Below are 72,089 nucleotides of genomic sequence, written 5' to 3' on the forward strand. Positions count from 1 at the left end.
TTCTTATTTCTTTTAACACATTATACCTATTAATTGCATAACCTATTCACGTGCGTTTGTGAAAAGTTTACGTTTCGCTAAACAAGTTACAAAACAGCCCAACCAGAGACATCGTGGTTGCTGGTAATATGCATCGAAAAGAATATACATTATTCACATGCCGATTTTTGAACTGCTAACATTTAACTGGCGATCACTCAATATTTATCGCAAGGATCGGTTAAGAAATAAGAAAAGGAAACTTGTTGAAATACTTTGCGCTGAGAATTCTATATTGTACCAAAAATATAATATTGAATAAAGCCATCAAAAAAATAATAATGATAATAATAATAATTACCGTCCTCTCAATCTCGTAAACAACACCCCCACCGCAAAAGTCAGTGAGCACGATTTCCCTGGCAGCGGCTGTATACGCGTAGCCATGTGAGAGCGTTTCGAGAGGGAGAGCTGACTCTCCCCACTCTCGGCCGTACCAGGTGACTAGTCTCTTAAACTAGTGTACGCACTAGAACTTAGTCGATGTGATAAAATTAAAACTAAAGATTAGATAATATGAAAATGATCACCATAAAGTGACCAACTAGTGTGTATGTAAAAGTTGCGAACATCGCGTAAAGCAGATTTTAGACTTAAATAAAAACAAACGTTTTAAACAAAATCCATAAATAAAAATTATAATCAACGCTTATAGCTTAAAATGATGATTGTGACTGGTCTCATATCCTCTACAATAAACAATTCAGCAGCTTGTATATGACTATTTAAACAGTAATCTTTACACACAATGTTTTTCAGATACAAAATTATTTCATGATAAACTTTCAATATTTGAACTACATGTTTATATTCGATTACGCACGACCTACTTAGCTTTCATGATCAAGACTTACCGTAGGAAATTTAGCTTTAACAACACAAGTCCCTAAAGACGGTTCATATATCAGCTTTCGACCTTGGTGATGAGATAAATAGAAGCGCGTAAATTCCTCTCGAAGAGCCACCATCTGAAACAATAGACAAGTTGTAGAAAATTGAAATAAAATAATCCAAACTACCATAATAAATATTTAAATGAATATAAATCACTGATGGGAACTTTGAATCAGTCTCAATATTACACAATATTAATGTATGAAGAGAAGAAAAACAACCGTTTGCTACAATGGTGAGTAGAAGTGTCTCAGGCTTAAGTGGATCAATCATAAATCCAAATCATTAAGTACGCAAAACAATTAAAGAATATTAAGTATCAAATGCCCGTTATTTTAAATATGATTATGATGATAAGGAGGAAGATAATGAAAAACTCATCACACTTTACAATCATACTAGACTGAACTTCATCTAGTCTAGTTTAACAGTACGTAAGCATCAATCAGTTATGTAAATGGGTGAACCATACGAGTTTTATCTATCTTATAATATGAGGTAAGTAACGTATCGGCGTTTACTATTGCTAAGGTGATATGTCATTGAAACAGGATTGATTATTTTAGACATCCTCATTATGCAGATTTTTTGGTGAATGTTTTATCTGGAACTGGGCATTTATACTAAAAAATGTATGCCAGTTATTTCACGATTACAGAACGAAATTCGTTTATGGACTTCAATAGTGGTTGAAAATGTCCAGTGCTAATAGTCTGTTGGCCTACAAATAACGGTTAACTTGTCCATAATGAATCAGATGTATTAAATTATTTTACAAGTATATCATATATTTTTAGTTGACTCCTATTCCTTTTTTCATACATCCTTATTATTTCTCGCCTTTTTAACACTTTCCCACCCACTTTCTTTATGCTACTGTGAAATGACTCACAATAGTATAGTCCTTTGTTTTGTCTAACTTCAGATAGTATTGACAAGGGAAGTACAGGGCAATCAGTTAGGTTAAAAAAAATATTTTTCACGGATAATACTCACTTCAGGGGGATAATTGGCTGTTGTCTGTGGATACGGTGGCCAAGATGCTGGACAAATCACATTTACGCTTAATTCGATTGCATAAGTATCAGGTAAAGATAAACGGAAATTTTTACTTAACTGCTTGCTTAACTCAATGTCCTGAAACATTGTTTCCATTTTGCGTGTATAATTTGGTCCACATTCTATAAATATTTTTAAAGAACCACGAATAGAAAAAAATGAGTATAACTGTAAAACCTCTGAACACTAATAATACAAAATAAAGAGATGTACTTTTCTGAAGTGATATTTCTTGAGATCACCTCTATTTCAGTCGAATACTGTACGAAATAAATCAAATGCTTAAAAATACGTAATCAAGATTAACAACTCAGACGGCACGAAATCAGCTGATCACAACCAAATAAACAACGATTGCAAAAGCGAATATCTATCCCTTCTAGAAATATTTTGATGCCCTGAAAGCGTTTACAATACTTAGTAGTTTATACCTAGATCTCTAGTAACTTCGAATTGAATATTTCTTACCCATTCTTAGCTAGATTTATATTATTTTTACTACAGCCAAAGGGAATCTTCATCACTGATTCTCTGTTTTAACAAGTAGTTCTAATGTCTGACTACAAATGAGGTTGTAAAAAAAACTATATACAATAGGTTTTGGCAACCTAATCTCCTTCGATGTTTTCAATAAATCGTCTACCTAAGATTTTATTTTTGGAATAACCGAGGCTAAGAAAGGGTATAAAGTGCCCACATTTACTGTCCAAGGAAGTAAAACCCTATCAGTATCAGAAGAATGGAATAATTCAGCAGAGAATAAATAAACAACTATTTGGTTGACAACTCTTCGGAGAAGTAATTTAAGTAATTTCAAAGTCTTGCAATAAAACTCATAATTATATCCTGGCTAACATATACAAGTGTACTTAGTGTGTTTCCAATCCCATTTATGTTTTGGGGCACTGCGACTAACAACTCCACAGAATGAATGTAGGGATGATAACCAATGATATTTGTGAGTATATAATAAAGATGGAATCAATTCCGAAACATTCAACAACAAATACACAATACACCATAATATCGACATAAGATTTCTTATTACAAAAAGTAATTTCAGCACCAAAACCTGAAGTACCAATTTAGTTACTACCAAGTAACCAATTATAAATAAATGTGTACGGTGAACATATCAATCTACTTACAAAAATGGACGCTTACATTAATTAAAACATAGTTTCGAAATATTTCTCATCAGAAACAAGATAATAATAACATTTCAAGCGAGCAGCCAGATCCTGAATTCTTACCTTGTTTAAGTTTTGATAGCATAGCTTTTTCTGCATCAACTGATGCACTTTTATTCAAAAGAAGACGTTTTGCTAATTCTTTGGTATAAAATGCTTCAAATATATCTTTCCCATCGATGAAACGAAACAGAATCATAGCCTGGTATCAAAATATAGAAATGTGTTAAAAACTTTTCTGCAGTAAACTGACATTATTACTATGAATATGTAAGTATAAAATATTAATTATATCTTCAATATAACTGTTATATCCGAACGAAAAATAAGTCAACGGTAACTGCTAGGAATCATTTATGGAGAATTATTACATATATTCGTATTGGATGATTATGAAGTAACCAGATTACATGTATATTCATATTCCTTTTTATTATAAGCTACTGTTATACGATTTACCATTCTGAATTTATTCGCAATCCATTAGTTAGTCTCCTATACTCACAGCCACTTTTAGCTTGATTTCGTATAATAATTATTTTTCATTTTATGGTGTGATGGTTTGCTTGTATATACATATACAATTCGTACAGCGAAGGCCGATATTTGGGTTGGGAACCGATCGAGCTGGGCTGGGGTAGGCGAGAAGCTAATATGCAGAGGACCAATAAGGATTCAGAGTTGACTCAAGGCTTCTCGTGTTGGTTAACGTATTACCGGTTTAGCACAGGGATGAGGTCATAGAAGTCAGTATTCTGGTTGACGATTTTGTCACTTGATATTTGAAGAGCCATAGAACATAAAGATTTATCAAGAAATCGACAGATTTGAAAAGCATTCAGTGGCATTTACATTTAGCCATATGTTTAAGTAGAATATCTTTAGAGTAAAATGAAATCAGTTGGAAAAATAGCTTTAAAAAACCTAGGCTCAAGCAAGAGTTTTATTAAATGGGGTAAACCACTTATCTGACACTTGAATTCGCAGATAAAGAAAGACGTTTAGTCAAACACCAATAATTCGGATAATTAGTTGATATAGAAGCTCGTTGATGATAGAAACAAGATAATTACTCATTATGTATACCACTTATTCACTACAATCTAGAGCATATTAGTTCTGCAAATGTAAACAGTGAAACTCAACTGTTCAGATTCGAGTATTTGGAACAGAATTTCAACATTTAATAACATGTTAAGAAATCGACCAATAAAATAATCATAAGGGTCAAGTAAATTAGAATCGTGCTACTACTAAAATATTTAGTCAATAGATAGTTATTTGAAGAAATATCAGCAATAATAGTTAAATCAGTCATGACACATTAAATGTAAAATATTTCACGACAAAAACGATAATATGTTTACCTTATCCATTAACTTGTCCAATTCTTCTTCCGTTTGTGCTTTATTTCCAGATCTAAGATGAGAATCAAGATATTTAGCTAGAAACTCAGCCGGTTTGTTCGGACGTTGATTGATAAACTCTTCATAGGCTTCTTGTAAAACACGCATGAAACTGGGATCATTTGAAAAGCACGATACAGTAATTTCCGAAAGAAAATCCCGTGAATCTAATAAATTTTGAATCATATTGCGATCTTTTTCAGGATCGTGTGTTGGATTTTCCACCATTTCACGACCCATTTGTGTGATATAATTACGGAAATGTATCCGCAATTTTTCGATACCATTGGGAACTCGTGAAACTAAAGAAAACAATAAAGATAATTGGGAAGTTTGTTTTGTTTTCAGTGGATTGACTAAGCCGTTATCCAGTAGATAGTCTAATGGACGAGTTAATAATTCCGAAACCAGAGTTGATATAAGCAAACTACGAGTTGAATTAGCATCTAAATATACAACAAGTCTATCTTCTTCCTCAATGATCCTTTTGTCCACATGTAGCAAATATTCAGGAACGCTGAGTTGTCTAGATAAAGTATCTGCTTCATAAGCGTAGAGTTGTTGACTTTTACAAAGAAATTCCGCAAGAAATATTGAATCATAGAGCTAGGCAAAGAAATAAAAAAGGGTACGGCTAAAAGTAGATAGATCGAAATATCATAAATAATGAATTATTTTTCCGAAAATATCTTGTTTTCTACTCGAATATCTACCACAATTTAGTTGAGCATTATAACTTTCCCATAACAGCACATTTAGTCTTGTCAATTTACATCAAAAGTTGGTCACAATGAAATTTTCAGAAATATGTTAAAATGGTACGAAGAAAGAAAGAAAATATACACGAATTGACTGACATAGCGGTCCAGTTAGTTCTGTGAGACGTAATCAGGTTTACAGAAAAATATCTTGACATAGAGCGTTGAATACTACTCTAATGTTTTATGATACTAAACTTTAAATCAATGCATAGACTGTAGTGGTTGGTTCTATGTCAAGCCCAAATAGCTTATTCTAGCTTCTAGACAAAGTAATCATTCTTCTCAGGCTACATTTTGACCTTGTTAATTATTCGCTTATCAACCTTGACTGCTTTTTTTATGTAAGTCCATGTGTGTGTATTTCTTACCTTACTCATCACATGCCTGTAACTTACTTTTGTTCGGCTATTAAAATCGATTAACGCTTGATTAAATCGAATTGGCTCACATTCCTTATCCACCGCGTGTCATTTCGCTTCACTCTCTTCTCTTTGCTCCATCCCTCTGATTGTCTGTTCTGATCAACGATTGTACAAAATATAAGTATTCAAAACTTCATTCTCGTATCCAACTTATTCCGTTATATACTAACGCGAGTTAAGTCGATGATTATATACGAGGATTGGTGACATGTATATTTCAATAACAAACATTCATACGATCTAACTGGAGATGGATATCAGGCCACTAAAAGACAAAAACTGAAAAATACTAAAATAAACTGAATGAAAATAAACCGAGAACAAAACAAGAAGGGAGTAATCCCGCCTCCCTTCTCCTTCTACAACTTAATACCAGGTTGACCAGTATCCAGGTAATCTCTTGTGTTGCTGCAGGTTCACAATCTTGCCAACTATTTTACCCTATAGAAAGGATATTTTACACTTAACAGTAGCATTTAGTTCATGGTGCTACTATAAACGAACAACACGTTGAGAATAATGATGACTGCTCTAACGTTCAAAGTGAATCAATTCTTGTCGACCACGGAAAGTAATGTTGCCAGATAGATATCATTACCAAGTTTTGATTTGATAATTTCGAATAAATTGAGCATTGGGTAGTTTGTTATAAATAAATAATATATTTGTAATATCCCAGTGAGTAGAAAAATTAGATTTCCTGACGTTTCGGGACTCAGTGCAAGCCACTTCTTCAGAGAATAAATAACCAAATTAAACTTAGTCTGAGTTCAAATAGTACAACGGAACAGTAAGAATGTTATGTGATCAATCAAAAACCGGTCTGAATAGATCAATGTCATGTCATTTCGGTAAAGGTGATTCATAAGCGACATGTATGTAAAATTTGTATGTATATGTGCACCGTTAAGGATGAAAATTGTGCGACTTTCATGGTGAGAAAGGATAGAGTTCAATTTGTAAGGTAATAAGTGTGAATTGTAAATAACATCAGATTAGGTGGCTAGGATAGATAGTCCAAGTAGGATGTATGGTAAGGCTTTCTTTATTTATTTATAATGTTGTTAGACAACAGAATCATACAATGAACTAAGTTTACGGTTAAAAGGAACTTTAAAAAAAGAACCGGATCTAGGTTTTACGGAGAAAATAGAAAAAATGTAATACCTTGAAATGAAGTAGTTAACAACTTATAATCTTAGATGAAGCATGTTGCTAAATGGTTTTACGCCACTGATAACGGTGCTTCTCATTAGCCGACAGTGGAGAAGGGCCGCCCTCCCTCTTGAAATGCTCTCACACGGCCACGCGTATACAACCTCTGCCAAGGAAGTCCTACTCACTGCCTCCTCGTAGCAGGGGTGTTGTATACGAAATTGAAAGGACGAAAAGCGAGTGTCCAGCGCTCTAACTGGGCTGGTGGACACGGCGAGTTCACCTAGGGAAGTTGGAAAACCCTGATTCTAAACCAGTGGTGCACATGGGTTCCAGTACCCTGAGGGAACAAATGGCGTATGAACCAATTGTTGGTCACCGGCTACCATGGGACTGCATCTCCTAACGATGCGCAACGAAATTGGGCAAAGCTTGCGTAAGGACCGAGAAGCCTGGTGGTCGGAGCGTGCTAATGATCTGGAAGCAACAGTTGTATCTGGTAACTGCTGGAAGCTCTTCCAACTCATCCGAGCCACTGGTAGCAAGACGTCTGGTGTGAGTGAAACAATCTGTGAAGATGATGGGATGCCAATCACTAACATCTATCGATATCTTGGACGATAGGCAGAATTCTTTGAAGGGCAGTTCAGCTGGCCTGCTGCTCCGGAAACATCAACCAGTTTGTCCTGCCCTCCATAGCCGGTGACGAATGATTCACCAAATGGGGCAGAAGTCCGTAAGGAACTCCCACTCTTGAAACGCTAGAGATCTCGGGCCAAGATGACTTATCCCCGGCTCTTTTTAAAGATGGTGGAGACTTTCTGGCTAAGGAATTGACTGAATTGTTTACAAAAGTTTGGGAGCTAGAGAGTGTTCCAACGTCATGGAATGAGTCGATAGTTGTTCCTATCTTAAAAAAGGGTTCACGTTCCTGTAACAAATATCGTGGGATGTCTACTTCCGATTGCGTCCAAACTATTGGCTTCTGTCATTCTTCGTAGATTGTTCAAAACCCGAGAAAGATTGACTCGCGAGGAGCAGGCTGGTTTTTGCTCTGGTCAAGGATGCATTGATCATATCTTCACCCTCCGCCAAATGTTAGAACACCGTCATACTTATCGCAGGCCAACAATCGTAGTGTTTCTTGATATCAGGGCTGCCTTCGATTCGTTGGACAGGACTGTTCTCTGGGATTGTCTATTGGAGAAGGGTGTGCCTGAGAAGTTTATTAACATCTTAAAGGCCCTGTATACAAACACGTCAGGCAGAGTGATGGCATACAACCACCTCTCACCATTGTTCCATCCAAGGAATGAGGTTAGACAGGGTTGCCCAATCTCACCATTCCTCTTCAACTTTGCCATCGATGACATCCTGGAAACAGCTCTGATGGATGTAAGTAATGGCGATGTGGATCTGCTGCCTGGAGAACGACTTCTCGACCTCGAGTATGCGGATGATATTGTCTTACTGTGCGATAACGCCCAAGGCATGCAATCCGCACTTAATCGGTTGGCAATCAGTGTCCGCAGGTACGGCATGTGCTTTGCACCCTCCAAGTGCAAAGTACTCCTACAAGACTGGCAGGATTCTAATCCTGTACTCACCCTGGATGGTGAGCAGATTGAAGTAGTTGAGAAGTTCGTGTATCTAGGAAGCTATATAAGTGCTGGTGGTGGCGTGAGTGATGAGATCGATTCACGTATGGTGAAAGCCAGAGCGGCTTATGCCAATCTAAGCCAACTTTGGCGCCTTCGTGATTTTAATATGGCTGCAAAATGTCGGATCTCCAATACGTCGGTGAGAGCAGTTTTGCTTTATGCCTGTGAAACCTGGCCTCTCCGAGTTGAGGATGTTGGACGACTCTGTGTTCGACCATCGTTGTCTCCGAAGGATTGCTGACATTCAGTAGCAACACCATGTTAGTAATGCAGAGGTTCGGTATCGTGTTTTCGGGCGCAGAGACGATAATCTAATTACTGTCACTATCTTGAAACATCGACTTCGGTGGCTTGGACACGTTCTACGAATGTCGTCCCAGAGAATTCCGCGTCGTGCATTATTTACCGATGCTGGGACTAGTTGGAAAAAGCGGAGAGATGGTCAGTGTATGACATAGTGCCATGGTATGAAAGAAAGCTGCAAAGAGCTGGCTTCTGTTGGTCCTTTACGACTCCCTGGATGGGGTCCGAGAGATGGTGCAACACAGTGGCAAGAGACGTTATTAGATATGGCTCAGAATAGAAGCTAGTGGCGATCCTGCTGTAACATCCTTTTACTTTCTTCATAAAGAGCGGTCATACCTTCCATAACCGAAAGAATTCTTCTGGTTGTACATTTCTGTTTCCCACATTATTACTCTTATTATTACACTAACATACACTCTGTGGTTCTTGTTGTTCCTTGTTTTTTTTTCTTTCTTCCTTTTTCTTATATGCACCTGACCCCCTTTTCCCATTTTCACTGTTTTGTGTGGCGCATATATATCTGGTGCCCCTTTGTACCAATATTTATGTGTTAAAATAAATAAATAAAATAAATATCGGTACAGTTAATTAATCAAAAACATGATGTCAATGAATTAGAGAGAAGCGACAATAAAGCAGTCAGCCGTGACGACTCATGAAACTAGCAAATCACATACTCTTTATTTATGATTGTTCATCATATGATTTGTCCAAGGTCATCACAACCAGCTCACAAAAATAAAATCTCATTTTTACCAGTTAAATATCTAAGAGTTGGTTAAAGCTTGAACGTATATTAACTTCAGAAAAGTAGGATTGAAGAGCATCACGACGTGAGCTCGGTAGCTAGATCACAAATATAATCAATAAAATCTAACCAGCACAAATGACTAGAGGTGAAAATTATTTGTATCCACCATCCAGTTAGTGTGGATAAGGCATCAGTTTCTCGCAAGTTATAGATACAGTTTTAAGTTCAACGCTTAATAACTTACACCTGTTACCCCTCGTGGAGGAGCATAGGCCGCCCACCGGACTCTGTCCTCGACAATTCTTTTCAGTTTTCAGTTGCAATTCATTCATTTGATGTCTGCTTCCTATTCCCGACGCAATGTGTTCCTTGGTTTTCCTCTTTTCCGTTTCCCTTCAGGATTCCAAGTTGGCACTTGCCTCGTTATATAGCTTGATGATTTCTGTAGTGTATGTCCTATCCACCTGCAGCTTCTTTTCCTAATTTCCTCTTCAGCTGGAAGCTGATTTGTTCACTCCCATAAAACTCTGTTACTGATTGTATCCGGCCAACTTAAAACATTCTGGATAATAATGGAACTTGATTCAGCCTTAGCACCATGTATTCTTTTCACTCCGTAAATGACAAATATAAATTGTTTTAGAAAATGAGTATGTGTGGTCAAGGAATTCAGTTCAAGGTTCTTTTACATTAAATCGACAGACCCTATAGAAGAACGTGGGTCTATAATGTATTTTTATTAAGACCGTAAGCAACAGAGTCGTATACAGCAATTCCTGTCACAGTGTAGACAGTAAAGCTTAAATAATTCAAACTTACTTTTAAATCCACCAGCATTCTGATGACAGTACGTAAAAGTTGCCGATCAATAGCTTCTCCACATCGTTCTTTATGTATTTCATCCAGTATTTGGCACATCAAACGGGACTGAACTTTCTCCTGAGTAATAACATCTTCTCGGAACAACTTAAGAGCTAGATCCCTTTGCAAAAATTAATAAAAAAAAAACAAAGGAAGCAATGATTATTACAAACAACTAAAACTCCTAACTACGTTTAATAAAATAAATTTAATTACATAAACGGCCATTTTATGCAGTTTTTAATAAATTCAAAATGTACGAATATATATTAGTAAATTTACGAGCGGATGAAACAGAAAAATGACATTACACACTCAAAAATTAGCGCAAGCAAGTCTCCAAATATTGGATATGACAATTAAAAGTTGTCTATACTGAACATTTAAGGTGATTAAACATGTGAAGTTACGAACTGTAAGTCTAAATACTTCCCTTCAATAAGCAGAAAATGAAATATTCTCCTAAATGATAACTCATCAAGAGGAAGGATCACCTACTAATAGCTTACTGTGTCGATGTTAGTAAATGAGTATTCAAGTCTTGTTAATAGCTTATACAGTAAGTTATCTATTTGAATGAAGTGCACACCATACAAAGAGAATTCTTAAAAATTCGAAATTCCTATTAAGGCGTCGAACCCTGATAACAAGGGAGTTAGATATCCACGGAGCAAAATAACCGACAATTTCTTACACGACTTAACAATAGTTACAGTGTCTAAGATCTTAATTTACTGCTGAAGTAGCCAAAAATTTATTTCCCAGTACGGGGATTTAAAAATATGAGTTTATCAAGTTAATTGGATCAACCGAAAGAACCTTTCGTAACAATGATGACTGTGATAAAACTGATGTAGACTCAAAGCTTAACTTTAACCTGACAGGAATAACGATTAGCAGGAATTAAGTAGCATAAAAAGTAATACACCGATAAATGAAACTAACATGGTACCCGTAACAAAGCAATACCGACTACAAATATTAAGACCAATAGAAATAAATGGAGCAAAAGAAGAAATATCGACTATTATATTAAGGTTATGAAAAAATTGTAGAGAAAACTCAAAGGTAACTGACTTCCATAATTTCATACATTTAGTTCTCTACACTATCTTAAAGAGAACAAAGTCGAAGATTTGAGCAAAATAACATGAATTAATTTTATTTCATAAGCTTCCCATCAGCTAACAACTTATATATTTCGAAAATCAAAACTACGGTAAGGTTTACATCCTTATAATAGTAGAAATGGAAGTGTATCATCATGGTGGAGTAGTAAGATTGAAGACGTATAGTGTTGTAAACAATGCGTGAAAGATTCTGGATCACCAGACATAATAACAAGAGAACATAGAAATGAAATAATGAACTGATCATATGATGAAGAAGCTGAACATTAATTAATAGCAATTAAAAATAACACGAGTTGAGATCATTCAGTTAAAAATAAAGTTATGAATTCGGAAGTGATGCTGTTAAAATAAGAGGGAAAATTGCAGAAATGATGTAACAAGCTGACGATAAAACTACTATGGAAAGGGAAAATCTGCAACTCTTTCCTTGGGAATATATAAGTCTAGTTTGAGGCGTTTGATAGTTATGGCTTCTGTGAATTTGAAGACAATGGAATTTGACTGTCGGTGGGTGCTGAAAAATTTTAGTTTATCAGCCTAACAACTTATGTCACACAGATGTTTAATAACAACATTGCTGAAAGCCTTTAAACCTCTTTGACCTGAGACTTTTTGGGATATGTTCTTGGAATCATATGTAGGCTCTTCCTTGCCTTGTAAATATGACTGCTTTGGCAGGTACATGTATATTTGTATACGTAGTTGAGGGTAACATGAAAGGAGCATTTACTGATCTTTGATTGGAGTAAAGGAATAGTTTTATAAAGGACAGTCATCCTGGCTGTAGAAGGTTATGGTCAGTGTGGTATTTATTGTTTATTTTCACTGCAACATGGACAGTCTTGAATCCAAGTTCAATGAAAATAGATTTTATGACGACTGTGGTTTATTTTAGGCAGTCTTTACATTCCCTGTTGTATGACAAACCATTTTATAAATCGCTTCTTCAAGCTTGGTCTTTTCAATGTTAACCATGAAGATATCTGCTAGAACACGAACCAAGTGAACTATCCAGCGCTACACCGATTTAACGACACAATGTGATCAAATTGAAGCCAAACATCTTTACGTACGGCATTACATATCTTCAGTCTCACTACTTCATCATGATGATACACTTCCCATCTCGGCGAGGCTTCATGATGTGGGCACTTTGCCCCCAAATGCCCTGGTACGGCCGAGAGTGGGGAGAGTCCGCTCTCCCTCTCGAAATGCTCTCTCATGGCCACGCGAATATATAGCCTCTGCCGGGGAAGTCCTACTCACTGCCTTCTCGTGGCATCACTGTTGTTTACGAAATTGAGAGGATGAAAAGCGAATGTCTGGCGCTTTAACCGGGTCGGTGGACATGGAAAGTCCACCTAGGGGAGTTGGAAAACCCTGATTCCAAACCAGTGGTGCACATGGGCTCCAGTATCCTGAGGGAACAAATGGCGTATGAACCAATCGTTGGTCACCGGCTACCATGGGACTGCATCTCCTCACGATGCTCCACTGCCTTGTGGACTAGACCTTTAGGCCAAAGGCTCCGGGTGTGGCCCCCTAGGAAAACCACCTGCTTCAGTCTGGGCACCTGGGCAGTATCACAGTCCTCACAAAAATCGAATGAGATTTGTGAGGCGCATATTTATCTGGTGCTTCTTTGTACCAATATTTATGTGTTTAAATAAATAAATGAACATTGCTATAATTTCGATTTTCTTTTAAATATAGATTGTAAGCTGATGAGAACCTTACGAAATAAAATTAATTCATGTTATTCTGCTCAAAGCTTTGATTTCGCTAGCTTCAAGATAACCACTATAGCCCTATATTTTACTCAAGGTATCATTCAACAACGATATATCAAAATAAAGCACTCCATAGTTACCAGGAGGTTAGTTAGTGACGACGTTTTGTCAGTTTTCCATAGCTCATCGTTTTATAACAATCAATGCTACCGCAAAAATCGCACTAGGTACTTTATCGATGCAAACCGAAAGTAGTTTGCCCTTATTTTTATCATTATTCTAAAACCGAAAATCTTATAGTTTGAATGGTAGGTTCACCTTTTAACCGACCACAACCCATAATATGATAGCCTGTATCAATTTTAGTGATTGGTTGGGATCATTAAGTACAATACGTAGCATACATTCAAAGTGTCCTGCTTAATTGAGCTTTTTTACATTGGTAAGACTGACAATATATTGCTACTTCGTCAGTAACTGATTGAACTAGTTTATGTAGTTAACTGCGAGAGCAGGAACCAAATGAAACATTTAAACTGTAATTTGAAAACATTAGCACATAACCAAATAAATTTGTCTATATTTTCGCACCATAAGCGAGTCTCAGAACAAAACGAAGCTGAAGAATTCTGAACCGAAAGATGGAAATAAATAATGAAGACCACCACTTCGTAAAAACTCTACGTAAAAGAACAGGCTATCAGGATGAGGAACTGGAAATAGGGATACATTTGGTTGAAGTGATTTACTGACTTGGTTCAGGACCACACAGAGATCAGCAATATTACCCATTTACCTTCACAGAGGATGCAAGATGTCAATGCCACTTTCTTTTCGTTAACACGCTTACCAATACCTTAAATACGGATTAAATGTCCAAAAACTGGTGATTGCTAGCTATCTATACTGAAATGAGTCGTTTTCATAGATTGTCTGGACATCGAAACTCACAAAAACCATAACTTCTATTTAACTGCATCAAGAGGAAATGTATTTTGCAGTCAGTCAGCCACAACGTAGAACCCGGTATTTATGCACATTAGTTTAAACCGTCATACCCCGTACACAAAGAGATGAAACCGTAAGGCCGAATCTCAGGATAGGAAAGATAGTAATAGTATGGGTGTTAATACGAAAAACTAGGCATCGAAGATACGGTTTCAAAAAGAAGACACAAATTAATGAAATAAAGACGAAAACGTTATGAGGAATTTAGAATCTTAGAATTTGAGGGAAGACAAAGAATGAATGCACCTGTATCATCGCAAACGATTTTTAGCCATGTCATCCAGAGTGTCTAGCCATTTGTTACAATAATCACCCGGATCCGAACAAGATAGTATACATCTATTAAGATGGCTCGGTTCAGTTCTCAACGACTTCATGAACTGATGCTAACGTTTTGGTGTTGCCCCCCTTGCTTTGTTCCACCCCACTCCTACATCAGGAAACATTACCCGTAGAGGTAGGAAGTGATTGTGAATACGTAACACGTCTGACAAACCTCAGTTGATGAAGTACTTTCAGATATCCTCTATTCTTGATGGTCATGTTTCACATTCATAAAGTTGAGCAGAACGAACTGTTGAGCTGTGAACTAGTCTTTTGGTTGGGATACGGATATCTCGCTAACGCAATAAGTGATGCAAGTTTACAAAAGCAAATCGAACCTATTCAATACGTCTCAAACATAGTTATCTATACATTTGATTTACTTGGGGAATGCCACTAGCTTCTGATAACATACGACCTTGTTGATTAACACCAATCAGTTGAGTCATAAGCAGGAAATACACATGAAATGTGACGCTGTAGGTTTGAAGGAACCAAGCCACATGACTGGTGAATATTATTTTACTCCCAATAAATGGAGTGGACATAAGAAATGCTTTGAAATGTGATATGACATTGTACGTAAGTTAAATGGCAGCTATTGAAATATTCCCTAAAAAGGCAAATACCTAGGAATTATGATGGTTTAGACTAAAACTTTCAGAGAACTGGGGAAAATAGACAGCGCCAGCGAGCTATTAAATATAATCTACAGACTCATAGCGAATTTTTATCATGTATAAACAAAACTACACAGCCGACTCACCATATTTGTAAGTTCTGTGGATTTAGCTGAAGAAGTTGTCTATCCATAAAAAGAAATATATTCCTGATGAGAAGCTAAAATCCGTAAGGGCAATACGAGTGAACAAACCATTTTTTTACAGTATAATCCCCAACACTGTGCCACTGCGCTGAGTTGGAAACCTACTGTGAAATTGAAACGTCAAGGTAAATAGACAAAAGAAGGGAAATGACAAAAACACATCAGCAAGAAAAGGATATTTTAAAAACTGAGGTTGTAGTCCAGCTACATATTCACTGAATATAACCTTCAGGCTTGAGTACAATTCCATAATCATTTTTTGTGCACATATATCCTCGACATTCTTCAGAAAAACAATCATTTAGTATAAGTTACTAACCCTGTATAGCTCCTCAAGCGTGGATTCGACAGGCTCACTGAGAAAAACTGCCTTTGTCGCTTTTTGAAGCTTCAAGCATGAGTCTTGGAATATTTGTGAAGCCGAAGGAAGTCCTTTAACATCTGAAGGTAATATACACGTACAACTGCCTACCAGAAATCGCCTTTAAAGAAATGCGTTTCGCTGTGGGGCCACAGTGATCAACTGCATGTGACAGTGTTTTTCGGAACCCATTGACTGATGCCTTACACTCCATAACTAACTAGTTCATGAAGACATTACGAAACTGTAGCGAAAGTACTTCAAAATACCCACAGAATTGCAAGTGAGATTTAGATCCTTCATTACTGGCAATAGATGACTAATCACTTAATCTTTCTTATATGCAATGTTATTTAAATATTTAAATATTACATGTTCATTTGGGAAGTTATTCCTTTCGAACTCAAGTATGACTAAAATAACTAGACTAAGACGTCTAACCCTTGATTTTCGAAACTTGAAGTATAGTATCAAACATACGACGATATCCGGTTCCTGGTTATTGAGATCCATAAGAAATCGTACCATCAGTATTTGACAGTGATATTAGCTGAAGTGGCAAAGAAATCCCCAAAATAAATAGTTCTTTAAGTCATCAATGTTGATCCTGGCCTAGTTAGTTTTTCTGAGAACACTAGCTGAAGGTGCTTGGTCGAGCATCCATACCAGATAACAAGTTGATACGTTATACTACTTATACTTTAAAACTGCTAACAAACTTAGATCAAACGCCTTTCGACACATCTAAAACTTCCAATTCATGCCTTTGAACTCATTTAGTTCCGATTTCCGATTTGACTGGTTTGATATCTATCAGTTAAAAGATGTAACGGATAAATACTGTAGCAGTAAATAAATCCCCAAAATTAATATCTCTACAAGTGTTCGACGTTGGATGCTGATCACATTTGTTTCAATGGACTCACCTAGGTGAAGGCGCTCGGTCATGCATCCGCACCAGATCACGAATGGAAACACCGTGCCCAACTTCTCCTGCGATCACTAACCTAATTTTAGATCAGTCACTCCTCGATATATTAATAACCTATCAAATATATCTTCCAACCTCTTCGCTTCTGACTTTTGATTTCACTGGGTGGGTGTGATTCAATTATAGGTGTTGCTGGTAAAGTGTTGTCGAACTACAATACATATGAAACTCCGGATATCTACGACAACTTTGACGTAAAATACCCGGTTTTAGGGTCGATTGAAAGGTGACTACATGCATAGCAGTAGTCAATTAAAATGTAGAATATTGGCCTAAGCCGAGTCTGGAATTCAAAGCCCAACTTACCGTATTTTTTAAGAGCTTGATTCGGTGCTGGAGACATTATTTCATATTACCTCAAGCTCTTTGGGGCCACTTCCATGCAATTTCTTCTTCCTCATATCGAACCTGATGAGATTCTTCTGTTTCGTTGACTTTTTAAATCCAATCCAAGTTCTCAATGATGTTGATAATACTGGCCAGTCTTTCCCCTATTCATCTCTACAGTTATTACTACATGTCACGTCTGGTTACATACAAACACAACTTACAATGAGGTGATGAGAAAGTAGCCACACCATTTTGCGGTCCCGATATGCCATCAGAGATATCCTATGATGATACCTAAGGTAAGGAAAGCAATGCAGCCAATCTTTCTACATTTTCTGTGATGTTTACCAGATGTAATACAATATTTGAATTAGATTTTTAGAGCGGGTGCGTTAAGGATGCATAGTGTTCCGGTTATTTGCACATGGAATTGATTTATTGGGTGAGTCAGGAAGCTAGAACTTCAAAACTTGTCGCGGAGTAGGATATGGCATTTTTCGTCTACATATTCGGGGATGTATGTTAACGACAGTTGTTTTCAACACATAAAATTTACAGGATGTGACGATTTTATTATGTATCTGTGTAAAGTAAGCAACTATAATCCGAGCATTAGTCAAAATAAACATAAATAAGAATGAATGATAATATGAGGAACTAGTTGGGGTCAATGTTTAGTCCTTGGCGGATGCACATGACGAGCAGTGATCACCAACAGCTATTTCTTTCATGTGAAAAAGTGATAACAGAGTTAAGAAAACTTTTAATCTGCCAGGGACTGTAAAACTATTGTTACTGCATATATTCTGATTTTCTTGGTTCGCGAATATGAAGTAATATTTCATTGCAGCATTTAAAAAATCAGTGACCGAGAAAATGACACACGTTTATTCAAGTACAAAACAAGTGATATCGTGACTTTTCGGACTGTTCAAACACTCCATGAGTACGGAATACTAGACGTGCTGCAAAACCAGTTAAAAAATTTTGTGCTGTTCGAAGCTTTTCCAGTAGGAAACATTGACGGGTTATGAATTTTCCATTGATCTCATGAGTTCGATTAGAAACAACAGTCCAGGTACTTTCTAGGATCATGCTCAATTTAACTTTTCAAAATGCATTGATTCGGATTTATTAATTAAAAATTATTGAAAATATTTTCGAATAAGGGGCTTTGAAGAAAAGTGAAGAATAAATTATCATAGTCAGAGAAATAGAGCAGTTGATCGTCTATGGTATCATATGAAAGTGTGACTGATAAGTTGGTTATCTGGAAGATGTGGAAATCATCACTCATCATATGTCTTCGAGCATCTTGTGAGGGAATAATCGATCACACTAAGCTTTAGGTGTACATCAGTGTTAACATGGTTGACTTTCTCGTTTTGTTCCTAGAAAGCTATTTGCTGTAGAGGTCTATTCACTCATAAACTCTGGCATTATTTAAACTAGTTTTACTGTTTTGTCGACACTTCAATTATTGAAAAATTCAAATGCTCAATAAATTTTGTGTATAATTGTCAGCTTAAACACTAGATAGATAAAAGATTTGTAATGTTGATGTTCAGTCAGGGCTACTTTGTACATCACTGCACTTGTAATTTGAATCGCCTGGCTTGAATAATGGTCCATTCATAATTAGAAGAGTACGAATTACTAATAAACATACTACTCCAAATAATAAGACATTTACGGATAATTTGAGCTCTACTACCACTATTACATTATTATCGACTTATAAAACCCATAACCAGTTCTCAGATTCTGGATAAGCTCCCCATAAATAGTCAATCAAATCATGTAAATTAGAAATCTGACTATTTCACTTTACATGAGGAGTAATAAAACGTCCCTTGTTCGCATTTACGTGCTACTTACCATTTCTCTAGTCCTATAGGCCATTATAGTTGAGGTTTGAGTACTAGATGTATGCAATGCCGAATCGAAACACACGAGACTATATATAATGAGAACATGCACATACTTGTGGGTAAACGGTATGTGGAAAGTCTTACCGACTGATGTTGCTTTGGTAACACCGACAGATTACCATAACAGTGATATAGAATGACCACACCTGCTATAAATGTGGTGTAAAAAGTGAAGTTGTACGAAATACATAGATAGTAACGCTGTAGAAGCCAAAGTTAGGAGGTTAAGCGTAAGCTAAAGATCACCTAGTTGAATTACATCATAGACAGAATATTTACCTTCTTATTTTACGCAAGCATTACATTTACTGTTTTTCTTCGCTGAACGATAAAGTCTTTGTGCGTTTCAATCGTTATACTATGAGCTCCATTTCCTATCCTTGTTGCGCAACAAACAGTGAATTGATTACCTAGCTTCCAGTCCCAACACGTTACGATGGCTGATCAATATTGGATGTTAAATAATGGTCAGTCTGTAATTATCATACTGCCAGAGAATCCATAGACTTTTTCAAAGAGATAAACTGGGTGACATTTCACCGTCTCTCATATAATATCATATTCCAGTTTTGCTTGGTGATAGGATCATGGGTGAGGCAGTTTCGAAGCAAGGACCATACAAACTATTATTGGAGCAGAGGTTTCTATACAGCTGGTTTGGTTTGATTGCATTGACATTTCATTCCTTGGAGCTATCGTTTCTATATTTGCGATTGGTTGTAACTAGCGTCCTGTTTGACACTATAGCTCGTGGTTGGGACTGAAATCCAGTGAGGTTGACCAATCAAAGTATGAATGATATTTACTCGTGCTATTTAAGATAACCCCAACCAACAAATTATTTGAACAGTCTTTTTTTTAACAGTGATTGAAACACGTAACTACCTAGTAAATCTGCTCGACATATCTTTAACTTCTTGTTTTGGCGATCCCTGATGATTGATTACACTGTATTTTATTTTCGGCTTGGACCTAAACACTCTGAGGTACAATTGAGGTACACCTAATACTGAGTGAGACAGCAAGTCCCGAACACCTCATTGCCTCGTTTAGCACAGATCGCAAGTAGGACTGTGAGGGGTCCCTCGAAGGGATTGCATTTCTTCCACCACACGCAATGCACTGGGCCACCAAGAAACCTCTTCACAAATTATTGCTTAATTCACCGAAAATTTAAACACACAAATACTTGTACCAATAGATACGACAGCTTGACTTTATATCACATTTCACCAGTGGCATACGATATGTCAAAAGTAGGGACAATGGAGTGGTAGGTGCTTGATGCATTTCAGGAATGAGTCTAATTAAGCGGTGCACCAAAAGTTTTGAAGATTCGGGGGACATCCAGAAAAACGACGGTGAACCGCACTATCTACTTTCAGTAAACACTCCAGGCTCATACTAAATCAGCCGCCATAACCTATTTATGGTCTTTTATCCTATTGTGACACGATCGGAGTCATATCTTTACCCTTAGTTACCAGAAATATGAGAAAATTAATGATCAAGAACTTTTGTACTTTGTCTCATTCTGGAGTGAAAGCTAATATCAAAGTGTTAATTACTGAATATTTATGCCCAAACTTACAAAAAGATTTACATAGGTGGATCACAAAGTGTTCGGCGTGCCTACAATCTATGGATGGCCGTCAGACAAGTTCACCCAACGGAATTTCCTCACAAACGAACTCACATTTTGAACACCTTTATGTTGATTCGTCAGATCTTTTACTGCGTTCTTATAGCCTCAACTTTTTCTTTGCAGGCGTAATCGGGTTACCGAGGTTCCCGGTAGCAGGAAAAAACGGTGGCCAGATTTTTCATTCAGAACTGGACCACCATTATTAATACGCTTGTTAAAATATCAACCAGTCCGGCAGTCAATTTGAATCTAAGCTATTCAATAACTTATCGAAATTTCCAAGCTCAAATAGAGGACGTTGACAGAGTATCATCCTCAGGCTAATGAACTGGTGTAATGTTTCCATCGTTAGTTAAAATTTGCCCTATTATCACAGTGAGACTCCACTCAGTGGAATTGATTCCTGCTATTAGTCTTGGTGGTGATAAAAACGGCCTTCGAAACTGACTCACAAATTTGAAGACGGTATAGCTGGTGTTCTACAACATTTTCATCTGTTACACGTATATTACGATAATAAGTTAACAGGACTAATGACGATATATCAGTACCGGGATTCACGACCCGAAGTAAAGAATCGGATTAACACAAGGTAACACTTTATTCACTGCAGTCATAGGCAGTCACACAAAGTGAATACAGAGTGGAAATCATGGATAGGAATCCTTCAAAGTATTCGCAAGAATGCTTAATTATTTCTTTGTGCAAAATATATGAAGGCACAGGCACAATAAGTATCGCTGAACTAAAACTGGCCTGTCTAGAAATTGAAAGTGTTATTTGGCTATCTGCTGGAGAAAGTAAACAAAGAATCTTCATTTAACAATCACGATTATTCGCATGTTACCATCAAGGTCAGTCGTGTACAACTAGTCATTCAGTCTAGCACACCTGGAGCCTAAATAGAAAAATTCGCTTGTCTAAGATATCTTTTGCGTCTGATAACAGTGGATGAAAGTTCAAAACCGTTTGAAATGTTTCATCGTCCCTTTTGCAAGAAAATGCAATGTTACCCCAGTAACAGTAGTCCTAAAAAGTATTTATTCCTCCCCTTTATTTCTTGCGAGTTTAACATTCCCATTTCCCATAAGCGCTTTATCCAATAAATAACCCAAGGTTAAACAAAAAGATTATACGGCAGTGAGCGCAAGTCATAAAGTGGATGTTGTGTGGGAAATACGCCAATGAAATTAGCTATTTTTCCAAGTTTTCCACTAAAATAAGTAAATGATAGGGCAATCGGATGGAAACATGGGAATTTTACATCAAAACGCTCTACACAACGCAAACACTTTAAGTGGTGAAGAATAGGAAAGTAACCTGGAGATATTTGATGACTTCATTGGACGGTTTACTTTGTTTATGAAACTTTATGATGCTTAACAATTACTTTCACTCAAACTGGTCATACATTTTACGACAGAAATGTCACTCCCAATACCTTGACATGGACACAAGGTATGTTATAAAGCTTCATAGAACAACCTACTACTATGTGGGTGTGTTGTTTTCAGGTGTAGATTCTGAAATGTACCAATAATTTGATATTACATAACAGTTCGCACTATATTCATAAATTTGCATATGTTATCTTCTCTTTCACATAAAGCGAATTCCCATAAAAAGACAAAGTTATCTCTTTCATGATCCAAACTTTATTTCCACAAGTCATGTTTCCATTTTTTTAAATTTTAGCTTTTATTTGTCTTCGTTATAGTTGACATTCCTTTATATTGCAACCGGGCATTCATGTGTGTTTATATTATACTATTTTTATGCCTTGGAGTCGACAACTTTTAGAACTATCCTGAGATTCTCCACTAAACCCATAATAGCCTTTATCAATGTATGAATTTCGCTTGCAAATTTTCTGTCTAATGGTACGTCCTGAAAGCTCATAACCATAAGCGACAAAAACGTTATGGTATTACGATATAACCACGTTGTACCAATGTGGTAGCTTAGTCATAACATAGCCATAAATTATAATAATGATAATTTATTCTCAATATTAGAACTCAAAGGTCAAATAATATAATTAGTAAGATTGACGAAGCTATTAAAAAACCCAGTAAGTAAGCTGATCTGCGATCTCTAGTAAATAAGTTTCAATTTCCTCACTTTTTTTACTTAACATTGAAAATGACGGTGTTATTTCCTATCAACTGCTTCTGGGATAAATAATCAGTGTTCTCGTTAGTCAAACTAAAGAATTGGCGGCACAAATCATATTTTTGAGTGGTCGAGTGATGTCCATGCAAACTGAAAGCATCGTTGACGAATGCACACCAACACCGACTGAGGCTCATACCATAATCTTTGACATGGGTTAGTAGTTATACTCCCATTAGTAACAACTTATGTTCTGACTGATAGTCATACGTCCATTACTTACTATGCATTATCTGGCAAATATTTCTTTAACTGGAGATATAATACAATCATGATTACTCAATTTCAAACAAAATGACTTCTGTCGTGCATTAAACCTTGTGCATTCGACCAGCTTGTGTACCACAGGGACGTTCAGTCACGAAACCATTAACAAAAACCTGAATAATTGTCTTAATTAGTATGTAAACACTGACTCTGGAGATCTTCTCTCCTGGATGCAATCATGTCGGATCGGTTGTCATCAGTTGTCTGTTGAATTAGATAGATCAAGTATGAAATCCGTTCAAAAGATAATAGTTTGTTGCTTTATAACACAAAGTATTTCCATTTCTAGAAATGTGTTTCAATTGACAATAAAAATGCACAGTCCCAGTCCACCCAAGCAACACAATTAAAGGGGGAACAATCAATAAGCCTGCCGCCAGGACTAAATATCAAATAAAACAACATAAATGCAGTTCCTGAAGAGACATTAAAATTCAGTGAAGGCCAAAGGAAAATGGGAAAACCATAATAAAATAAAATATCACCACCTCATAAGACATCAGAAAGACTAACAAAATGTAAAACTAATGAAACCAATTAGAACATGTTGCAAATGTATACATGGAGATCTTTAAACACAAAACCTTCAAAATGGATCTTAAAATCGGTAGTTCCACTTAGTCACTGAAAGTTGTCGTGGTAGTTGAAGTCTTTTTTGTTTAAATTGATGGAACAGGAATATGTAACACCACAGAATTATCTTCTCAATAAAAAAGTACTTTTATTTCTGAACTTGATCCACTCCAACTCGTTTTGCATCTGTAGGAAAAGTAATTCAAGGTAAGTAGTGCATATTATGGTCGATCAGTCAATCAAATACAAAGTTGATTGCATGCCCTGGAGTATATAATAAGACAGAGACTCGCTCATATATGCTTCCGTGTCAATTACAACGCATTTCATCCTTTGTATTCACTTAATACACTCTGATGTAGTTTCATGAATCCGATTAGCTTATTTCTGTATCGAGCGGAAAAAAGGCGGTCTACTTAGTGTATCATCGTAAAGGAGAATTCTGCATTACTAACTCATAATAGAAAAAATTTCTTGAAATAAACACCATTCAGCAATATAAAAGTCTAAGTATTCGGTTAATATAAGTAATAATCTTGACTTCCAAACGAATACTTAATCCCACGACTAACAGGTGAACCGTGTCATTAGTCTTTAAAATTAAGACTGTATGTCAATGCAAGTAAACTCAGAATTCGGAAGATTGATACCGCTTTTTAGCTTATTGTTTATGTGGGAAACAATAAAAACACCGACGTCCTCATTTATGTCTAAAAAAGATTAATCAATTTCTTCATTAGTCATGGGTAAAAATCGAGTATAAAGTTGCTTCATACGAAACATTTCAAAGAAAATTTGTCAATTAAAGTGGCGCGGTACAACTAAAACGTGATGGGAGACTTGGAAAAACCCTTTCACACAAATCATATTTCACTAGATAATCATCAAGAGATAATATTTCCCATGGTATAGTCACTCTGAAATTCAGTTGAGCTAATTGCCATAACAAACGCGTCTATCAGCGTTTATAATGCAGTCACTAGTGTTCAAATGTTTGCACTCACTTCACCTCTTATTTATCAAAAAAGCTGAAGGTATTTAACTTCGCAAATGCAATCACTAACAGAAGCTTTTTCTATAACTTTTATCATTTGAAGTGCATCAATGATGTAATTTTGAAGCATTTGGCTCATGAATATATACAGTTAAAAAAAAACGATCTGCATGTTTTGTTTATACCTTTGACCGGTAGCTGTTACCATAACACTTATTTATCAACCTTGACAAAACTTTGATTTCGTCAACACTTGTCATGAAACTTGAACTCAAAAGACGAGTATGTTTACTACCAAGATAATTATGTTTTGTTTTCAAAGACATCAAAGAAGCAACAAAGAAAGAGTCAACAGGATGCTGAAGAATTCGAATCTAGTTTGCGTGAGGAAACAGATGATTATGGTGTGCGTGCTGCTTTGAAACCTGAAGACCAACTTCAGTTGTCTGAGCAGGTTCGATCAACTCAAAATTATATGTTTGTAGGAGCTGAAGGAAGAGATTACTCGGGTTCTGAAATCTACAAATCCTCATGCTCCTCAAAATATTGTGAGGTATAACTTCAAAGTAAACGTATATTCTTTCAGTATGATTAAACTATAGGATGGTCAATACACACAAGTTCCTCAAGTGGATCAAATGGCTATCCACTTCTGGCATGAAAGTTATATGCTTCCCATTGATTCAGATGAAGCAAGAAGACAAATATCTAGGGATGGTACTATGCAGCCTGAAGGTAAAGGAATCCAATTTAATAACTTCCGAGTTAGATTTACAGACAGAAGAACATAACAAAGAGGTAATTATTCATACCTATGTTTATACATTCCTTCAAAAGCCTGCAACTGCTGTGAAAGAGAGTGATCTTCAATTACCTCAGAAGAAAGTCACTAACCAGTTCAACTTTTGTGAGCGGTCTACCCAAACATACAATAACCCTCAGAGAGTATGCTTTTCTTTAAAAAAACATGTTACCGATATTAGGACAGGGGAGGCATGACAGAGCCTCCTCCAAGGGCGAACTTTTCAGCTAACGTCACACAGTGGAGCATTTATGACGACTACATAGAAGATTTTGAAAAACAGCAGGAGAAAAACAAGGATAAGAAGTTGTTAGGTATGGGTCACAAACAGGAGACCAAAACGCACAAAAATATTATTTCTGGAGAAACGCAGGTAATTACACAATAAATCTTAAGTAACTTTAGTTTACTCGAACAGAGGAGATTGATGAAACGTTTTGTGATTATATTGAAATTCAAATAATAATATATTTCCTAGAAAGTGATGGAAAACGCTCAGATTCACTAAAAGTTACTCTGAAATGACTCCAACTGAATGATAAAATGTCGTTTCAGAGAGCTCTGAAAGGGATGTATGTTCATAACCAACCAATTATTTGAAAATGCTTAGTGTATCCATGATAGAATTACTAAGTGCTTGAATGATACTGCTACCTCCATCTTTACCACCGCTTGTACTCACAACGGCAAGATTTCATTAAAATGAAGGTCTATGAACGTCTGTTTGATTGTTATTTATTGAAATAAATCATTTTGACAAAGTAGGCATACCAACTGACAGAATAATATGAATCCAGTTTTATTTCTTAGATGCTCATAGGATTCCTAAAATCAGATCCGTACTAAATTATATCGTAGCACCTGGTTGTAAACATAAGTGACTTCAAAGTCAAAATGTAAACGATGACTAATACTTTGTGGTTATAACGTAAACAGCTTACGAGAATGCACAAAAGAAAAAACTGTACTATCTGTTTTAATTAGTATATGTTGGTCGTTTGGGTCTCTTTTGGAGCAAAAACCGACCTAATATCTGCTTGTGGAGCTGCTGAATAGTAAAGAAAACCTTGCCAGACAACTTAGGCGGCTGACAGCATAGGACTTATCACCCACTCTGTTGTATCCTTGATCAATTTTAGTTCCAACTTATGGCTTACATAACTGCATTGGGCTACCTGATATGTATGCTTATCTATATGAATTGCAGAAGTCTACGGGCCTATGTAGTTCATGTATGTAGGTATATGCGGAGGGTACACGTGTGGTGCCGTACAATAGAAACGTTAGTTGAGATATTGTTTGCATTATGTTTTATAAAATCAGAGGCCCAATCTATCAGGCCGAAGACATAATAAAAAGATATAGTAGCAAATACTAGGAAGAGGCCAACAACAACCTCCCCTGAGCGATAGCTTATGCTTATATATGTATCAAAAAGTACTGAAACAGTAGCCATGAGCTAAATGATATGCAGGCAATGTGTACGAGACAGTCCGCTGAAGCAAACACGTTTCTGAGGGAGTGAAGAACATCTACCCTCCCAAGTGGGTGATTATACCTTTATGTGTGCTATGGGATAAAACCTGTGTCTTACCGGTGTGCATGTGATATGTCTTTGCTCACAGGATAGGTGTATGTGCATGTATACCAAGGAATAAATGGATGAAAGTCTGTGTTTTATCTAGTATGCATGTAAACTATACCTATCCAGGGTAAGTAAAAACTTCAAAAATCCTTTACCTACTCTTCTCACGATACCGAGGTACACGTAATGACCTGAGGGCTTGCCGATTTACCCAAAATCACACCCACATAGTGGATTCGTGAGCCTTGAAAACCCTGAATCCATTTCAAAAGGGCTTCACCAGAAAAAGCTTTATCAACCAATCAGGCTTGAACATCAACACCACATCACTGAATCTCTTCAATAATGTTCAGATAGTAGTTGATCAGTGGTGCAGGTACATCTGGCTAATGAGTTCTTAATAGGATAAAACGCGTGCCTTGGATCTAACTGTCAGCTTCTGTCCATTTCCGTTTGAAAGGCTTGTGACTTATCGGTAATATCGAGGCGATTCGCGCAGGATGCACATATCCCGAAAGAGATTAATCAATTATTGTGCTAAACATCAAAGAGATCCAGACAAACAATATAGATGAATGAAAACCTACCCTACCGCACAAGCCTTTTGGCTTTTGAACTCAGCAGCCAAGTAAACGATGCTATGACGTTTGAAGTGAAAGGTACTATTTTAGAGTTCTGGAGTAAACATCAACTGTGGGACGCAGGTGCATACAGGTGACAAGTCTCGAATAAAACAAAACGAGCTCCTTGGATTCCACTGCTTGCTGCCATACATCTCTACCTAAAATGAGATACTTTTTAGTTACTTTTGATCTATTGAAGTCAAAAAGGAAACTAACGGTATAATGAAGTTGTATTAGATATTCATCATCATTGTGGAAAGTTCGCACTTAAGAAATATTCATTTTGATGAAGCTTATGTTGATTTATCACAATTTCTTGAATAATGTTGGAGAAGATTTATGAACTTTGCTGTTATTTCTTACTCCGTTTTGTGTAACATATAGAAAGAGTGGGAAGAAGTTTTAGGTAGATTAAATTTCTATTATCGAGCCAGTTTATGTTGCTCCTTTAAATTTTACAACCATATATACGCCAGTGCGCCTGAAGATGTCTGTCTCGTAAGAGATGAAGGGCAAACAATGAATATTTTTTATTAAATATTATCTTTATATTAATATCCAGCGTTTGCGTTCCAAGTTTTCCCTCATTAATAGTATTTAATCTTGAGTTGAACATCTGACATTTCCTATTCGGTGTCAAAAGTTTGTGTTTAGATTGACTGTCTAAGTTTAATTATTTTATGCTTGTAATGTCAAGCTGTTCATGGAAAATATTGTCTTCTTGGAAATCTCGAACCCAAAATTAATTCGTAAAATAATGTATTTAATAAAATACAATTTACCTAACGGAAAAATAAAACCACAGATAGTAGGAGAAGATAAGCAGGTATCACACCATGTTCACAAAAATGCATTCTATCTACATGAAACGTGATCTGGCTGATAAGCATCTTTCAATGTTATGAAGCTTAACAGATTAAAAAACAAGAATTAAGAGTTTTGGGTGCAACTAAGAAGTTAAAATTGATGAAAGAGATTAGATGTTAATAATTGCATTATGTTATTCTAAGGTTTGGAAGTACCGACTATTAACTACCGAGCGATTCTGGTTGGTCAAATAAAACTCATCATTTTAAGGTCTTCTCACACATAAAGTGGAAGTATAACACCTATAAAATCGCAATAACACAAAAAGTCTCATCAAGATTTTAAAGTAGCAATGTTTTATAGATATATGACAAGGTTAAAGTTAAAAGTGAATGAAAGACCAAACCTTTTGGGGTATGTCCGATTATTTAACCGGTCAGAACTGAGTAATTTACTATCCCATACAAATCTAACGAATATTACTGCAGAAATTATGTAGATAATCCTTGTAATTATTCTAAAAACACAACCCATTCTCATCTTACAAGTCAAAAGTTAAAAGTTAGAATTATCACTGTCGTCTGGTAAATACCTCCAAAGCACAAACAAATAGGTCATTATTTGGAGTTTTGAAGTTGCTCATTACTGATGTTTTCAGATATTTTATTCAGTCTACTTTACCTAGTAGGCGAGAAATTCTAATTTGATCGGTTTCTAAACAATTGAATATTCTGACAAATAAAATGTAGCGGTGATATGGTCAATAATACTGTTTGAAAAGCTGTATTTTACGTCGAAATCTCAAAATCAAACTATCTACTGATTCAAGAAAGTGTAATTCTGTGTTTATTTGGATTAGCGGTGTGATATTACTGTATCTTTCTCCGGAAATGTTTCATGATCTAAAGCTATACGACCAAAAATCTTTGGACATGCGCTCTAAAATGCATTAATGCACTATTTACAAATGTTTATTTTAGGGAGATGAATTAAGTCGGTTTGCACAACCCCTTAAAATTGTTGAACGCATGATCAACCAGAACACTCATGACGAGATTGCTCAGGATTTTAAGTACTACGAAGACCCATCGGACGAGTTTAGAGACAACCAGGGTACCTTATTACCCCTATGGTCGTTTTCTTTTGAAAAAGCAAGAAAAATTGCTGTAACATCGTTGTGCTGGTCATCCCAATACAGTGATCTTTTTGCAGTTGGTTATGGATCATGTAAGTTACATTTTAATAAACATATTGATAACAAACGTTTAATATATACATCTTCATAAAGCCGTATCTGATGATCGATTGCTTGATGCGAAAATGTGTGGGGACGACATTTTGTTGCGACTTTTAGACTACTGAGAAACCCTCAATACTTTCTCTGTTTTAAACCCAAAATAAAGCAAATAATCTATTGTATAATAGTTTTTAACAGAAATGGGAATGACGGTTAGGAACAAATATATCATTCTGCAACTTTTTTAAGGTAGTATCCCAACTCGTATCTACTATCACAAGATAATTCAGTAATGTAACTATTTATATGTGATCAAACGATAGAATTATTTACCGTCTGTTAAATCATGTCAGGAATCCGGTGTAAGCGAGTGGTCAGCTATAATATTCAATCAGAACATACTCCATGATTCCATGAAACTAAAATATTTTATCTGACTTTATTAATACTTTGCCAAGATTATACTACAAAACTAGAAATCCAGTTGCAATAATGTAGCTAATGAATGATAACGAAAACTTTACTGATTGCTGCTTCAGTTTATTTTCAGTCTTAACATCAATAAATGATCCCATAGACTAGATTTCTATTATAAAGTTGCAAAAAAGGTCATTAAAAGCTCATTCAAACAAGAAAATATAAGGAATTTAGCACTGTTTCAAAGTGTATTTTCGAATCCAAAACTAGGTTTTTTCACACTCAAGTTGATGAACAAAAGCATTCTAAAAATAAAGAATGCGGGTTTGAACTAATGAATATTATACCTTGAATATGGACAATTTGTGACTTGAATATGTTAAAAAAAATCTTATGCTTTAAGTTAAACCATCAATAATTAATTCAAATGTAATCTATACTTCATAATTTTTTGTTATTATTATTTATTAGATGATTTTTTGAAACAGTCTAACGGCCTAATTTGTGCATATACACTAAAAAATCCAAGTTACCCGGAATATCATCTTGAAACAGAATCTGGTGTACTTTCATTGGACTTACATCCATCACTGCCCTATATACTTTGTGTTGGATTTTATGATGGAGCAGTTGGAGTTTATAGTATTTTACAACACAAAAGCGGACCATTATATTTAAGTACAGCAAGAACTGGTAAACATACAGATCCTGTATGGGAAGTTCGCTGGCAACCGAATGATTTAGACGCAAATTTAAATTTCTTTTCTATTAGTGCAGATGGGCGAGTTACATCATGGACACTGATTAAAGTTAGTGAAAGTGACTGGTATACTTCCTTTGTGGAAAATATGATTCATAGTATAGACAATACCAATTTGTTTAAAAGCTATAAAATCTTTTAGACTAAAGATTTTATTTTCATTTCATTTTTCCTAATCAAAATTACAATTAAACAAACTCCGGCTGAAATGGGTACTAGACAATACAACACTGTATGGTTTAGTCACAAAACTCATACGGTTATTTTTAATAGAGACATCATCAACAAGATACTTTGTATATTTTGTTTTATTTTATATTTATTTATATTTTATTTATATTTAGATACCTGAAGTATTATATTCAGAGAAGATAGATCTGACTGTTGCATTCAGAATTCGTTTGATATAAACAATTTCGCTTCCAGCTAAAACTGTCGACTACATACATAATTAACAGCTGGTATTTGTATGGTTCACTTCCAAGCACAAACTACTATCATTAAAACGAACCTTACCTTTTTCTAACGTCTTTATATTTCAACTTAACATACTTAACGAAATAGTGATCTTTCAAACTTCGTCAACATCTCGAAAAATATTTTAAAAAATAATTATTTCTATGAAGGGATGAAGAACAAGTACCAATAGACTGGAAAAAAGGACTTCTGATCAAAATACCAAAGAAAGGCGATCTCAGCAAGTGCGATAATTACAGGGGCATCACTCTTCTCTCAATACCAGGAAAAGTATTCAACAGAGTATTGTTAAACAGGATGAAGGATTCCGTAGACGCCCAACTTCGAGATCAACAAGCTGGATTTCGTAAGGATAGATCGTGTACAGACCAAATCGCAACTCTACGTATCATTGTGAAACAATCAATCGAATGGAATTCATCACTCTTGTTATAATTGTATTTTTTGCTATATAAACGATCCAGCTATTCCTATTGCTTAGTATTCTTATCCAATGACACTCGACAAGACCCCAAAATCAGAACACTTTGAACAGGAATGAAATTGTTTTCAAAATAATAATAATAAGTGAACAGCAATCACTAGTTTGCATAACGTTCATATATTTATAGTATATACATAAGAAGCTTCTAGATTTTTCTCCAATAATATGCCCGGGCTGATCGGTTTAGAATTAGCCAATCAGCGCGCGGCAACACCATCATGCATGAAACATGCATACATGCATACATCCAATCTATGTCCCACTAACAACTTTACATCAACTTCATTGACTACGAGAAGGCATTTAATAGCGTGGACAGGGCAACACTATGGAGGCTTCTTCGACACTACGGCGTGCCTGAGAACATAGTCAATATCATACGAAACTCCTATGATGGACTAAACTGCCAAATCGTCCACGGAGGACAACTCACCGACTCATTCGAGGTAAAGACCGATGTTAGGCAAGGTTGCTTACTCTCACCCTTTCTCTTTCTCCTGGTGATCGACTGGATCATGAAGACGTCAACAACTGGAGGAATGCACGGGATACAGTGGACAGGTAGGATGCAGCTGGACGATCTAGACTTCGCGGATGATCTGGCTCTTATATCACAAACGCAACAACAAATGCAGGAGAAAACGACCAGTGTAGCAGCAGCCTCAGCAGCAGTAGGTCTCAATATGCACAAAGGGAAAATCAAGACTCTCCGATACAATACAATATGCACCAATCTAATTACACTTGACGGAGAAGCTTTGGAGGATGTGGAAACCTTTACATATCTGGGCAGCATCATTGATGAACACGGTGGATCAGATGCAGATGTGAGGGCGAGGATCGGCAAAGCAAGAGCAGTATATTTGCAACTGAAGAACATCTGGAACTCAAAACAATTGTCAACCAACACCAAGGTTAGAATTTTCAATACAAATGTGAAGACAGTTCTACTGTATGGGACGGAGACGTGGAGAACTACGGAAGCCATTATCCAGAAGATACAAGTGTTTATCAACAGTTGTCTACGCAAGATACTTCGGATCCGATGGCCAGACACTATCAGCAACAAGTTACTGTGGGAGACAACAAACCAGATTCCAGCGGAGGAAGAAATCAGGAAGAAGCGCTGGAAGTGGATTGGGCACACTTTGAGGAAATCACCTAATTGTGTCACAAGACAAGCCCTCACATGGAATCCTGAAGGTCAAAGGAGAAGAGGAAGACCAAAGAACACGTTACGCCGAGAAATAAAGACAGACATGAGAAGAATGAATAAAAACTGGATAGAACTAGAAAAGAAGGCCCAGGACAGAGTGGGTTGGAGAAAGCTGGTCGGCGGCCTATGCTCCATTGGGAGTAACAGGCGTAAGTAAGTAAGTAATGAAGGAAATCGAGAGCTCAGGACACTAACCAATAATATCTTTTTGGTTTATAACAAGAATTTATTCAGTATCAATACCACAATGTCTATAGAGACGACTCATAGACCTTTCAACTGAAAATATGTGCTCATCATCAGATCTAAAACTCATATGATCGATTTTGAGTAGCATTTTGAATACCGCTTACAAAAATGTCTCAAACTGGGACAAAAAAGGCGCTTAGTTCCTGCTAGTTACCGACTGTTCTTAGGTGTTTTTCTCAAACAGCTACAACTTCGCTTTCAAGACTCTAAAAAGGTAAGTACGATCTATTCAAAGCCCCCAACGGAAGCTCTAACTTACAAGATTTTGTTTTAGTTATTATACTTACGAATTATTTATCCAAGCCTAACTCATTAAAGCTTGAATTTAACTAATCTGTCAACAGCTTATAGAAATTGGATTGTAGTACCGATTACTACTTGGTTTCAAATTTATACAACTAATCAACAACTTGGACAATAAACAGAGTTAGTGTTTTCATAAAAAAGATCTCAAATTGAATGAATGAATTAATTTTATGGAATGGGATGACAACAATAACTCAAACAACAAAATCTCTTGTCTTTTAGCCTTAGTTAATCAGAAATACAAATCTTGTTGGGAAGGGCTAAAAATGATTCCATTTAAATCCACTTTAATTCATTTATACATCACTTAATTTCAATGATGATTCATTAGAAAGTTTATCTACCAAGCGGTCATCTTTTGAATGCAAAATAACGATGGTCTAATAAATACGATGAAATGCATTTCAATTCAATAAACTGAATTCATAAGTAATAAATCAATAAACATGGATATTCACTGAAAGTAAATGGACAGAATTCACATTAAAGGAATATATGAAATTTAAAATTCATTTCTTTCCAAGTGTTGTATTTAAAGAATTGACATCTCCCAAAATCACTTCCATTCTAGTTTAGCATAAAGATTAGAGGCTGATGGAAGTTGAGTAACTGTTAACCATTTTCTGACAACTAAAGTCGTCTACATTCTAATAATAACAATCAGATATATTTGAATACGATATTAAGCAATCCAACTTTAATTGTGTTTATTGAGGAGTGTTTTAAAAAATACGTATCAATAAATGAAAAACCTGCCTGCTGAGATAATTCCACTTCTTGTAAACTGTCTTAACCTTCTCTAAATAATGTTTTCGTCCTTCTTTTTTATTATCTATTGCTACTTGTATTGATCTCTACTTTTAGAATGATATAGGTAAATTTGATGCAGTGATACTAAAGATGATAGCGAATTCTAATGAAGGCATTGGACATCCTCGATCAATTACTCTAGGTAAGTTAATAAAAGACTAAAACACGAACCTCGAATAAAATATTTTATATGATATTGTTACTTAATTATTTACGCCTGTTACCCCTCGTGAAGGGGCATAGGCTGACCGTCAGCATTCTCCATTGGATATGCTATTATACTACTTACACGTAGTTAAAGTAGCCAGACGGTTTAAAATAACTTCGACAGGAATCTAAGTGATGAGATGTACATGGATGTTTTAGGTGATTCACTTTATAAACAGTCATATCAGCAACAAATATCATTATTCGATGCGTTTTACTTCGGGATAAAGAGATTATCCGGAAAAGAATACTCGATAAATTATTCTAGCGCGTAATAAAAGCTTTTATTCAGTGTACTCTCAGGTATTTGATTGCAATAAAGTCCTCCTGACAGTTTTTAAGCATCCAGTATAAGTAGCAGACTTATCAACTTTTGCAAACTTATATATTAAGTAAAATTGAATCACTCTATTTTTATCAGTCAAGAGAAATAGAAACAAAACATTTTAATTCACTCTGAATAGGGCCAAAATAACAATTGATGCTGAACAAGAAAAAAAAACACTTTGGAGTATTTTGTCGATAACATGTGCCAAATACTGTTGATTATTTCAAAAAAGTAGCATAAGAAACAAGAACTGGTTCCAAAAGAAATTTTTAAGACTAGAAGATATTTGAAAAAGGAAGGGAAAATCATACGAATAATCAGAAACTACCTAAATACGTATAATAATAATAATAATAATAAATAGGTTTCCCTGTTAAGGTAACCTTTTTAGACAAATAAGTCAGTCGTATTGTCCAAATAAAAGGTCAGACAGGTTTTTCACATAGAAATTTCTCCACATATCTTGTCAGTACAAATGATTGAAGTTAGGAAGCATTTTGAAGACAAAATGAAAACTTATTTCATTTATTTTTCTAGTAATTTCCAAAGTGGTAAAAGAGATTGTCATAATGTTGTTGCATCGCTAATTTTTACCTAAAACAAGGCGTACTGTTTAAGTGTGAAAAAATTTTCTTCATATATATATCACTTTTGAAAAACAACATATGTAAATAATAATTTAGTTGATGCCAGTTTTCAATACCTTGTAATGGTGTAACTTATTCCACCTTGGACGCATTGATCTAAAATAAGGGAATCATTTATTGAATGGTAGAAAGAATAAAAATGAAGTTTTGCCAAAAAAATTGAAGAGTGTGCCAAGTTCTGGTAACTGAGATGGTTAGAATATGTAACAAAACTAATTAAATTTCATTCCTATTCAAATAGTCAATAGTAGATGAAATAGAAGGGAATTGGTATGACGATGAATTTATTTAACAAATCAGTGGCTATCATTTTATGTATGTTAATAGGTACTTAACATAAATTCTGTAGTTGATCCTAAAATTCAATGACTGAAGTGAGTTCTGACAAAATCATATACTGATTAAGTGATAGATACTTCAATAATGAAATTTCAGAAACTTCTGACACTGAATACATTCGGTTAAAAATGTTAATTATGATTATGAGTCGGGAAAATAGGACTTTCAGATACATTTAAAATAAACTGGCATCTTATTGGTAAAAAACTCCGAAGTTAATTTTGTTATCAATATTAACATGAATTGTTTTTTTTCAAAATCTGTAACTCTAAATAAGGTTGTATCATCTAAGTTGCTTACTAAACGTAGATCTGTGACTGACGAGCATTTTGTCTTCGATGTCTAAATTTAGTTATGAAATAGCACTGATATCTTATCCCAGTTTGATGTGAAAATATCTACTAACCACAATATAAATTTCAAGAAACTGATAATCAACTCACTTCATATGCTGAGTAACTTACAAAAAATGTATTTTAAACCACAGTCTTGCCTGAATAATAGAGATAATTAAAAGTGAAGCCAATATATCAGCCACAAAATTATGACTGTGATGCAAAAGATGTTTGCAAAAACAAAAAAAACTTTGCCACGAAAAAATGGTTTCATTTTTTTTCTGCGTTAGTGCAATTTAAGATTGGTTATTTTCTGAAGCTGTATGGTATGTAGTAAGTATCCGAAATGTCTCTGGAAGGGATTAAGATAAAATCATCTCAATGCCTAAACTATCGAACACAAAAGTTGTATTAATTTATTTAAAACTACAACCTGTTCTCATTATGCGTATCACACAAACCAATACAGTACATCGTTCTAGTCATAAATGAATCCTTAATGCTGTATACGTAGAACTGTTATCACGACTGTATATCATAGCAGCAAAGACTAAGATCCATTATTGAAGTAAATTATATGTTGGATGAGTAATGTCAGATAAGAATTGCTTTATTAAAAGGTCAAACAGCTTTTGGATAATTAAATGTTCTTTTGAGTATTCTCGAAACATAAGAAACTCAAATTAGTGTGAAAGTTACACTAAATATTGATGACACGCCTAAAAGTTCACACTGATAAAAACATTTATTTGTAGCTTTTAGTCTTTTAAGTATAACCCTACTTTTGACTGATATAGTGCAATAAGTTAATGTGACCATGAACGATGAAATTTACCATTATTTTAAGTGTTATTGTAACCAGTCTTCCGGTTAGTCGATAAGTCAATTCAAAAAGTTGTCAGTTGATCGGTCATTCAATCAATCACTCAAATTCTTTACTTACTGTCAAATTTAAGAATGACGTATATATATATATATATATATATATATATATATATAGTTTACGGACGTATAGGACGATAGACATAAACATCAACAGTCCTAGAACAGATATAAACATTAATTTAAGTTTATTTTGAACTAGAAGAAGATGACAAAACGAAAGATACAATATTCAAAATGGTATTACTGACAGTAGTGAAAAGGTAGAAGACAAGTAACAAGAAGGTCATTACTATGATAGCAAAGTATTTTAAAAAATATTCTGTAGGATTTAGAGGGTAATCAAAGATCAATGAATTATATTTGGTGTTTAGGTTTACAAAATTGACATTTTGCTGGTCTTAGTTGTATAATTTAAAATCAGCAACTCTAATACAATAAAAGTTACGTATTTAGAGGATCTACTAAAGTTTCTGTCACTCACATAGATTAAGAGTTTTGATAGAGAAAACTTTAAACTCTAGATAGAACAAAAATCATACATCCTCAATTAGTGAATGTTTAGGCAACCAATCTTCTTGAAAATTCACCTATAAACATCCTGAAAAGAGCGTTTTAAGACAGTTACTATGAAATCTGTATACTCTGTGTCCGTAGCTGAATCCAGAGCTCTAAAACTAGCAAACTTAATGACTGCCTCTCAACGATACCAGAGTTTGAAATAATTATCCATGATCTTTATATTGAATTATTTTCAGCTTCGGTTGGATTAAATTCCCAAAACTTTTTCTCAATTTCTCGAACCTATGTTGTAAGTTTATTGGAGGCTATGAGTAGTACATGGGTCTTTATTGGATGGTTTTTTATTATTATTTACAGGTTTCAAATCACGTAACCGAGTTAATAAGTAACATATATTTACTACTGGAATCATATTTGAATAAAATTCCACAATAATAATTACAGAAGTTATTTTTTTAAAATTTTCTAACTTTAACGACCATATCTTTTGTCACTTTACTGCCCATTTCGTTCATTAACAGATTGTGGTACAGCATTCGATTTTCATCGTACTCAGAATCATATATTCCTTGTAGCGACAGAAGAGGGAATGGTGTTCAAATGTAGCAAGGCATATACATCTCAATATCTAGCCACTTATGAGGCTCATCATATGGCTGTTTATCGTGTAGCATGGAATTTGTTTCATCCTGATATATTTATTACATGTTCAGCCGATTGGACAGTTAAAATATGGGATCAGGCAAAAAGGTAACTCAAACATTTTTCTTATTTGAAAGTTTATTTTTAAAAGAAGGAGAAGCTAAATAGATTTTACTGTTCTAGTTTGTGACTATTTATTCGTATTAATTACCGGATACTTAGGGGATCTTCTGGTCAATTATTTTTACGATAATATTGAAATAGTGTCAATTTTCCTTATAAGTCAACTAAATGATATATTAGTCAATCGAAAGTTACCTAAAAATATTTGAATGAAAGTACTTTTGTAAAAATATGTACAAATCAACCTTTTCATTTCGTTTGTACTTTACAAATGCGAATTGCGAGAAATTTTTACTATCCCTTATAGTATTTTCGCAAATTTGATACACTGTGCAAATATATTTCCTCTCAACGTTCTAACCAGGAGAACAGAAATCTAGAAAAATCATCATATTCACCTTATCATCTAATTCATGAATAGTGAAATCACATACGCAAAGTCAAGTATGGTAAACCAATACCTTTGTAAAATATGAAAATCATGCATTAAATGCATCATTTGTATATCTTCCTTGAGTTGTCCTTTACATAATTCATCATCCTTCCAATCCTATTGTTATGCGAATTCCTCCTTGTTTCCCTTCCTTTTCTTTTTATTTCAATCTTCTTCTGGTAAACATTCTACTTCCAATTCCTGCACACTACAGTATATGTTCCAGCCACCTACTAAAGTATAAGATAACGATAATCAATAAATCCACAAAAAACATACACTTAGGACTACATAAAGATGTAATAGGACAACTATTTAATAAGTTTTTCTTGAAAAATGAAGCAAACTATGTGATTAAAATAATTTCGATGTTATCTAATAATTAGATCATTAACAATACAAATGTGTATACATAATTGTCTACATAAATGTCCAGTGAGATATATAAACTAAGATATCAACGTTTGCTTATGATCTGGTAATTTTTATATTGATAATAAAAGTAATTGAAGAAAACTAAGTTACATTTTGATTTGTAACGGTTTGAATTACCTCGATGTTGATATTCTGACTGAAATTTGAACCGTTTTGGTTGGTATATACGCATCCTGTGCGAATTGCCTCGATATAGACATTATGACACAAGTTAATATAGAATATCTGAAATATGACTAGTAGTAAAATCAAGGATGGGTGTTTCGTCCAATTTGAAACTCGTCTCATCAAATACCACCGCATTATCGACTCAGCTACTGAGTCAAGTTACTGAATTACAGACCCAGAGTGAACACTATCTCCAAGATTCTGGTATATCCAACTGACGAATCTCAACTAGGACGAAACGTTTGCCATGAATTCCACTGTTTTATTTATTTATTTAAACTCATAAATATTGGTACAAGGAAGCACCAGATACATATGCGCCTCACAAATCTCATTTTTTTATTTGTGTGGGGGCCCGGGTGCTCAAACTGAAGCAGGTGATTTTCTTAGGGGGCCACACCCGGAGCCTTTGACCTAAATGTCTGATCCACAAGGCAATGGAGCATCGTGAGGAGATGCAGTCCCATAGTAGCCGGTGACCAACGATTGATTCATACGCCATTTGTTCCTTCAGGATGCTTGAGCCCATGTGTACCATTGGTTTGGAATGAGGGTTTTCCAACTCCTATAGGTGGGCTCGCCGTGTCCAAATATCCCATCTATTCCATATTAATTAAATTACTATTTTATTATTGTTGAAACTTAAATTTACTCTTGGATTTCAGTAGCAGTTATTATTCTCAGCTAAACCTATCAATTACACATTAATGCTTCAAACATTATTGAACAAGTCACTAAAAGGAAGTGGTCAGATTTGAATTGATGAACTATTTTTTCTAACTTAAATGTGGACGTTAACAGTTAATAGAATACGAACATACGAACGTGACAAATTTAAAATTACCTTATTATACCTAAAATTTTTTCTCTAGATATATATCACAGTAAGTTCATGGACAAACAAAGATAACTTAATCTAACCCATAAAATGGATAAAGAATTAACTAACATGTCTCCAACGAACATAAAATTAGCTATTAAATTACATTTTACAATTATATGGTCATTGTTTTAAAGAATAATATTTTAAAACATAAAATAGTGATAACAATAAAAGTGATTATAGAATAAGTAAGCACATACATCTCAATGTATTATACATTTTGATGAAATAATTCATAAGCAACATAAGCAACCATCTATTCTCTGTTAAATTAAATTTCTTGGATCCGTTTTATGGAGTTATATGTTTAAGTTTACTGAAGTTCTTCCCCTATTTTGTTTTTGAAAATTTCAACTTCTTAGTCGGGGAGCACCGATTAACTTTGGAAAATCTAGTTTAAAAGATACTCTAATCACTGTAATACTATGAAAAATTGTTAAGTCACATGCATGAAGATAATCCATACATTTGGGAGTTTCTTATCACAACTATTCTGACTATTTCAGATTATTCAAGGATCAGTTACGTGATAATATGTTCAGAAACCTATGATTACGAGTACTATCCAAGGTTAATCGAAAACTTAATGTTTTATGTTTATATCAGTGACAATCAAAAGTCCAGATTAGATTGATGTTTATAGATCCGGTGCCAGTTAAGCACAAGCTAATCAGAGACAACTGAAATTTATTTTCAATAATAGCTCTACTGAATGTCAATTATCCAACTGAGTATACAGAATTCTGTTCTTTATCTAGTACCGTTGATAGAAATTTATATTCGGTTATCATTATTTGTGTTCCGAATTTCTGTATCACATAGAAACATAATTTATATGAAAATAAGGTGAATAGCTTTCATTAAGCAGTGGATCTGGTTAGCGATATTGGACTTAATCTACTGTGTGCACTTTAACTGTCGTCGTTAATGAAAATAATATCACATCATCTGGATTGCTTTTGAAACATGGAAAGGTGGTCAGTTATTGACATGCAGATACGAAAACGGGTAATTTACTGATAAGTCGGAATATGCATTTAAACTGTGCTTGGTTGGGTGAATTCCTGTTGATCATGTAGCTCAAAATTTGAAATTTTACCATCAATAACACAGTCCACAGAAATCATTATGGAACTTCATTTTATTTTCGATGTGATAAATAAATAAAACTATCGTGTAATAAAAGCTTCTGGATTGTGCATTCTAAGGGTGGATCTTAATGTTTGCCTAATCACATTTCCAACTGTTTAAAACTAACCAGTATGGTTAAAACCTAGTTATAAAATAGTTCATCACATATCAGAACCTTAAATACAGACTGTGGCAAATTACAAAACCTTACATTGAAGAATTTTTTGAGTTATAACTGATACATAAACACTGACATTCTTCAGAGTCGTTCATTTAATCAAAGACTTATGTAACTACGATTTTAAAAAGCACCAATCACTTAAATAATTGTTGGAAACCTCAGAATACTCGATAGTTGTTTTAAAATTTCCTTGAAACTCATCAGTAGTGCGGATATGCTGGTCATCATAGGATCGAATGTGTCACTTTTTTTAGCAAATATTTGTTAAATAAACTGTTATTGTAACAGTGAACAAGTATTAGTTTCAGTACGTTCATACATGAATTAAGCACATTGTAGTCCCTTGCGACACTACTCTGTTTTTCTCAAACATATTTTGGTTCAACAGCATTTGAGCCAGGTTGTTGTCTCATATTATCCAGTAGTTCGTTTGTTAGTTCCTAACCTCTACGTAAAGTTCTCCATTTACATTCTGTAAAAAATGTTTGTATGTATTTAATGATTTATATCATTTAACTCTGAAAACATAAAAATTAGAGAGGAGTTAATTAGGTTATACAGCACATTAGACTTTTGTTTCATAGACACAAAATGTATGATTTAAAAGAAATATACAGACATGTATGAAACAGTAACTTAACAAATATTAGCTCAAGTATAAATGAAGAAAACAAATAATCTATTCTGTCTGACTTCATACATTCTTTCAGGATGTTTTCTGACACTGTTTTCGAAGTAGACAGAGCGAATTGTAATGAAACCTGACAGTTGTGCACATAGTTAACCAATACAAATTAAACAGACATTAGCTTGACATTGTTTAACTTTGATTCGTAGTACTTGTTTTATGTATGAACTAATAACCAACGTGACATTTTTATCAATCTATATAAATGCAAATATTAATTGTATTGCTTTTTTACCCGATAATATTATGAAAGTTGATACTTTGATATTTGATTGCTGTAATACCTATTAATCTATATTATAGAAACAAGATTAAAATCAAACTGTTTGTGTGCTAACTCTAGTTTTCTAACAGAATCAGCATCCTGTAGAACTTATATTTCCATAGTAGTAGATAAATATAATCTTTAAAAAAACTGTAAATCAAACACCAGCTTTCAGAAATACTATGAGTATAGGTAAATTATTTTAAATATTCATGAAAATGCATTGTTCATCATAAGATCCTCTTTCACTAAAAGGTACTGTTCTATAACAATCTGTATAAATCTCATTCCATACTTCGAACTATCTTACGTAAGTATGTATTATTTACCTCAGGGATAAGCTAATAGGTATAAAATGCAGGGGTTTATTAGGGAAAACCTTGGTGCAGTTGTTATTTATATATGCCTCAAATATCATTCTCTTCAGTTTATTACCAACTCCTATAAAAGGCTTTGTAACTAAATGAGTTTGGTAATATGATATGCGAACCTTATCATGAGAGATTATAATGTTCTACACGTAATTTTATTACTAATAAATATTGCAGATAATGAAAAGGGATTTGGAAATCGGTATAATCTAAACATAATAGTGATTGTTTGATCTTATTAATTATTCCCAATTCCTGTAAAAAAAAGCCAAGTGAACTGTATTATAGTTGGTTGGATTTTGAATGAAAACTTAAAAAGAAAACATACTCTGAAGCAGTTGCTAACGCATATTTGTTCAAATCATTTAGTGAAATATAGAAAAATTGTCCCAATAGTCTGACTGATATTTACAGTCTGTTTTTCATGGTTGACATAATGCGCTGAGAAAACTTTAGAAGTCCACAGTATCGAAATAACTGAAAAAAATGTTTGGTGGTAAATCAGTGTTATTATACTGCTACTACACTATAAAAGCATTCACTTAATACAATTTTAAAATCAAGATAGTTGAATAAATAACTGACAGTATCAAATATAGTAAAGTTTTCGAAATATATGACAATATTGTTACATACTTGTTCATGTGGTACGGTTTGCATTGACCACTGAACTACTAGAGGTGGTTTAACCGATGGATTTATACCATATGGAGTATTTTAAAAATCATTTAACTTTTACCTAGTTTCCCATTACCAATGTACCAGGACTTTATATGCCTGACCAACAGCAGTATTCCACTCTCTTATTTGAAGTGTATCTAGAACTGTATCCATCTGAAGAAAACAACCTGTAATTACCTAGAATTATTCGGACCACTAAAAAAACACGTATTAGTAGCTAGAAATATGAAAAGTATTCGATCTAAACAAAACTCCTAAATTCATAGTAAAATCCACTACTATATATTGAAAGTTAGAAGTTTTGAAAAAAAAATAATTCCCTTATTATTGATTGTTGCCGCAACTTAAGGAACATGTATTTATATTGTCTAAAGTGATGTTTATCTTTAAACTAAGATATTTGATATGCATGAAAATTTTAATTTATTCTAAGCTTTCCTATGTTTTTCTGTTTTCTTTCATCCCCCTCTCTTTCTTGCACTTATTTACAAACGTACACACGCAGTACTCCAATGTTTACATTTGATTTAGGCTCACCAGTGGGTGATGTTGCATGGGCACCTTATTCGTCTACTGTATTTGCAGCAGTTACAGCTGATGGGCGTGTACATGTTTATGATCTTTCAATTAACAAATATGATCCATTATGTAATCAACTGATAGTAACAAAAAAGAATACAAAATTAACGCATATTGCATTTAATCCACAATACAGCATAATTATTGTTGGTGATGATCAGTAAGTAATAATTTGTTTACTGTCTAAAATTAACTTCATTTACCAATCTATATGTCATTATAACTATTGAAAAATCTACTTAAATGGTTACTAGAATTGTCCTACAGAAAGTCAATCACGGGCAAAAAATTCCATTCAGAGTATCTCTAGGAAGCTGACTGACGTAAATTTGAAAGCAAACAAGAACATCACTTTCACCGAGATTCCAGGTACCCGTTGGTGACAGGTTGCAACTAACAAGTGATATAGGTCCACTTGTTAGTCGAGAAATTTCAGCTCTAAAACCTAGTACTATTGAGTTAATAGATAATAACTTTCATTATTATGACAAACAGTTTCAGTATGATTCATTGAAATATTCTAGTTAACTTAAAAATATAATTTGGATCAGAAAGCAATAAAGATTAAATGAGCATTTAAAGTGTAATATTATTAAGCGACAATATCTGTATCAAACTAAATACAATGAAAACAAATTGATCTGTAGTTAGCCAATGTAGTGTCAACCGGTGATCAAAAGCTAGTTCACTAAATACGGTGTATTGACGTTTCTCACGACTATTGAACTTGTGGGATTAAGGAGACTGGGACAGAAGATGAGTGCTTATAAAAACTTTAGACAATAAAAGAAAATCAAAAAAGTTTTTAAAAAAATCGGAATCACTGAATCCCCCCAAAAAACTGCGTGATAATGTGATTATGAAGGTAGTAGGTTTTACTCAGATTAAAGTAGAGTTTATGAGATGAAACGTTTCAAGCTAGATCAACAGTGTCGCTTGGTTTTTAATAGTTGTAAACCTATTGATGAAAACTCTTTTTTTTCCTTTAAACGATGTTTCCAGACCTTACAAAAGGAACTTGTGAATTCTTCAACAAAATAAATCATATGCGCAGACTTCATGAACCGTATTTTTATTGTCTTTACTAGTAATCCAGACCTCAATCAGTAGAATCCTACTGAAAGGTTCAAATACAGTAGTTATACTGTTGAAACTCTAACTAAGATGTCTAGAAAAAACAAGTATTGCATCATGAAAATACACTAAATAATGAACTTGGAAGTAAACAAAGCCGTCAACAGAATTTGAGTTTAAACATTACCACATTAATGATAGACAAGTTAAATTACTAATTTATTATGATTTTAGTTGCACTAATTTATATAGTTCAGGAGTTCACTAAATTTTCAAGTGGATGATTAAACACTTAAGGTATCAGTGTATTATCTCAATTGCACAGTGATATCTTACTGTCTAAATCCTAATATCTATAGAGATCTTTACAGTAAAATTTAGAAATATATGCATACATATGGACAATTACACACACACACACACACATGACTGTCAATTTTTTCATCAGATATGACTTATTAACTATGCTTTTTACTTCCGTTTTAGTGGTCAAGTGAATAGCTTGAAGCTATCACCGAATCTACGTAAATTACCAAAGGTAAATATTAATAAAATTTACAGAAAAACTGTACTCTTAATTATCTCATATTCTAAACATATTTTAAATCGAAATTAACTTTTGATAGGTAAATTGCATGATACATATAAAATTGTTGGGCGGTTATTTCTTAAATTTTAAGTTTTCAGCAGCTTTTGTTTCTGTAACGCTTCAGGACAGAATATTATGATCTTTAGATTTACAGATGAAGGTCTAATTATTTTTAAAAGTAATCATAACTTTTTTGGAACTGTTGTGATTTCTGAGCTAGATGGATTGGTTTAAAGCTTGCATTCTCTTCCTGAACAATATTATCAACATGTACTTTAAAAAGAAGTCGACCTACGCCATACCACTAGTGAGAACCTAAAATCACATGACGGTCGTTTTTTCCTAGTATAGGACTCCTCAGAAATGCACATACACGTCCCCGCACACGACAATTAAACTCTGGACCTTTGGCCTCGTGTGAGAACGCCTAATCTCTAGACCACTGAGCAGGCACCCAACGGTGTTGATGTCTGACTTCAATCAACCCATGATCTTGCTCAACCCTCCATCCATTATTTGTGGTGGATATCTGTCTCACACCATACATGGTTTGGACTCCACTGAACTTTGTGTTTTGTGTGAAACAGCTATCCAGCGACCAAGGCCGAAGATCTTGTGTTCGAGTCTCGCATAGTAGACCGTGCATACGCATTGTTGAGTTCCGAACTAGGACGGAACGGCCGTCCAGTGCTTTGGTTGTCTTTTAGCTTCTCAAATATGTCTGAAATCAACCGCTTCCGATCAAACACTCAATTACAACAACAACAACAATTACTTACTTACATATGCATGTTACCCCTCATGGAGAAGCATAGGCCGCCCACCAGCACCCTCCATCCAACCCTGTCCTGGGCAATCCTTTTCAGTTGTTATTCATCCTTTTCATGTCTGCTTCTTTTCCGACGTATTGTGTTCTTTTGCCTCTCAAGTTAGAGCTTGCCTCGTTATGTAGCTTGATGATTTCTGCAATGTATGTCCTATCCACCTCCGCTGTCTTTTCCTAATTTCCTCTTCAGCTGGAAGCTGGTTTGTTTTCTCCTACAATAGGCTGTTTCTGATGGTATCCGGCCGATGGATAACTATTTATAAATACTTGTACCTTCTTGAGGATGGTTGCAGTAGTTCTCCACGTTTCAGCTCCGTACAGTAGGACTGTCTCGACGTTCGTATTGAAGATTCTCACTTGGATATTGGTTGACAGTTGTTTTGAGTTACATATGTTCTTCAATTGCAGGAATTCGGTCCTTGCTTTGCCAATCCTCTGCATCAGATCCTCCTTTGTTCATCAATGATGCTTCTCAGGTACGTGAAAGTTTCCACCTGTTCAAGAGTTTCGTCATCAAGTGTGATTGGGTTGGTGTTCTCTGTGTTGTGTCTGAGAATCTTGCTTTTTCCCTTGTGTATGTTGAGGGATGCTGATGCATAGGCTGCTGCTACACTAGTTGTCTTCATCTGTATTTGTTCGTGTGTATGGAATAGGAGGGCTAGGTCATCTGCGAAGTTCAAATCGTCTGATTGTTTCTGAGATGTCCATTGTATTCCGTGCTTCCACTCAGATGTCGAGGTCTTCATAATCCAGTCAATGATCAGATGAAAGAGGAAGGGGGAGAGTAGACAGCCTTGTCTGACTCCGGTCCTTACTGGAAATGCATCTGTTAGCTGTCCTTCATGCACGACTTTGCACTGTAGTCCATCGTATGAGTTTTGGATAATATTGACAACATTCTCAGGAACTCCATAGTGTCGAAGAAGTTTCCATCAATTACTCCTATCCACACTATAAAATGCTTTCTCGTAGTCAAGGAGGTTGATACATAGTGACGAGTTCCACTCCACTGATTATTCCACGATAATCCGTAGTGTCGCAATTCGGTCTGTGCACGACCGATCCTTACGGGATCCAGCCTGTTGATTTCGGAGCCAGGCGTCTACCGTGTCTTTCATCCGGTTCAGCAACACTCTTTTGAAAACTTTTCCTGGTACTGACAACAAACTGATGCCCCGGTAATTCTCATATTTGCTCAGATCTCTTATTTGGTATATTGACCAGGTATCCTTCTTTCCAGTCCGTTGGCACTTGTTCCTCCTCCCAAATGTTCTTGAATAGAAAGTGAAGCATGTTTGCAGTTACTTCAATGTCTGACTTCAGTGCTTCAGCTGGTATATTGTCAGGTCCTGTCGCTCTCCCGCTCTTGGCCATCCTGATTTCTTCGAACGTTGGTGGGGTGACAGATATAGGAATGTCTGTGTGTGCTGCTTCGATGTTCGGTGGATTCGATGGAGCTGGTCTGTTCAGCTGTTCCTTGAAGTATTCTGCCCATCTTTTCCTCTGTTCTTCAATCTCCGTGATTGTCTTTCCTTCTTTGACCTTGAGTGGTCTCTCCGGTTTACCATATCTCCCTGCCAGTTTCTTCATTGTATCATATATTTGTTTCATATTTCCTTCTCTTACAGCTGTTTCAGCCGTCGTTGCTAGTTCTTTCACGTATTTCTACCTGTTGGCTCCAATGCTCCTCTTCACTTGCTTGTTCGTTTTTGTGTATTCAGCATGTGCTTTGACTTTCTCTGTTCTTATTCGGCTGTTGTTAAATGATGTCTTCTTGTTCTTCCTTTTTTTGAATCTTATCCAGGGTTCCCATAGAGATCCATTCCTTATGATGATGCTTCTTAGGACCCAGAACCTCTTGACACATTGAAGTTAGTGCTTCTTTGATCCCTTTCCAGTTGTCCTCTACCGTAGTTTCTAGTTCTTTCAGTAGATCCTGTAGAGCTTGGAACCTGTTGTTGAGAGTTATCTTGAATTGGTTGAGTTTGTTAGTATCTCGAAGGAAGGATGTATTGAACCTTTGTAATGCTGTTCCCCCAGTTGTCCAGTGTTTGTTTAGCTTCAGTTTCATCTTGGCCACAACCAGATGGTGATCTGAAGCTATGTCAGCTCCTCTTTTGGTTCTCACATCTTCCAATGTCCTTCGGAATTTTTTATTCATACAAATATTATTTATCTGGTTTTCTGTGGTGTGGTTCGGTGAGATCCGTGTAGCTTTGTGTATGCGTTTGTTTGGAAATATTGTGCCGCCTATAACCGATTTGTTGAATGCACATATATTTGCGAATCTCTCCCCATTTTCATTTCTCCATCCCAGTTCATGTCGTCCCATGAAATCTTTATATCCGGTGTTGTCCATTCCAAATTGGCTTTTAGATCTCCCATCAAAATGGTCAGGTCCTCCCCTGAGTATTTCGCCATAATCGATTTCAGCCTCTCGTAGAACTGATCTTTATCGTCGTCGTTGCTATCATTGGTTGGTGCATAACATTGGATAACATTCATTGTGATCCCCTCCTTTGTTTTGAATGATGCTTTGATGATTCTGGATCCGTGAAATTCCCATCCTATAAGTGCATTTCATGGTTCTTTGGACAGCATTTGAGAAACTCCCTGAGTATGTGGAGCATTTTCCTCTTCGTGACCAGAGTTCAGCAGCATCTCTTCCGTATCTAGCCCTTGCTGTCCAGCTTGGGTCCAATAGGTTTCGCTGATTCCGAGTACTGTCAAGTTGTATCTCCTCATTTCCGTTGCTATTTGATTGGTCTTCCCTGTCTCCCACATTGTCCGGAAATTCCATGTACCTATAAAAATTGTTGCTCTGGTTTCTAGAAGGAGAATCAGCCTCATGAGTTCCGAAGAACCTCGGCTTTCATCCTGAGGCGTCACAATTTTTTCTTAATTTAATCTGTTTAGTCTTGTTGGCGTTTCATTAGCAAGATTTTTTCTACGGGATGGGGTTGTCGACCTCATGTCCAACCCTCCTTCTTTACCCGGGCTTGGGACCGGCAGTCACTCTAGAAGAGCTACAGGCGGAGTTAGCAACAACACAGTGGACCACAAATTTTTATCTGTACAAGCACTGCTCAAAAGATTAAAGTCACACTGCAGCACAGCCCTCTTAAGGAGATATGAAAAAAAGTATTTCATGAATCTATTTCGAATAAATGGCTGCTCACAAAATTTTATCAAGAAATGTTTCTCAAACAGACGAATAAATACACAATCAACAACAAAGACCAGTAAATGGATAGTTTTAACCCATATGAAGAACATCTGTGGCATAATGAACGAATTAAGATCACTAGAAACATGTATAGCCCATAAGCCAACAAAATCGCTGACAACAGTATTTTACCATACGAAAGACATAATAAACGGAGACAAGCCAAACTTCATAAATTGCAACAACTGAGACGAACACTATATAAGACAAAGTAGCCTCCCTCTTCGTCCACTTCCACATGAATACCAGTTGACTGTTAAACGAAACAACATTGCTTCACTCATCAATGTGTATGGACAACTGTGGACATGAGTTTGACTAGGAGAAAACTGAAATATTCGATAAAGGGGACATAAACAAAACTAGAGGATTTGTAGAAACCTGGGACTCTGATCAACTATCAATCAATAGACACATCGAAATGGACAAAATTTAACACCCGACAAGGAAAAGGATTAACAGCAGCACGGTCAGGAGTGAAAACGACCAAAATCAAACATAAGAGCAACGACTATATAATTATGAATAACAACCGACCGAATTCCAAGCCAAAAGAACAAGATGTTAGTTAACAGTGGTTAAATTCTAATAACTCACTTCTCTCAAAATACTTGTTGATGATGTTATTCAGGAGAAGAATGAAAGTTTTAAAACCAATCCATTCAGCTCAGAGAATGCAACAACTCCAGGAAACTCGGCCTGACCTACAAACATTCTGCGTAATCTCACAGCTATATCTCTATTTTTCATGGATTTTACTCAAATATCTTACTGATATCTGAGTTCATGTAGTATCTTATTCCTCGTACATAAATCAAATTAACTATAATTTGAGAAACCATCATCTAGTATATTAGTTATTAGCATTAATAAACTGGAGGTTCTTAGTAAATCTAAGGTCAAATTTCTTCAAAAAACATGTTATTCCACCAACTAACTGACATAAAATAATTATCATGAATTTAAATAGAAAATTATTGATCATAAAGCTGATATTATTGTTCTGTAATGATAGATATATATCATGATTATCGATTATTTCATGCAATAACGTAAGTTAAAAAAAATCAATTCAGTTCTAGAATTAGATACTTCAAAAACCAGTGTGATAATCGATTATTCTAGAAGGAATTAATGTTTTATGGTGTAAAAAAAATTTTAGGAACTAATATCCAGTTCCCAAGTTTATTGTTATGGTCAATTGATCAGTAGAAGAAATATCGGGGAAGTAAAAAGAATATCTGCTTTCTTAGGAGAGATAGTCTACATATAAGCATTTTGATTGGTAATTCTAAGATAGTGAAAATCAGTTGTCCAGTACTCTTGAACATCCATGTACATTTTCAGCTAGTATGTAATGGTGATAAAAACTAAGCTAAGACTTGTTGTACCTCATGCGTACGTGCAAAAATACTTAAGCAAAAGCTATAAATATCAAGAATAACAGTATTAGAAAATCTTTTACCATTATAAACAAGCAATTTTTCGGGAAGTAACTCCATAAAGCATATCAAAGTTATTCAGTGACAATTATTTAAAATGAAAGGTTAAATGAGTCACAAACGGATTCTAACAAGTAGTCTAAACATGTTAGTAAGAAGTAGCTTATCATCCTCAACACCAGTCTTATCAACTTAACACTATATATATAAACCTATGATCTAGCAATCAGTTGATATACATATAATTATTCTTTTCTATATTGAAATAATGTGATCTAAAGAGAGGAAGTGAAAAGTTTAATTGCATGTGTAGATAGATATATTTGTATGACCATTTTGATCGGTAACTAAGAAAAACAAAAGAAAAGTAATGTGGAATATACACCGTTATTTTTTTTGTTACTTTGTCTTATAAATTATATTCAGTAATGATTTAATACTGTAACTGAAACAACTAACAGATGATTTAGAGTAGTATTTACATTTAACTATCTTAGTTCAGAAGAGGTTTTGTGGAGATTTCAGTATTTTCATAGTTGAAATCATGAGTCAATTGAAGCTAGACCACCATCAAAAATCTGAAAGCACTGGACGACCGTTTCGTCCTATTATGGGACTCCTCAGCAATGCGCATCCACGATCTCGCCTCACGAGATCTAGCTTCAATTGACACATAATTTCAACTATATTAGTTCATTTCAATTACCCAATATTTTTATTCATACTTATTTATGAAGGTATTTTGACAACTAACAATCTTTAACTTTAGTTTACTCAAGAATAAGGCCATACAAAAATAACATTTACATATTTAAAATGAAGTTTTATGAAAGAAAATAGATTGAAAATTCCCAATATTGTTTTCTATTAGATTGTTAAGTATTATTTTGTATAGGAAAGTAAAACTTGATAAAGGTCTTATTTAAAACAATATAGTTGTCTTATATGTATTGTTCTAAAATAAAATATTACAAATCAATAGAATAAACTTTTAAATGATTTCAACAAAAACAAAAACACTGACGTGGCCATAAAAAATTATGCGTATAACAAATGCGCGCTTTGTATGGTCAATGTAACCTGCTCCACAAGAGAAAGTAAACTGGTAAACTTAGTAGATGAATATCCGACTACCGCACTAGATGGTTATCTAAAGGGATATACAAGTTAGTCAACAGATCAGTTCTCAAATACATGGTCAATTTAAGTCATACCCTACCATGCAGATATGCTTTCAAAATCTTCCACAAAGCAAGAAAAACTGGCTCGAAAAAGGTTTGTATGATGAATTTATGAATAGCCGAGGCTATCGCAGTCCATTATTTTAAACTCGAACTCTGTGCACAGAAGAGTCACGTTCAATCCCTTATTCTCTCATGGTCTTAACATCTCTTTGAGTTTTACAAATTAAAATAGCTAATTATTACCTTTATTCTATAGATTATTATTTTTTATTACTTCCAAAACTATTAAATAACGTAAGTTCTTGGTGATTATTGATCGTTATCAGAAGGGGTTTTGTGGAGATTTTAGTAATTTTATAGTTGAATTGTTTTGTTAAATGATACAATCTTTTTTATCCGACACTTGAAAATTTTAATTGCATTGAAATGACACCCTTCCATTTATAAATTAATGTTCATTATTCCGTAATTTCCCCAGGAAAAGAAAGGTGCTGAACAAGTTAAAGGACCAGAAGTTGAAATTAAAAAGTTGGAGAAAATCTTATCTTTGGCTGGCTGAAATAGTCCATAAAAGAAGAATAATAATAAGTGGATGAAAAAACCCAATATTTCTCATGTAACAAATTAAATTCATAAAACTTAGTGGACAATAATAGTTTCAATTGTTTACTGATATATCATAAATTTGCATTGTACACAGAACTTCAGTTGATTTATTTCTGTTACACTTCAATGGTGGACAAACATAGCGTGCGGAATATTGATTGATTTGCTAACCAATTACTTTGTAATAAGTCTATACACGAAGCATTGAATGACCTTGGTCCAAATCTATAATAAATTGATTTTTATCAAGGAACCAAAACGAAATTCTTAGTCCACTGAGTTCTGCTGACTCCTAGTAAATATGTAATCTCAAGTGAAATGTAGCATAGCGTCAAATCGTCAAATCGTATATGACACTCTGTTTCCTAACTAGTTAACTTCGACGACCACTTAAAGTTAGACCATCGAATGACCGATTTGTACTGGTTTCCCGTTAGTAAATCAAACTGACAAAGATGTAATCAAAGGGTAAGTATACATTGGTGGAAAACGATATCTACTACATCACACTTTAAAACAATTGATGGGGTTTAAATCCGCGACTATGAAACTCTCCAGTTGGTAATCTTTGAGAAAACACAGACCTGAGTTTAGATAATGTAGGATAATAATCCCTAGGGTCAAAAATGGTAACGGAAATGCTCTTAGACCTCAAATGGAACATAGCTGTTGGTTAAACAAAACTCAGCAAACAAGACGGATGTCAAAATATTAATTAGTATTCTAATATTCCTCGGGTTCCAAAAAGCATTTGTGGAGCTGAAATCAACATACTAGTCCATAATTATCTGATTTGAAACAGTGGACGAGAAAGTTCTGAAATTAAACAAAAAGCCATAATCTTAATTCACCTGTCAGTATTTTAATCAGACAGTAAGGATCGAATATGGTTACTGATAACTTTGCAAACTGATAACCCCATACTTATGTGTATAACTTAAGTAAATAGACTATCTGGAATTAAATGAAATGTTCTTTAAGAAGATAATAATCTGTACAGTTTTTAATTGATAAGTTTAAGCATACAACTTATTGACTAGGCCACCTCTTACAAACTGGTATAATTGCCAGATCAGTTATTGCAGAGCTTCTATACCCTTGGTTGTATACAAGGATTCTGATGTATTGGCACCTCACTCTACCAGAAAATCAACGAAGAGATTTGAATAAGGTGGATGGTTAGTAAATAATACGATAACATTAGCTAGGAGTTTGCAAGACTGTGTATCCACAATCATATGCTTAATGACCTCTGAAGATCCATCGCACACTCTGCTAAGTGCCTTCAGCATTCTCCTCAACACAACAATATCTTTTCTCAAAAGCCTGGGAAATAATAGTAGGGAACATTAAAGAATAACAGGTAATATGCAATAATTCACAAATCGTAAGAGCGCATGTCGATTAATGCCAAAACTACGTAGCACCTTTATATCCTAAGTCAAAAGGAAAATTTTCTTCGTACCGATAAAACATGGGAGAGCAGAGGAAGAACGTACACTAAGATATGCAACATTTGAAACTATGTTCCCATTAGAGAATCTCCAATACTACAGAATTTATGAGATTTCAACAGGGTATCTAGGTGCTCTTCGTGTTTCAGGGTAAAATTAACACTTTGAATTTTAGAAGGACCAAGTGTAAGACTATTAACAACAGACCACTGCTCAATGAGCGACAAGAATTTATTCATTTCAAGGGCACGAGAAGAGGCACAAATCGGTGTTCATACAGTGGGATCATCCTCATATCGAACGATAGTGTTCTCCGTAGATAACAGATCATGCAGAAAAATAAGAAAAGAAAAAGGAGAACAACTCCATGTGCCACACTTTCTTGACTTAGTAAAAACGTCGGAAACTTTCCTCCAACTTAAGTACATTTTTCCCTTTCAGAGAGGCAAGAACACAGTCAGTCGGCTATCCAGTTGTCGGTGTTGATGTTGGTAAACTTGCTAAGCAGTAACGGTCTTGAAAAAGAGTCAACGGCAGAATTTTAATACAGAAATATGCACCGAGCATAATTCCCACAACTTTCCAAATTGAACACCATGTTATGACGCAGAATAACATCATACATACTTCATTTGCATTTGTAAGCAAACCGGTGTACGTCAATATGTTCTTCTAATTCATGTTGAAGTGGGAGTGACAATAGTTTTCTCATTGCTTTAAGAAGAGGAAAAGTTATCGATCTAAGTTAGAATTCTTATAACCAGTGACTTCCTTTGGCATTGTGATTATCTTTACCTTTCTCCACATTTCCGGTATAAAATTAGTTGAGAAGGATTCGTTAAAGACGGTTGTGAATGGATGACAAAGAAAGTCAGTATATTTCTTAAAAAGGAGGTTTGGCATTTCGTTTGGTCCTAAACATTGGGATAAGTTGACTCCAGACATTTACAGATATCAGTTTAAGTAAAAATTAGGACAAAAATATCCTTTAAACTAGTGGATGTCGGAAGCTTGATAGTAGATGATTGAAGTACAAAAGACCTATTTTTGTCACAAACAATCAGCTGGATATTGTCACTAATGTGTACTATATCCCTACATACAACCTTTTATATATTACCACCACTAAATTAACTACTTATATGAATCCGGTGTTCATCTTGTTGTACTAACGAGGTATGGCAACTTCGACTGATGCATATATGTGCCTCATCCTAAGTTGTGGCTGACTGACTGACCCACATTTAATCTCTTTAAATGAATTCCACTTATTTGGAGAGATTTTACAAGATAAAAGTTCCTGAGTAAAAATCGAATTCAGACCCTTAATTCCTTGGTTTGCAGGACCACTTGGCTTCCGAAATTCAGTGGAGCTTTTCTCCTTGTATATTCTTTCTCTTTCCCTGCGTGATCGTTTTAATTATAAGGGTGTAAGTCGATAAAATCTTATTAAATAGTCTCAGTGTGATAACATACATAAAGACAGAATTTAAGATAACAAGTAACAAAATCAACGGTGTTTTCCAATGGGTCACTTGCAAGTAAATTACAGATTGTCCTGCAGAACATATTATTGAGATCCTGGATATTTCCTTCGGAGTAATTCCTGTATTTAACTTTCTTTGTCTGATGTAAGAGGGTAGTGTTTCCAAGCTTGCTACCCACATACATTATGTGAAATACGAATAATACTATGATCACAGCTGTGAAATGGAACACTTTTGCAAGTCACATATATTCCCATTTCATTAGTGAAAACTAAGTCTAAATGCGCATAATTTATGGACGACCTTCGAACAACGTTAAAGTGACCTTGAGAATGTCCGCCTACTAACCAGGACTATGTGAGGGTTGTAAAACAGTGCGAGGAACCAGAATTATAGTTAAAGTCACTGGTTAGGATTAGGAATTATATTTAAGTTTTTCATTACGAACTAACATCAGCTGAAATGCCAAAACGTCATTTAGCCCAATGGATGAATGAATTTCGCGCCAAAATCCAAGTCCTGTTATCTTATATTTGAATAATTTGTCCATAAATTATAGTCTCGCAGAAATTTCTTTATATTACATTGGCTACAAATGAAAATAATGAGATCTTATGTAGTGTGAGTAATAGGTATTTATCTCATCCTTCGAAAGATGTTAATAACGCATTATTTCTCTGGTTATTCAAAATAATATCAACAAAATCAAGAAAAAAGATATATTTATATTGCTAAATCAACAAAACAGAATTAATAAAGGGCATGATGAATATATTCGAGTGTGATTGTGTACAAGATTATGTCAATTAGTAGTTATATTAAACTTCATCAGAAAACAAAAAAATAGCGAAATCCAACACATAATGTATGAGAAATTCCTTTTTAAAAAATATGTCAATACATCTTTTAGAATAACAAACATAAGAATATCACTGATGCATGTCACTGATATATGCTGTAAATCGGTGAAACAAAAATATTTTAGAAAATAGCCACATGTTCTGTCTACAGAAGACGAAATAAATAATACACAAAAGCCAGAAGTTAATAATATTAAAAAATAAGTAAATGCAAAGAATGATAAAGATAATCATCCAAACAAAGTATTTGTGATGAAAAGAAAAATGGATAAGATGCTTCTTGCCAGATTGATATTAAAAAACTTGAAGATAAACAGCGGGGATTAGACATGGAATTCATGAAAAGTTTCAAATTTATGATGAAACAATTATTTGTTGTGGTTTGTCAGACTTAGACCAAAGAAAATGATCCTTTTGAATGACAAAGTCTTTACAGGAAAAAGCTATATATGTAATAATATTATTACTTATCACGATACATTTTATGATAAAAACGAAAATAAAATTTACAGACCATCATTTATTCACATGAGAATAATATGACCTTTTATCTTTGAATCTGTTAATAGGTTGTTTAATTTATTGAACTTACACAATGTGAACACATAGGAGTGGAATATTAACTATTTGATCAGACGATATGCCACTGTTTACATGTCTGTAAAGACGACAATATAAGCATGCATAACAGACAAAACTGTGAGAACAATAACAAGCACAAAGTATCGACAGATTTACGAAAATGTGTGCTTTATCGTTTTGAAATAACAGCACATTAATATATGTATCAAAGCGTGATGAATCATCTTCCGTCATCTTATTTGTTTACAGTTAAGACGTTGATGAGTTTGTTCAATATAATCGGGGAGAACCATTGCGGACACAAAATCAGCCGATAAATAATCATGACAAGCGAATTTCCACGTCCATAATTTCGCTAATTCTTCGAACTGATACTTATCCCAATCATATAAAGCACCAATTACTGGTTCCATACAAACACGTGTGTGTGGATCAGTCAAAAGGGCTAAAATACTAATTAAAAGCTTCTCTAAACTCAATGCTAAACACCAATTATGCCTGATTGAATCCAATCCAACATCACCATGAAAGCTGATGTTCGGATGCAATATACGTGTAAGAAAACGTATTACAGGTGGTCGAAAAGGATAACTATCAGGAACGAGAATAAGAACGTGAAAAAATCCACCTTGATATGGGGACTGCGGTGGACCTTCGATTCCAGCCAGAAAATGAGAATATGTTGCCGTGTCCAAAGTAATAATTTTTATGCCGTAAGGTGGGTCAGCACATAGGTTTTCAAATTCATGTTTAATTCGTTTATATCGAACTTTCGGAGCTTCGATTGGGAATACAACTGGTAAGCGTAAACGTTCTAAACAAAATCTACAAGTAACACTCTCCATCATATTGAGGTAAAGAAGCCTCCAGCTTTCAACTCGGCAATTAGGATTAAAGAGTGGCCATCGAAATGATACATACGACTCCCATTGTTGTTCTGATATCTCACTATCGATTACCGCACGACATCTGGGTGATGCTTGACGCAGAGACCACAAACATATGTCGTCTACCATGAGAAAAACACGCAGTAAAATTTCAGTTGGAAGATCCTCAAGGCTCGGAGACATACATGAACTACAAGACTTGATTTTCCTACTGGAAACAGGTGATAGATAATCAATTACAGGGTAATTTGAATAGGGTGTAGTAACATGAGATTGTTGTACGGGACATGTAACTGGAAAAATCCGAGCACAAGACGGCCGAGATTTGACAGGCACACGATTTTGTGAAGTGACTTCTGAGGTGGAAGAACTCCAAGCAGCTCCAAATAAATCTGATACTTTATCTGGTTCTTCATTTCCACTATCATTGGATGCTTCTTTTTCTTCAAACAAGCGATTTTCAGTCATTTGTGGTAAACTAAACTCATAAATGAAAGCATGGCAAGATGAGCACACTGGTTGCTCACTACCGAAGTCATAGTACCCTTCACAAAATTTACAGATTACACTCTAAAACAAAAGAAATAACAATTATCTGAAAACCAATAATACAGTATATAATAGTCAAATACTGTGCAACTTAATTTTTAATGTGGTCGGACAGACAGACATCATCAACATGGAGCCCAACACAAATATGAGTTGGCCCAAGTTGTCATACCTAATTGGCACGAGATGAAAATAACAAAAGAGATCGGAATAATGTAGTAGCAGTCATAAGAAGAAAGAACAAGTTTTGGGAACATGGTTTTAAAACACAAAGTCGAAGGGTTTTCATGAAAAAAAGTTGAAGTTTCAGATATAGAGAAAGATAGACAGCGAATGCATCTGCATGTTTGTAAACGATTGACGTGTTAACCAAAGCCCTCAACCACTGATAATGGTTATCACGAGAACCACAACCGAGTAGTCTGAATCTACCAACATAGTCAATGACTTCACAGACTGATGCCACGCTCCACTTGGCCCGAGATAGCATATTGTGAACGTGAACTACTAACATTTGTGGCACATATCGAAGAAGTCAAAGACAAGAGAGGGTTGATAATGGAAGTAAGAGTAATATTTGGTGATGAAGATGGGGTTTGATTATGAACCCAGTAATCTCGCATGATACTAGAGAAATGAGAGCTATTGTCATGTTATGGTTGCCCACATCGAGAAAAGAGACTTCTGTTGAGAGGACTGGAAAAGAAATTGGCTTGGCAGTGATCTTATTGATGAGGGTGTGACCGCAGAGCCCAAGAGGCAACTTCATGAGGCCGATCACCTACGGACTTTGTATGATGAGTCCTTGATGTGCTAGTCCTGTACTTTACAAAGAGGTGTAGATTAGGGTGAGGAGTAACATTTTTTAAAACCTTTATCCCTTTCTGAGAGGAAAACATCTTACATTTACCTGTACAGTCAGCAGAAAAACTTCGCTATCGAACTGCATTCAGTCTTACGGAACTCCGACCAACCTTCCGGGAATGGAAAGATGTAAATGAATGTATCTCAGCCATTAGTTTGACTGGTTTATTACGATATCTAAACCCAGCCATCATCTCAAGTTAGCGGCTACGGTTGAGTCTCAACTTAGTAATAGTGAAAATATAGGCTGAAAGGAGATATATTTTTTTTAAAAATGAGTTAAAGGTACACAATGAGAGTAGCGATATTGTGGGCTTTTCAAATCCTTAAATGGTCTCATACGATCCTCTTTACATTATTGACTTCTAGTCATCAGCGTGAACTACTCGATTACAGTTGCCTTGGATTCATTTTTCTTTTACGTTGGAACCATCAAGTTAGCAATGATGAGTTTAAGTTTAATTTACTATATAGATATATTAAATGGGTCAACAAGGAAGTGAATGCACGCCGAAACACCCCTGATCTCGATCTTCCATGATGACAGAAATATGGGGTTGGAAAGCGACGTTATTTGTAGCAAAATGATTGTGGGAATAATTCAACAGCAGCTACTACAGTTATCCAATCTGAATACAACTGAGTAGTCGAAAGGACATCAACATCACTGATTAGCAGCTAAAAGCTTTGTGAAAGGTGGTGATAGTAAACATTTATTTAGAGCAAAATGGTTGACGCTTATTACTAACTTGATGGTTGAAAGTTAGTTACACTAACTACTTTGCCTATACCATGCAAAATAAGATATCTATCAGTTTCAGGTCCTGAATGGATCTGGTACATGGCATTTACTAGATAATATTATGTCTTCCAAATTCTGAAGAACCAAACAATCTACACATTCAATTACAACGCAATATTCTTGATAAAATGTGCTAACGAGATGCTTTTATGTGTCAAAAAACCTGTGGAGAAAGAAACTAAAAAATTCGCGGTAAAAACTGTCAGATATCCTTTAGCCGTCCAAGTGAGACAAGTGATAGTTTGCACAGATGCTAGGAGTTACATTTGGAAATCATATACGTGGAACAGGAATGGATACAGGATATAACATAACCGCTATCAAAAACCTTCACTTCACACTTGAAGATATCTATGAACTAAATGACAGAAGTAATTGGTTTGAAAATTCTTTCCTATTAGTGCCTTAAAATGACATGTTTTCACAAGAGACCGAATTGTTTCCACATATCACATCTCAAAATTCCGTAAGGTATAGGAAAACATCACCCCACAGGTATAAACTCACGTTTATTATGACATTGGTTGGATCTATTAGCTAAAGCTGAGGTAGATCATTTTGGTAGTTTCATCACCATAGACTACAAAATAACCTGTTTAACTGTGTGAAAGAATCCATGGGAGTAAAAATTGTACATCGTTATTTTTACAAGAAGAAACTAAGTCAGCAACCCATAAAAATTCGAATTATTCAAACAGAACAAACTATACTCCAACAGTTACGAATGTATGCAGAACAGTACTAGTTATCTTACTCCAGCGAACGAGACATTAAATTGTGTGATAGAAATCTTAACAAACACAGTACGTGTTCCTAACCTCATTCAGCTTGTAGTTCGTCATACTTCAAGTATGGTAGTAAGAAACTCAAGGAACCCCCATAATCCGCGAACTTCAAAACTACCAGACTACACCAACTACCTAAGGTCACTGTGTTCATTATTTCAAACAAATCAAAAAATACAAAAAGTGGCCGTGAATCTGTAGCCCACTTCCTTTACAAAGTTTAATACGCAGGCTGAATAAAAATGATGGCGTAATTTTATTTGTTTAACGATTAGATTGTGGACGAAACGACATAGATTTTATTGTGGATTACATTTAGATGGTTCAAATGGTTGTGTACGGAGTAGAAGAAGCTTTCAAGTCATAAGATACCAACGCTCCTAATTCTTTTTTGACTTGGGATATTGCTAGAGAGCAGTTACCTAAGTTGCAACTGAAGTCTTCAACATTTCGCAGATGGACTACTTCACACTTTGAAGTGTTAAAGGTAAGTATTTTGTCATCTGTGCGACTTTGATGTCGGATCAGATCCTCCTGAAGTCAGACGATACCTGTTGTGGAGGATCTTTTACATAAATCAAGAAGAGAAGAGGTTCTAGTATTGAGCCCTAGGGGAACCCACCCGGACATTCCGTAGCCTGAGAGAAAGTGAAGTTAGTCCTGACCAGAAATGCCGATTCTTCAGATATGGAGTGAGCCAGTCAATTAAAGGTGGTTTGATGCGCAGACGTTTGAGTCTATTGATAAGATATATGTGGTTGACCCTATCAAACGCTTTTGAGAAATCAAGGCAAATGACGTCAACCTTCCTCTTGCGACCAAGGATGGTTGTCCATTCATCCACCGCAGTCAGCTTGTTGGTCATACAAGAGTGACCCTTTCTGAAACCATGCTGTTGAGGTAAGGAGAACTTTGAAGATAAAAAGTAGTCGTGTAAACCATCTCGTATCAGAGACTCCATAATTTTAGAAGGCATGGAGAGAAGGGCCACTGGTCGATAGCTTGAGGGTTCGCCGCGTCGACCTCTTGTGAAAATTAGTGTGATGTAAGCCAGGTTCTGAATTTCCGGTAGTTTGCCTCGGATCAGCGGGTGTAAGAACATCACGTTAAGCGCTGTTGTCAGGATTGGAGGTGCTTCACTTAGTATAGCAGAATGAACCATATCCAAGCCAGGAGAAGTGTCCTTTTTGGGTGTTGCAGTTTACGGAGCACCAGGTCAGCGCTCAGATTCACTTCGGAAAGTCCTGTGCAGCTGCAGATGAAGCTTTCATCAATGTAGTTACGTGGGTCAGTTGAAATGTCCGAGAGCATTGTTCAGCCAAAAGATTAGCGGCGTCAGCGTCGATACTACTCGGACCATTAGATTTTAGCGGTTTGGAAACTTCAGTTTTGGCTTGTTGAAGAGAAGCTACATAACGATCGGGTCGGAGACAAATTTATCGGTGAGCTTGATCTGGTACTGAATACTGTCGTCTCTTATTGTCTTTGTACATATGTTCCCCATATGTTTCTATTGCCTGTATGCGCCGTTGTTATCAGTTCCTTTATATTCAGCCCAAAAGTGCTTTTGGCGGCTTAGCAAACGACGAGTGCGTGCTTGATGATTAGAGGTTGTTTGTAGCTTTTTGGTACCATTTGTAGCGCATACGAGCGTGCGCAGTAAGAAATGCCGATGAGCATCCACTTCAAGTTAAGAATGAACAACCCAATCTTCCTGTTGTAGGCAGTTTTCTAAAGCTGACACACCCAAACGTTAGAAATTCTAGCGCATGTTGTTGGTGGGATATCTTAGCTCAATTTTGCTGACAAACTGGAAGATATAATGGCGTGGTCGCTTTTCTCCGTGGAAGCCAGAATTGAGATTTTGTCGACTGGGAATCCTACATTTGTAAATACTCGGTCCAAGCGGGACGGCTTCTGACTGTTTCTCCAACGAGTCGCCGACTTCACATTTTCGATCAATCCCAAATCCTCAATGAGGTTGAAGAACCGAGCTTCAGTTGAGTTTTCACCTCGAATAGAGGTATGCTACGCGAAATTGATTCTAGGAAGACTGAAGTCCCCTAGAGTCAGGTTATGAGTGAATCCGAGACGAGTAGAGCAAGTTAACCCTTCCAGCATACGATTGTCGTACTTGATGTCAGCAGTGGGCTTCCTGCGGTTGACCTCAACTAGGCACCTAAAGGTGGCAAGCAATCTTACTGAGCAACACACGGATTCATCAAGATTGACAAACTCTTGGTTGTGAAGTTGTTGTACCTCTAGGCATGATCGTATGTATAAGGCTACTCCACCATCAATTCCTGTATTTCTGTCGTAGCGAAACAAAGACATCCCAGGTATTGCTAGCTCCCGGGCCGTTAACTGAAAAGGTATCCAAGTTTCAGATATTCCTACCAGATGAGCATTATTGGCATTGCTATGTTCACATAGCTCATCCACTTTATTTGGTAAACTTGCAGCGTTCATGTATAAGCAATTTAAGCTCTCAATTTGAAACACGTGAGCTTCTTCCTGTTTGTGTATGAGCCTTACGTGAATGGACAGGTAGCCTTCCTATACATGGTTTTTCGAGTTGATAGTCCCTATCCTTTATACGTTTTTTGTGATCAAGACAGTCCAAAAGTAAAATTTTCAGCTCCAACTTGCCTTTGTGCTTTATCCTTTCGTCATGTGGCCTATCCGGATGCATTTGGATTCCAGTTGGCAACCAACGTCTGTTGGCACGAAATGCTTCCAGAGTTGCAGCCGCCATATGGGGGGATGAGAATGTCATCTTCATTAGCCGGGGCCTAGAAACTCCGTCCTTCTTGGCGAGTCTCGTCACATGTTGAGTCAGTATATTTTTGAGCTTCAAGGATTGCTTGATGAATTTCCATTTCCTAATACCAGAGTTTGTTTGATCAGGGTCCGTGTTTTCCGGTACACATTACACAATGATATTTCTTCCGCCGAAAAACTTGTCGCGAGATTCTTAAGAGATGTTCCGGACGAGATTGCCTTCAGAATACGCCATGTCAGGCAGTTTTCCTACGTTCTTTTCGGATTTCAGTAAGTGACTAGCTAGCAGTACATCCTCTACGTCCGAAGTATTCTTGAGTGTTACATGAAGTAGCCTCAGGTGATTTGGATGCTTGGAGTCCTTTCCCCGAATGAACCATGTGACCGTCAAAGGATCCATTACAGGGAGTTAAAGCATCTTGTTTAATTCGCTCCGGAGCATCCTGTCGTTTTCGTCTTGCAAACTGAGGGAAATGTCAAGAATGTCTTTAATGTTCATGATCATGAGGTTTTTCAAGAACCGTTATTTTTTCCCCAGATTTTCCAATGCGTTCAGGTTTGGCACCTTGTAATTTGAAGGTCAAAACGGGTTTCTGATTCTCAAGTTATTTGATGACCGGACGGACATTTTTGGGGATAGACTGTGCGGCCAAGTCACCAGTCGATTTCTGTACAATACCTAGAATGTTCAGCTAGACGGTACTGCGGGGTTCTTTTAAACTCTGTCAACGTGGATTCAATCATCTACAGAGATTTTGGGAACCATATTCGCATTCAAAGACCCTGTTCGGGGAGACCAAGATTTCTGCGGGAGTCTGTTACCGTCGACGTTATGATGGTGCTGGGTTTCAGTATGTGAAACTTTATATTCGTTTGCTTTTTCACCCGACAAGCCGGAAAGTGTAATAGAGGTGTGTTCATAGAAGACAGATTTGAATTACCGAAATGAACTATCCCTTTTAAATTATGCTCTTACACACAACTCTCACTCGTTTTACGAACCAAAAACGTTCAGTAATGCTAGATATATCACTCTTAATGAAATCAAACAAAATGTGCTCAAATTCAAACAACAATAAATACCAAACATCTTTTCAAAATATGACATATCAAAGGTCCTCAAATAGCGTTGAAAGAGAAAACATTCGAAATAATGTGCTTATCGAGAATTCCTTGAATAGCACAATTTCAAGCAGCTAAAACAAGTTGAGCATAAAGACGCTACAGATATTCGGACTTTGATTACACCTTTACAGGTTAAACGTATACATGCATATATGCATGCCAACCCAGCCAAATCCGAAGTCAAAAGCGAAAAATTTCGAAGATATGTTTGAAATGCAATCAATATATCGGGAAGCGTCTAATCTAAGCCAGCTAACGGTTGTAAGAGATGCCTAGCATGGCGTATCTACCCGTGAAATGGCGCAGATGCGTGACCAAGCGCAGTCGAGTCACTGAATGTCAAACAGTTCTTCGATTTATGTCAACGTGAAAGACACCAAACGAACATCAGTTAATTGCACGTCATGGATTGGCCGACGCGGTGGTGGTTGCAACTTCTCTCTTGTATCTCATTTTGCCAATACGCTTCTGTCCTTTGTGTTATATGATCTACAAAGCAGCCATTGTACCTTAATACGACGAGGGAGTAATCCAAGTTTGGTGCTGACCGCTAGAGGTGAATGCGAAGTTAACTGTTGTTCTCACCATTCCCATCCAACAAGAGTAGGCCCCCAATCGTTCGACATAGATCCCCTTAGTTGGTGGTCTACACGTTCGTACGTGCGTAAAGACAAAAAAATGTGTAATAAAAAGAAAAATAAAACGGTTTGCACGTACTCTGTTAACATGCGATACTGTAGAAACTGTTTTCGTGCAATGAATTTTCGGATAAATTTTCGGAAAAAGATAGATAAATATATGCGCATATGTATGAGCAAGTCAGACAAAATGTTTGTTTTTCGTTTTATTTGACACAATAATGCAAATATAATCGAGACAAAACAACGTGTTATGTATTATCTTACGTGTAGCAATCGTTTAAGTATTCCGAAAACGTTGCGTCAGGCCACTTTCCAGATACGAACGAGGTTTCTTAGTGACTGTTGATTATTGGATGGGGTATGTTAAGTGTGAACTTTGAATCGTTCAATTGTTCTGGTAGACACTTAACTATATAAGAGTCTCTTTCTAAATACGCGGCTTTGAGACGATCGATCCTGATTTTATCATTCGTTCTGTTCATACCGATGACATAGTACTGAAGTTTACTCTTAAAGACTTTAAATGGCCTTGCGTATTTTCAAGAGCTCGTTGTAATGGGTCGCAACGTACAAAAAAACTTGCGTACTATATCACCTAATACTCATTCACCACTACAAGCACAACTGAACATATACGGGATTCGTGATAAGTGTGAGTTCAAAAACTAAGCAGTCATAAGTTAGCACCAAAACCACCGTGACTTAAATTTTGAGCCCGGATTTCTGTAAACTATTGTGCGTCTTCGCTTTAGGTCCATTGTTGTATGTGACTTTGTGTATCGGGTATAAACTGTTTATAGTTAAAAATGTGCTGATTTGTGTTTGAAACAACTACAGAAAGTGAAAAAGATTCATCTGGGGCTTGGGGTTGTATTTGATCATTATATAGGATATATGTACCTGAATTATTGGAATCTATCACTGGAAACATGGATTTTACAACATTACTGTTGCTAATCAAATATCACTTGCACAATGACACAATCTATGTAGACTGTTGTAGTGCGTGTTCCAAATACGGCTCACCAGTTTGTAGTGGATGTCGAGTCGAGGACGGACTATGATCACCACTACTATTCGATTACGCGCCCAAAAACGACTTGGTTCCTTTGATAGCTCGTAAATCAGAAGGCTTTATTAATCCAGATCAAGTATATTTATTGACGATCTCATGGTATCGAAATAATACCGAGACGTGCCAAAGAGTACAGGCAAAATGGGCAGTGCGTGAGCAAGTTCGAACCAAACCAGGCGGATAGCGAAACAAGAAGTGAAACTGATACAGTTAAACAAATACAGTAAAAAAATCTCTGGTACAATTGGTTACAATAATAATAATTGTTTCTGTCATTCCAATCGTGTTCTTATCGAGACTGGCCGGTCACTACAGGAGCCCCCCGCTAGAAAGGGTTTACACTTTCGATACGTAGCAGTTTCGTTCGTGGGAATGATCGCGAAACGTGCAATTGTAGGACGAAGGCGTTGGCAGAACAGGAAGCGATCGTTGATCTTCGAGTTGCCACCAAAAGTCTTTGACGTAGAACGGTACCAGGAGGAAACGTACTGTATTGATTGCTTGGGTTAGCATGCTACACCAGAATGGTTTGTATCCAGAATCTGAAGGTTGCGTTCGTAGAAGTCCGGACCAGAAACGCTGCAGACATAGGACGAAACCAGATTGAGCCAAGGAACCAGATGCGACCAGGATAACCATGTTCGGGACCAAATGTATACCATACGTATTTGGAGCCAGAGAGATCGACTGAGTGCGTTGACTAGAGCGTGGGTGATCAGGCCAGCTTTCGCCAAGATTGACTGAAGTCGACGATACCAAAACGGCGATGGTCGGAGGCGTAGGCTCGGGGTAAACAGAAAAAATTGAGAGAAAAAGAGAAAAGTGTAGCATTCGTGTAGTATAGGGTTAGGGTCCTATACTGTATCCGCAGTTGGTTATGAGGTTAGTCGCGAAAGCGTACGGGTAAGCGTACTCGGCGACCGGAACGTGAGACGATAGTCTCGTTCGAACCTCGTGAGCCTGCAATCTCATCCGCAGTCAAGGGCGGTGTGGTCTGCTAGTCTGGACGTGAGACGAAAGTCTCGTCTGTAGACGGGGCAGATGACACGTGCTGTTGACTGGGACGTGAGAATGAGGTCTCAGAAGCATCTAGCGTGGGACCCGAAGTAGATGTAGAGATCCCGCTAGGAGCTTTGATGGGTCTAGCATTGGGTCTCGGCTTATCAGGTAGGGCACTGTCATCGACGTGTGCTGGCATGAGACAATCAATGCTGACTACTTCGACGTGGCCATGTCGATCAACCTCGAAGGTCTTTTCGTGACGGAAAATCATGCGAAAAGGGCCTTCGTAAGGCTGTTTGCTCAGATTGACCGTAAGTTGTCGTGTACCATAGTTAGGAATGACTGAGTCATCCGCAGCGCGTAGTCGAAGCATCGTAGCTTGAGACTTATAGTTACTGATAGGTACGACAGAAACTTGGGCACCTGTATCCACAAGGTACCTAGCGTTAGTGCGATAATCGTGCACGTAAAATAAACGGTCAAACTGAGGTGAAGGGCCGGTGAGTACGGCCGTATTTACTCACCGGCTCGGGAAGTTCCCTCCTTGTATGAGCAGGGAGCTCGACAATGACGGGCACCGGCCCCGAAGGCACGGTGGAACCAGCACCAACTCGGACTCGCTTCCGAAACCGACTTTTGGCGTGGCTTGGAAGATGCCCGCTTGGGGCGAGTCGTTACGGCCTTACGAGATCGTGACCTGGGTCGGGGGACGTAGGGGGCTGGCACATTTGAGCGGTCTCGGAAACTGAGACGAGTATGGATACATCTGTCCCTATCCCCATGAGCTGAAGGTCGTCTAGCATCGAAATCCATGTTTGAACGAGAAGTAGAGGCAACAATATAGTTGTCTTTGGAGCTAGTTCGTGCTAGAATTTTGTCTGCTATGAGGGCCACCTTGTTGAGTGGGGCGTCCTCGAGCATGGCCGTAAGAGTTGGTTGGATACTCGCTGGTAATGCTTCGAGCCATAACTCTTTGACTATCTCGGAGTCGGCTGTCGAGTTTCCTGCAAGGGATTGCAGGCGCGTGAGGTGGTGGCTCGGCTTAGCATCACCCATAGGGTGACGTGCTAATAGAGTCCTCAATCGTTCCTCTCTTGATGGAAGGAAATGTCGAAGGATGAAATCCTTAAGACGGTCGTAAACGTTTGGAACGTTGGGATTGAGGACAACCTCACGAACAGCGGTTAAGTGATCCCCGGGCAATGATTCCAAAGCATAGGCGTACTTTTGCCTTTGGTTGGTTATGCGGCGGATCTCAAATTGAGATTCCAGTGCCGCGAATCACGTCGGGCTCACCAGTTTGTAGTGAGTATTCCAAATACGGCTCACCAGTTTGTAGTGGATGTCGAGTCGAGGACGGACTATGATCACCACTACTATTCGATTACGCGCCCAAAAACGACTTGGTTCCTTTGATAGCTCGTAAATCAGAAGGCTTTATTAATCCAGATCAAGTATATTTATTGACGATCTCATGGTATCGAAATAATACCGAGACGTGCCAAAGAGTACAGGCAAAATGGGCAGTGCGTGAGCAAGTTCGAACCAAACCAGGCGGATAGCGAAACAAGAAGTGAAACTGATACAGTTAAACAAATACAGTAAAAAAAATCTCTGGTACAATTGGTTACAATAATAATAATTGTTTCTGTCATTCCAATCGTGTTCTTATCGAGACTGGCCGGTCACTACAGGAGCCCCCCGCTAGAAAGGGTTTACACTTTCGATACGTAGCAGTTTCGTTCGTGGGAATGATCGCGAAACGTGCAATTGTAGGACGAAGGCGTTGGCAGAACAGGAAGCGATCGTTGATCTTCGAGTTGCCACCAAAAGTCTTTGACGTAGAACGGTACCAGGAGGAAACGTACTGTATTGATTGCTTGGGTTAGCATGCTACACCAGAATGGTTTGTATCCAGAATCTGAAGGTTGCGTTCGTAGAAGTCCGGACCAGAAACGCTGCAGACATAGGACGAAACCAGATTGAGCCAAGGAACCAGATGCGACCAGGATAACCATGTTCGGGACCAAATGTATACCATACGTATTTGGAGCCAGAGAGATCGACTGAGTGCGTTGACTAGAGCGTGGGTGATCAGGCCAGCTTTCGCCAAGATTGACTGAAGTCGACGATACCAAAACGGCGATGGTCGGAGGCGTAGGCTCGGGGTAAACAGAAAAAATTGAGAGAAAAAGAGAAAAGTGTAGCATTCGTGTAGTATAGGGTTAGGGTCCTATACTGTATCCGCAGTTGGTTATGAGGTTAGTCGCGAAAGCGTACGGGTAAGCGTACTCGGCGACCGGAACGTGAGACGATAGTCTCGTTCGAACCTCGTGAGCCTGCAATCTCATCCGCAGTCAAGGGCGGTGTGGTCTGCTAGTCTGGACGTGAGACGAAAGTCTCGTCTGTAGACGGGGCAGATGACACGTGCTGTTGACTGGGACGTGAGAATGAGGTCTCAGAAGCATCTAGCGTGGGACCCGAAGTAGATGTAGAGATCCCGCTAGGAGCTTTGATGGGTCTAGCATTGGGTCTCGGCTTATCAGGTAGGGCACTGTCATCGACGTGTGCTGGCATGAGACAATCAATGCTGACTACTTCGACGTGGCCATGTCGATCAACCTCGAAGGTCTTTTCGTGACGGAAAATCATGCGAAAAGGGCCTTCGTAAGGCTGTTTGCTCAGATTGACCGTAAGTTGTCGTGTACCATAGTTAGGAATGACTGAGTCATCCGCAGCGCGTAGTCGAAGCATCGTAGCTTGAGACTTATAGTTACTGATAGGTACGACAGAAACTTGGGCACCTGTATCCACAAGGTACCTAGCGTTAGTGCGATAATCGTGCACGTAAAATAAACGGTCAAACTGAGGTGAAGGGCCGGTGAGTACGGCCGTATTTACTCACCGGCTCGGGAAGTTCCCTCCTTGTATGAGCAGGGAGCTCGACAATGACGGGCACCGGCCCCGAAGGCACGGTGGAACCAGCACCAACTCGGACTCGCTTCCGAAACCGACTTTTGGCGTGGCTTGGAAGATGCCCGCTTGGGGCGAGTCGTTACGGCCTTACGAGATCGTGACCTGGGTCGGGGGACGTAGGGGGCTGGCACATTTGAGCGGTCTCGGAAACTGAGACGAGTATGGATACATCTGTCCCTATCCCCATGAGCTGAAGGTCGTCTAGCATCGAAATCCATGTTTGAACGAGAAGTAGAGGCAACAATATAGTTGTCTTTGGAGCTAGTTCGTGCTAGAATTTTGTCTGCTATGAGGGCCACCTTGTTGAGTGGGGCGTCCTCGAGCATGGCCGTAAGAGTTGGTTGGATACTCGCTGGTAATGCTTCGAGCCATAACTCTTTGACTATCTCGGAGTCGGCTGTCGAGTTTCCTGCAAGGGATTGCAGGCGCGTGAGGTGGTGGCTCGGCTTAGCATCACCCATAGGGTGACGTGCTAATAGAGTCCTCAATCGTTCCTCTCTTGATGGAAGGAAATGTCGAAGGATGAAATCCTTAAGACGGTCGTAAACGTTTGGAACGTTGGGATTGAGGACAACCTCACGAACAGCGGTTAAGTGATCCCCGGGCAATGATTCCAAAGCATAGGCGTACTTTTGCCTTTGGTTGGTTATGCGGCGGATCTCAAATTGAGATTCCAGTGCCGCGAATCACGTCGGGCTCACCAGTTTGTAGTGAGTATTCCAAATACGGCTCACCAGTTTGTAGTGGATGTCGAGTCGAGGACGGACTATGATCACCACTACTATTCGATTACGCGCCCAAAAACGACTTGGTTCCTTTGATAGCTCGTAAATCAGAAGGCTTTATTAATCCAGATCAAGTATATTTAT

At 36.5% G+C, this 72,089-nt stretch overlaps 4 protein-coding genes across 5 annotated transcripts in view; 2 read left to right on the plus strand and 2 right to left on the minus strand.

Annotated features, from left to right (window-relative positions):
- Smp_082850.1 (putative cullin) overlaps positions 1-16,146 on the minus strand; it is a gene marked incomplete at its 3' end in the record, with an annotated part of 22,215 nt that extends 6,069 nt beyond the window's left edge. The window contains exons 1-10 of one of the 2 annotated variants that reach the window (XM_018795848.1): positions 15,999-16,129; positions 15,846-15,967; positions 15,706-15,809; positions 15,575-15,632; positions 15,467-15,540; positions 10,464-10,626; positions 4,550-5,194; positions 3,246-3,384; positions 1,930-2,114; positions 894-1,007 (exon numbers count right to left, since the gene is read on the minus strand). In XM_018795848.1, coding sequence (XP_018650120.1) covers positions 894-1,007; positions 1,930-2,114; positions 3,246-3,384; positions 4,550-5,194; positions 10,464-10,626; positions 15,467-15,540; positions 15,575-15,632; positions 15,706-15,809; positions 15,846-15,967; positions 15,999-16,101 — 1,707 coding nt within the window. In that variant the 5' untranslated portion in view covers positions 16,102-16,129. Of the gene's footprint in view, positions 1-893; positions 1,008-1,929; positions 2,115-3,245; positions 3,385-4,549; positions 5,195-10,463; positions 10,627-15,466; positions 15,541-15,574; positions 15,810-15,845; positions 15,968-15,998 lie in introns of both variants that reach the window. The other variant, XM_018795849.1, reaches the window with a different exon arrangement.
- Positions 16,147-25,048: 8,902 nt separating this feature from the next.
- Smp_167040 (putative axonemal dynein intermediate chain polypeptide) lies at positions 25,049-31,163 on the plus strand (the record flags this gene model as incomplete). Its single annotated transcript, XM_018795850.1, has 8 exons — positions 25,049-25,072; positions 25,113-25,244; positions 25,276-25,356; positions 25,393-25,525; positions 25,560-25,735; positions 25,774-25,965; positions 29,588-29,834; positions 30,733-31,163. 8 exons carry the CDS (start codon positions 25,049-25,051, stop codon positions 31,161-31,163), a joined length of 1,416 nt encoding a protein of 471 aa, XP_018650121.1.
- Positions 31,164-34,653: 3,490 nt separating this feature from the next.
- On the plus strand, positions 34,654-53,444 carry Smp_082830 (putative axonemal dynein intermediate chain polypeptide; the record flags this gene model as incomplete). The annotated part of the gene is made up of 5 exons (XM_018795851.1): positions 34,654-34,705; positions 38,345-38,573; positions 44,330-44,563; positions 45,964-46,015; positions 53,223-53,444. 5 exons carry the CDS (start codon positions 34,654-34,656, stop codon positions 53,301-53,303), a joined length of 648 nt encoding a protein of 215 aa, XP_018650122.1. The 3' UTR covers positions 53,304-53,444.
- A 4,510-nt stretch (positions 53,445-57,954) lies between these two features.
- Positions 57,955-59,354, minus strand: Smp_082820 (putative ubiquitin-conjugating enzyme morgue). Its single transcript, XM_018795852.1, has one exon. The coding sequence runs from the start codon at positions 59,086-59,088 to the stop codon at positions 57,964-57,966; it is 1,125 nt and encodes a 374-aa protein (XP_018650123.1). The 5' UTR covers positions 59,089-59,354; the 3' UTR covers positions 57,955-57,963.
- Positions 59,355-72,089: the final 12,735 nt, after the last annotated feature.

This window comes from Schistosoma mansoni, chromosome 2, assembly GCF_000237925.1.
Source record: "Schistosoma mansoni strain Puerto Rico chromosome 2, complete genome".
Lineage (NCBI taxonomy): Eukaryota > Metazoa > Platyhelminthes > Trematoda > Strigeidida > Schistosomatidae > Schistosoma > Schistosoma mansoni.

What these genes read in the sequence shown, in the direction of transcription:
- Smp_082820 (XM_018795852.1), bottom strand. Translation starts at nt 59,088, where the DNA reads ATGACTGAAAATCGCTTGTTTGAAGAAAAAGAAGCATCCAATGATAGT.